Genomic DNA, 72089 nt, shown 5'->3' on the forward strand with positions numbered 1-72089 from the left:
AGGCAACTCCGAAATAGAACTCTTGTAGAACATCTAGTTCAGTGGAAAGATTACCCTGAAGAGGATGCAACTTGGGAAGATGAAGCTACACTCTTAAAGGATTATCCCCAATTCATGACGAGATGAGGACATCTCGATTTCTTTAAGGGGGGAAGGATGTAACGTACCCATCTTCACTAATAAAGAAATATCCATGTAATTATGAGTTTTTATGGTATAAATATCAATGATTTAATTATTTGAGTCATTTCTACTTAGAATCTTCAAATTCTGAGTCCAAATTTGGAATCTGCGCGCGATTTTACCCTAATATAGGATTTTAGAGCATCCAAAACGGACACCGGATCAAGCCTATACGCTAATTTCAATCATTTTAGTTATAAAACGGCGACCTTTAAACCTTAATAAATGCACGACCGCACGTCCGTTTGACGAACGGTCTGAACCCCTGCGACCAGGAGAACCTCCCGGACAAAGAAAATATTTCGCCCCCCGGGGCGGTTCGGCACGCAAATCGAGGCGGGCGCCCCAAATTTGGATACCCCGTCCCAAAAATTTGGTCCGTACACACTTACTAGGGCGCCCGTACAATGGCCGCCCAAGAACCAAAGGACGGCCGCCCACTGTTTGGTCCACGCATACCCTTGGGCGGACACCCAGACCGGATAAGGTACATGCGTACCACTCCTTTCCCAGACAATCGACACCGCACCTTTCCGGTAGACCCATGCAGGCCACTGATCCATAGCCTTTGAAGGTACACCGTCCTTTCGTCCCTGCTTTGCGCAGCGCCCGCATCCTCACCCCTCAGCTATATAAACCCCCGGGGTGCTCCTCAGTCGGCACGCACTTCTGTGTAGCGTATGCCCTGTTGTGCCGCCGTCCGTACCGTCGTAGCGTACTTGCTGCAAGTACAGCCGCCCTTGCAGCCACCCCTCTCACACCCCCTCATTTGGCTCTTTTCAGACAAGCCAATTTTCCTCCATCCTCCTCTTGCCATGGGCCAGTGTCCTTAACTCTTCTCCCCCCCCGTGTGAATAGACTTACAGAGAGGCTTGCAGCCACCCCCTCCCAGCCCTCTCCACGTTTTTGCCTTTGGCCTTAAGGACATCTCACAATCCCCCCCCCATTTGCGTAGACTTTAGTAAGGGATTTTTGGCTCAAGCGAGGGTTCGTGCGCCATTTTCTTTTGCTCATACGGTGAGCAAACGAGCTCGAAATTCAGATCCGACTGAAGCGTTTCGATCGCAGCAGCGAGCTCTACAAGGCAACGCCTAAGATGGCCTCATGCCGGAGACGACAAAATATTGCCTCAAGAGGCGCACGTAACAATGAGATGGGGGAAGATGCGCCCAACGCGGCTCCAGTCCGCCCTTTTCAAGCCCCTCAAGGAAACGGTGGCCAGGTTAGCTTGGTTAATTTTCAAAAGAAGGGATTTTTTTCTTAAATTAGTATTAATGAATGGTGTCTTTTCCTCTTAAAATGACGACATAAAAATTATATGAAATTATGAATTATGTGATGTTGTTTTCGATAAATTGCGTTGAAATTGCTATCTTCATGAATTGTGAATGCTATACTTAGAAAATTGCATTGAAGTTGTTATCTTTGGAATTCAAGATTTTTTTTGGCTTCAACGCTAACTCCGTTCCGTGCTTGTGTAGCCGGGCGGCGTCGTTAGCAAAGCCCGGTAATGGTCCAAGGTATCCCTCATACCTTTGGAAGAATAAGGATCGCCGATTGAGGCGAGAGATTATGAGGCTGCCTAGTTCTGAGGGCCCAGGCTAGTGCGGTAAATAAGCCCACCCTAGTGCGCAGACATCCCTCTGAGGGGCGGGAGGATCGAGCGATGGAGCCTGAGAGGGCGACAGGCCGGCTTGAGTCCTCGCCAGCGGCCGACGATGAGGTGTATGGTCCCGTAGGGTATTGCCCAGCATGCAGAGGCTGGAAGGCCGAATTCTAGATCATCGGCAGAATAAGAATAAGAGAGCCGGATTGGCTTGTATGGAAATGGATTCATGTATAAACTTTTTATATAATTGCATCTTGTCTTTGGTATGATTGTATTGTGTAAGAAGGCTGTTATAACGAACCTTGTGAAGAAGGGCCCTAATTAAGGAATATGCTTATTTATGTCAAACAGTGTGGTAGTATTAATTAGAAAACAAATTGATGCGTGAGTAGGGTGGAAAGTGGGAGGATGGAGTGCCCTGACGGCACCATCCTACGGATGGGTGGACCCGATTAGTCGGGTAGCTTTCCAACAAATTAAGTGAAAGCCCTACGTTAGATAGTTAGGTTCTTGGGCAACTCTATTCAAGAAGACTAGGCCAGCGGCTGTGCCTTGCATAAGATGAGGAAAAAAGCGTTGTCCCTAGAAATCAAGTCTAGTAGTTGCCCAATTTTTGATCAATTGCCTATGGGTGATTTGATGTTTAGGAAATCACGCTCCCCCTGCGGGATAGAGCTAGGTCATACCTATAAATCGTATCCTTGAATCTCTACAGGGTCAAGGTGTCGATGAATAGGAAATTTTTCCCAAGATAAGACTTAGCGGACTATCTTAAGTGTTTCTCCCATTTTTAAAGGGAGGAACCTTACACCAAGCGTGTGGCAAAAGCATCCCCACTTGAGTATTTTTGGAGTGTTTTATTCCATCAAAATTAGATGGCATGGCTATTTTAGTCCCAAGCTTGCTCTACAAGCTTTCTTTCAACAAAACATTACATAGTAAAATATTTCAAAAATCTCACTCTCGTGACATTGAGTGCGTGGAATTTTGCCACCATTTGAAGGTTTGGCACGGCCTCAAGGTTTTTTTCTAGCATGGCCTATTGGACAGTTGCATCTTTTAACTCTTCTTCTTTCTCTTTTTTAGATGTGTGATATGGGTCTTCTCTTGTTTCTTCGATGGTGTATGTGGGTGTTGTTCTCTAACTCCTCCTTTTCTCTCTTGTCAAATGCATGAGTTGGATTATCTTCCCTTTATCTACCTATTTTTGTATGTATTATTGCTACAAAGATTGGTGGGAAAAACATAATTACTTTTATGTTAATAGATTTTGAAGTTCATGGTGAGAGAATGTCTTTGATATAAGAAATTCAAAGCTACAACACTCAAAGTATATAAAGAGAGATAGATGTAGAGAGTCAAAGAGACATAGAGAGAGACAAAGAAAGAGAGATGTAGAGAGAGAGAGACATAGAGAGAGATGAAGAAAGAGAGAGAGTTTTTGGACTTAATTCAACATGATATATGCATAGCATGTGCAAAATAGATGCATACAAAGCAAGACATAGTGATCCATTCTTTAGTTTAAGTCACAACATGACTTATTGTTTAGTTCTAGTCATTATATGGCAATTAGTTTGTGTCACTGTATGACGATTCTAGTCATTAGCTTTAATATCATATATTAGATACTTGTGTACATATAAATTTCCCTTACTGTTGTTCGAGTTTGTAGGGATATATAAGGGTTGAAACTCACTATGTCTTCTACTTCGAGTTCTTGTTTTTATAGAGGTTAGAGGGTACAAATGTAGGCAAACCATAGAGGAATCATTTGTCTTGCATCCGTTGTGAAGAATTGTTTTTTACATTTTAGTAGATCATCAAGTTTGAACAAGATTTTGTCAAGTAGCAACAATAGCCTATTGTAAGATTAATATTCCAAACATATAAAACATTGTTGTAGAAATAGGCCATGCAAATTGCATAAACATCAAGAAAAAGGTGTGTGTTGGTTCATTTAGCACAATGTCTTTGTAAAAAAAAAAGAACCAAATGACAAACACAACAACCCCCCTTACTTTATCCAACACATTGGTATTGTATGAGACTTACACAAGCAATGCAAACGTGACAGGAAGGTAATCTTCTCTGTCACACACAATCCTTGAGTTACAAAAATGGTTCTCCAAAGCAACTACACCCTGCATAAAAGAACATAACACATGAGTACGTATATCATCTCCAACCCCTAGCGGGTAGAACTAGACCACATCGTTAATTGTATCATCTTCGACCACTATCCGCCGCTAGGTTAGGGACGGATGCAACTACATCAGTCGTTGCCAAATACAAAGAAAAGTATTCAACAGAAGAAAAGCTATACGAAGAAAAGTATTCAACAGAGGCACCTAGCTTAGCCAGGCATAGTGCAATTGCAATAATCGAAAGGACCCTCTTTTGCTTGCTCCTTTTGTAGGTGTCTCAATAACCCTAGTCGGCCATATGGAAAGGGTTGAGAAGGTCTTTTGCATGTGTTATTTTTCCAGATAAAGTCCTGTTGCCCACATGGTCAAGTCTGGCTGATACATACATCTCAATTCACAACGATGAATTTTCATCGAGAAGCTTACATTGAGATAGCCCCCTATATCACCCCCTAAATGATCATATCCCTTGGTACTGCTCTCTCACCTCCTTTGCATAATAGCCCCTACTAATGTGTTTTCCATTCTTAACTTATTAACTATCATCCAAAGTCTTTTCTCAACTCTCGAGAAGACAAAAGCTAGTTAAGCACCTCGTCACTAAAGCACATGGGGATTTAAAGAAGTGGGAGATATGGCATCTATGGTGGCAAAGTGGTGGCAGAAATTGTGATCCACATGTAGCCGTCCAGTTGGATTGGGGGCCTAGTTTATTTTTTGAGTAAACCACGGCAGTGGTAGTGGTATTGTGATCCACACGTAGCCGTCTAGTTGGATTGGGGGCCTAGTTTATTTTTTGAGTAAACCATAGCAGTGGTAGTGGTATGTGATTCCGGCTATTTGGGTCACTGGAAAACTAAAAAGACAAGAATATATATTATTTATTGAGACTTTTCTACGTGATGTAGCCTATAGCCTACTGGAAAAGTAGCATTGGCTCTAATTGTGAGGGTTTTGGGTTTGAGTCCTACATCCTCCTTTTGCTAGGGTCCCCCTCCTTGAATGTTTTTCGTGATAGCGAAAGTAAACCTAGCCTAGTGCCAAGGTTTACTTATACTGAGTGAATCGGGGGGGTGCCTAGATTTACTTTCCAATAGTGGGCTGCACAAAACCCTACCCTCATGCATGCTTGGGTGTTGGTAAAGCTCCTTGCTCAGCGCGGTGAAGGCGTTTCCTGTTTTACTTTTGTTAGTCACAATCTGGTTTACTTTTTTTCCCCCCCCACAAAGTAAACCGGGCTTGATGGGGACTTAATCAAATTCTAAGTAAAAGCGTGGGTCATAAAATAAGTTTTGAACTCAATACCTGTGCTATGAAATTTGAGAGATCTACCATCAAGCTATAATACCATTGTAAAGCAATCCTTTCAAAAACCTTATATGATAAAAATATTGGCCTAGTTTAGATACCCACTATATCACCCCGTAAATGATCATATCCTTTGGTGCTACTACCATGGGTGGTATAAACATAAGAACATATCCCTTTTTTGAAAACATTCTTGGTCAAAAATATGATTTCCTTCCTAAATGTGTTTTTTGAGAATAATTTTAAAAAATAAATAGAACCATCACTTCTCCCACTCTTTACTCGAGGAGGTGAAACGCTGTCGTGAAGTGTGCGGTACAGCCAGGAAAGTACGAAACTTCTAGCTGTGAGAGTGAATGTCAAATCCAATAAGAAAACTCACGCACAAAATTTCCCAAGGAGTATTGAACATCACTATTTCCAATGACAATACATGTGTCGATTCACCTCAAAACATCCTTGAATTCATCCCGTTGATTGCACAAAATTGCATGAAACCCTTTGAGCCATTCACATGTGAGCATAACAAAGCCTTCCCATTTTTCCAATATACATGTGTCCAGTTACATCCTTTACATCCAGTGCCATTCAAACCATTATATCATGATGCTCTTTTTTACCTGAAAACCTGCCTTAATATTCTAACATTTCACAAGCAAAAGATAGAATACGGCATAGCTATTTCATGTACATAGTTTCCAAAACTCAATCAAGCAGAAACAAGGCCATATTCCGTGATTTTACAAAACTCCAAGTTCCCCAAAATTCTATCTTGTTCACAAGCTTTTTCCATATATTCCAAATCTTTTAAGGACTTATATGTCATGCCCTTTTTCTAAAGTAAACAAAGTGGTTTTAAAATTAAGCTTATCTGAATGATGCCACGAGTGAACACTTCGATTTTTTTATTTTTGTTAATCCATAAAGGTCGCTTCAGCGCCGATAACACGATGGAGAAAGGAATGGTGCAACAGTCGCCTCTGCGCTGACTGTGAGCTTTGATTTTCCAAAAAGCACATCATCGTATAGCACTCAATTTTCCCTTCATTTCTAGCACCTAAAAGCTATGCGCAGAAGATATGGTCTTCAAATAAAATCCTCTGGTCGTCAACGCCACTGTTCCCTAACTCTGCAGAATTTTCCTCACACCCCTGGTTCGCCGCCGTCTGCCTCCGGTATATCTCACTCTTTCCCGCGGAGAACTCGGCCCCCTTACCACCTTTTGCCGCTATTGATGCGGATTTTCCAATTACAAAATGCTGCGCTTGCTCCAGAAAATTCTAAATTAAAGAAATATCTTCCCTTTTCCACGTATGCTGCTAGCCACGTATGTTGCTAGCCTTAATGCTTTGTTTCTAACCTTAGCATTAAGGTTGCAAGGCATAACCTTAACATACATTCACCCATAAGGCATTTTAGCCGATGACACTTTGAATTCTCTGCTTTGGCACAAACACAAGATTCCCAAAGCATTCTCACACCTATGAAGACATGCTTACAAGCCCCATGTTTTCTATCTCCACATTAGATATACATAAGATACATGTACCTCAACATGATAATCCATGAAGTCCAAGTGCAGTTTTCTATCTCCACATTTCCCCAACATTCAATGAACTCCTCGGCACTGTGATGCTCATTAAATCTCCATTTCTCTTGACACCTTCATAGTTTATAAATCATCATATCGGCCCATGTGATTTATAGAATCCCCAATTGCTCATTCAAGTATTTCTCCATGCCTTCATAAATGCATTCCTTTGTGCATTGGTATGCCCTCATGCCATCATATATAACTGGATGCTTCTAACTTGCCCATGAGCTCTGAGTAACAGCAAAAACATCATCCTCCATACTCATATACAAAAAACTCCTAAATCTGACTCAGCCTCAGCTTGTCTTATTGAACCTCATATACAATATGAACATATGTACATGGCATCATATAATGACTCGTCATGGCACTTAACCCCATGCATCTGGATGTGTATTTGATGTCCTCACATGCACGGTTTCACATCATAGACGTGCCATGGCACGACATCCACCCCCTCTAAACCTGCACATCCTCTGGTATGTGCCAAATCATCATCAAGGTCCACATATAGCTGAATGTCGTCTTCATCTTCTGCAGTTCCAGGAAGATTATCCTCTTCCTCTTCAATCATATCCATACTACCACTGTCAAGCTTCTCATCCTGAATCTCTTGTGAATCAAAAGGATCACCATCATGCCTTCTTTTAAATATCTTGATTCTTTTGCCAGCCACAAGATTCTTTACTTCTGTTCCATCAAGCTCACACAGAGTATACGTGGCATTTCCATGCACATGCTTGACAATGTAAGGGCCAAACCATCTTTTTGCAAATTTTCTTTGAACAGTGAATTGGTTGTCAAGGCTACTATCATACATTAGAACCCAATCACCTTCTTCAATAGGTTTTGGCCGGAGTCTGTGTCTACTATCAAATCTTTCTTTATTTTTCAGTCTTGCATCTTTCAAGCGAGCTTTAGCAAGCTCTACATCTTCAGGCCTCCTCTCTAACTGTCTTATTCGCAATGCAAGGAGGTCATCTCTGCTCAATCCTTCCACCCAGGGCAATACATTCCAAGTTAGAATTACTTCTTCAACTGGCATCACTGGCTTCTGACCATACATTAATTCTGCAGGCATATATCCTGTCACTGAGCTATGAGTTGTACGGTCAGCCCACAAGGCATATGGTAGCAGCTTTGGCCACTCTCTCATCCTTTCTCTGCATGCCTTAGCCAAAGCTTTAATGATTGGAGGATGTCCTCGCTCACTTTTCCCATTGCCCTCAGGATTGTAAGCACATGTTAGAGACAGTTTGATACCAATTCTAGAGAAGAATTCCCTTGCTTCTTCAACATCTAGCTCACCCCTATCAGCTGTTATTTTCCCAACACAACCATATCGGCAGATCACATCTTCCAAGAGAAATTTGCATACTGTTTCCGTACTCTTTGTTCTAAGAGCACGCCCTTCTACCTGATTTGTCAAATCTTCTCTTGCAAGTGCTATATACCGCATCTGCCAAATTCCCAAAGGCATTGTAACTAGATCTACTACCCATTTGTAGTGCATGGCAGGTGGGTAGGTTGGTTGCAAGCCATCACGATGCCGCACATTTGAGTACATTTGGCATACTATGCATGTTTCCACATATTGGGAAATATCCTTGTACATTCTCTCCACCAATATTTTTCCTTTATTTTGGTAAAGGTGGCCCACACACTTCTATGCCCAGCCCAGAGACTCTCATGGAATTCTTTCACAAGCTTTCCTTGAGTCTCTTTATCACATATGACTCTCTGTGGCATAGCATTCCTCTGTTTAGGATGCTTCCAGAGATACCCATCCTTTATAAAGTAACCATATGCTTTTCTGCAGATCCTCTTAAATTCTGAGTCAGACCAATTTTCTTGCCTTGTCAGAGTACTCAAATATTAACCAATAAGCAACCAATCTCCTTCATATATTTCCTCAATAAAAGACTCAAGTGCATTTGATAGGCAAATATGATCCCCTTTTGCATATGCTGTAGTATAGAACTTTGTACCCACATCATCAATGTCACTAATCATCTCTTTCTCATCTTCATACCTGGCTCTTGATAGCATATCTGCAACTGGATTATCTTTTCCCGCAATATGCTCAAACTCAGGATTTAGTGACTTGATATAAGCAATCCACCTAAGCATAGCAATATCTGGAGTGGAACAACTTGCTATCATCCCAAGAAGTGGCAAGCAATCAGTTTCCACAAGTACAGATGCCCCAATAAGATATTCTTTTTCACATTTTAGAGCAGTGACTATCCCCCATAATTCTCTCTTGATCTGTGGATACTTTCGTTGCCGAAAGCTTAATACCTTTGCTCCAAATCTAATTACATACCTATGATCATCCTCATCATCTTGCCCTACTGCCCATCCTATCCCAGTAGGACTAGTATCAACTGTAACAATCACAGGCCTGCCACACTCATAATCTGCCTTTCTCAAAATGGGTGATGATTGGAGCAAATATTTCAGCTTCCGCATAGCTTTAATATGTACTGCACTCCACAAAAATTTTTGACTTTTCCTCAAAAGTTGATAAAGAGGATCTGCTACATGTGCATAATGTGGGATCCAAATAACATAAAAGACACATGCTCCAAGAAATCTCCTCAGCTCTGTAACATTAATGCATGTCTCTTTCATTCTTTGTATTGCATCTATTTTCGCTGGACAAGGACGGCGTCCACTAGTACTACAAAGATGTCCCACTATTAGCACTTCACCAACCCCAAACACTGATTTCAGCCCAGATAAAGTAAGATTCACTTCTTCAAGCCTGGATAGAATCATGTCACAATCCTTTATATGATTTGCCACAAACTTGCGGCACCCCTTTGAATCCAAATCCCCATCTTTGTCTTTCTCATCACAGCCCTTTATTGGCACATCATCCAAAAATGGCATAGTTTTTTGTGGTATGAAGTCTCGTAAGACTTTGTTCATTCCATTCATCATATGTGCCACTGAGTTAGTGGCTCCCTAAGGTAAGGTACACATCCTTACTAATCCCAAAGGAGTTCTCATTGTGGTCAAGTCCCTGCTTTGTATATCCAGCTGGAACTGATCATATCCCGAATACAGATCACCCATAGAGTATATAGCTTTCCCTGCAAATGCTTCTGCAAACTCATCCACAATTGGACCTGCTCCCACATTCCTGATTGTGACTTTGTTTACAGGTTGCATGTCTTGAATAAAGCGCAATGTCCCATTTTTCTTTGGTACAGTAAACCATCTGTTGGAATATGGGGCACATGAAGGCTCCAAGATTCCCATCCTAATCTTTTCCTTTAGTAATTCCATCAACTTTGGCAAGAGAGCCTTTGGTACTGGAATTGGCCGCAGGTTCCAGGGTACATGTGGAACAGTAAAGATCACCATTGGTGCTGCTACACTTGGATCAACACAACCTATCTCATGCGACTGAAAGGCAAAAGCTTTCCCATGTTTTACAAGCATCTCCTCAAAGCATTCCCTTTCAACTGGCAACAGAAAATCCTTCTCACCAATCTTCAGCTCTTTCAGAGTTTCTTGAGTAAATTTATGCCCAATTTTCTTCGGATCTCTAAGATTTGGCTGCATAGAAGCTTCATCTATCTTCTCCTTGCTTCTTGGTGGCAAGGGCAAGGCAACTGGTTTCACCTTCTTTGCAACCGTTTTGTACTTTGTATCAACATGAGCATCCATCTCACAATTCATGTTTTTACATTCCACCCCCTCAAATTCCTGGATTATATCATACATCTCCACAGATGACACCTTTATCATTTCATTTCCACCCTGTAAGCATGCTCTTCCCATATCAAAAAGCACATCCATAGTATCTATAAATGACACCTCATCAAGCACCCCTGAAATAAACTCATTCTTCTCCAAAAGACCACACTGCTCAAAACTTTTTTGTTCATTTTGTATATGTTTTTGCATGCCACGCTTCAAATCCTTGCTTTTTACAAAAACCAATGACCCATAGCTGGAGAATCCCTGAAAATTTGCTGAAAAACTATTTACATTGATTGAGTCCTGCGAGAACTCATTTCCCCTTGTACCATTGGAATCCCGCTTTACAATGGCACCTGGCCAAAATCCCTCATCTCCCTGTAATTCATAAACTCTCTGTTTATCTTTGGGAGTGACTGTGCCCGAAGAGACTCACGATTCCTTTCATGATTAATGCAAACTGTCAAAAACTGAACAGCCTTTTTGCCATCTTTACTCCTTATTCTTGCATATGCTGAGCCATCATCCAAAACCTTTGTTTCCATCCTTACAGCTGTAATGTAGGGTTGCCCAAGGATAAGGGGATACGATGACATTTCCTGAACAAAGAAATTCTCATCATCCTTCACATCCCCTATAGTTACCCTTACATTTGGACATGCTGCATAAAGCTCTCCAGATGAATTATTAGCTGCTTTAATCATCCACCCATGATCCACATCCATTGGCCACTTACATTTGTTATAGAGATTTTTAGCCATAAGATTTATTTCAGACCCATGATCAATTAGAGCGACATATGGCTCTTCCAAATCACCTATTTTGACAAGGGTTTCAGTGGTTGCTCTTGCCCAATGGCTCCTGGAGTAATGACTCTTTGTAAGAACTTCTTTTTCATCATCCTCTTCCACAAAGCGCACTTGTCGTGCCCCATCAGCAGAGTGATTACATTCCACCACATTTTCTCTCTCTTCCTTTTTCTGTACCTGTACTCCATGAGTCTTGGAAGTGCTTGCCTCCCCTTGTGATGGAATAGATTCAATTATGGACTGCCTTTTTCTTCGTATAATATCAATTATCTCATCATGAAATTCTTTCTTTGCAATCCCCAAGACTTCCCCCAGTGTGAATTCCAGTGTGAATTCCACCCTGCTGTTTAGAATCCTTTCTTCAAGCACCTTTTTGAGATCTGTTGCAACTTCAATATCAGATTGAAGCTTGTAGAGTGGACTTTTCCCTTTACCCTTCTCCTTCATTTTTAGTGGCACTTCTTCCATTGAAACATCCTGTGGAGGTCTGCTGTGCTGTGGAGGCATATGTGATGGCCCATGATCCTTCTTTTCACTTCCACGTGTAACTCTTTTTGATGGCCCTCCTTCCTCATTTTCCCTTTTTCGCTTCTCCTCTACCTGTGCCTCATTATTTTGGCATTTGGCAATATAGGCATGAATGGATAAAGAATCCACAGGCTCCTCCCAGCCAGTCTCAAGACGTATACAATCACCTGCCTCATGCAAAGCTTGCTTTGACACTTTCTTTGATGCAATTAATTCCATTGTTGATGGCCAAAAATCCTCATTCTCATAATCCTCATCATTCTCAAATCCCTGCTTTAATTGACCAACCTTTAATCCATAGGTTGCTGCCTCAACCATAGAAATGGCATGACTAGCAGCCATATCCTCTACCAGCTTTTTCATCCCTCCTTTCCCAAAGTTTGTACTCAATGGAAGACCAGTCTCTGTAAGATGGATTTCCCCATCTTTGAAAAACACAAGTTGATTTTTAAGAGCTTCTTTATAGCTAGTACAGTCCTTCTTTGCATGCTCTGGGTCATCACACCATATGCATCTATATGTAAACCCTTCTTTGGTTTGAGGCCTTTGCATAGAAGCCTGCCCCAATGGTAGACCTTTCTCTTCAATCCTGGACATCTTCAATTTTAAGTCACGCATACCCTTGATAAGCTCATCCATCGGCCCATCTACCTTGGGAATTGTAGCAGCTGGTTTGGGTAGATTCTCAGGGGTAACAGCAGCTATGGGGGGTGCAGAGCCCATCACCATTTTATCCCTCCTCCGCTGCCGCTTTGCTAACATAGTGACTGCATCCTCAACATCATTCCAATCACTCTTTAATCCCTGCTCTGTATCCTTATCCTCAAGGAGGATTTCCAATTTCTCCTGGAGATCTTTCCCAGCTGCTTGCAAGAAGAGCTCTGTTTTTTCTCTATCCAAAGTTGCACGCTCTATCCTTGACAACTGGGCATAACGCTTCTCAAACTCTCTTAGCAATTCTGTGGCAGAAATTCCCATTTTAGATTTTGTGACCCATTCCAAGAAAGTTCGTTTGGTCACTCGCTCAGAATCCTCCATGAAATATTCATCCTTTAAAGCAAGCTTGAACTCTTCCCAATTTCTGCCACCCTGTGCTGTCTGCAATCCTTTTATGCGCTCTCTTATTTCAGGAACGCATACCAGCTCGAAACTTCGAACCATATCCTCCTCAGTCACCCCGTTTAGCTCCATCTCCTTTATATAATTGCGCAGGTACTTTGTAATGTCCTTCCCATCAAATTGATCCACCTTTTTCACAATTGATTGTAATGCCTTGGTCGTGGAAATCTGTCCCCTCTCAGCAGCTTGTTGCTATTGCATGTACATGGTAAACATTTGAAACATCTGCATAACTCCGGGGTCAAAATGAACTCCCTGACCCTCAGAATTCTCAGCCATAGCTTCCCTGTATATTTTACCACACTCTCACCCCAGCAGTTTCACGTCGGGTTCACCAAAAAGCTGTCGTGAAGTGTGCGGTACAGCCAGGAAAGTACGAAACTTCTAGCTGTGAGAGTGAATGTCAAATCCAATAAGAAAACTCACGCACAAAATTTCCCAAGGAGTATTGAACATCACTATTTCCAATGACAATACATGTGTCGATTCACCTCAATACATCCTTGAATTCATCCCGTTGATTGCACAAAATTGCATGAAACCCTTTGAACCATTCACATGTGAGCATAACAAAGCCTTCCCATTTTTCCAATATACATGTGTCCAGTTACATCCTTTACATCCAGTGCCATTCAAACCATTATATCATGATGCTCTTTTTCACCTGAAAACCTGCCTTAATATTCTAACATTTCACAAGCAAAAGATAGAATACGGCATAGCTATTTCATGTACATAGTTTCCAAAACTCAATCAAGCAGAAACAAGGCCATCTTCCGTGATTTTACAAAACTCCAAGTTCCCCAAAATTCTATCTTGTTCACAAGCTTTTTCCATATATTCCAAATCTTTTAAGGACTTATATGTCATGCCCTTTTTCTAAAGTAAACAAAGTGGTTTTAAAATTAAGCTTATCTGAATGATGCCACGAGTGAACACTTCGATTTTTTTATTTTTGTTAATCCATAAAGGTCGCTTCAGCGCCGATAACACGATGGAGAAAGGAATGGTGCAACAGTCGCCTCTGCGCTGACTGTGAGCTTTGATTTTCCAAAAAGCACATCATCGTATAGCACTCAATTTTCCCTTCATTTCTAGCACCTAAAAGCTATGCGCAGAAGATATGGTCTTCAAATAAAATCCTCTGGTCGTCAACGCCACTGTTCCCTAACTCTGCAGAATTTTCCTCACACCCCTGGTTCGCCGCCGTCTGCCTCCGGTATATCTCACTCTTTCCCGCGGAGAACTCGGCCCCCTTACCACCTTTTGCCGCTATTGATGCGGATTTTCCAATTACAAAATGCTGCGCTTGCTCCAGAAAATTCTAAATTAAAGAAATATCTTCCCTTTTCCACGTATGCTGCTAGCCACGTATGTTGCTAGCCTTAATGCTTTGTTTCTAACCTTAGCATTAAGGTTGCAAGGCATAACCTTAACATACATTCACCCATAGGGCATTTTAGCCGATGACACTTTGAATTCTCTGCTTTGGCACAAACACAAGATTCCCAAAGCATTCTCACACCTATGAAGACATGCTTACAAGCCCCATGTTTTCTATCTCCACATTAGATATACATAAGATACATGTACCTCAACATGATAATCCATGAAGTCCAAGTGCAGTTTTCTATCTCCACATTTCCCCAACATTCAATGAACTCCTCGGCACTGTGATGCTCATTAAATCTCCATTTCTCTTGACACCTTCATAGTTTATAAATCATCATATCGGCCCATGTGATTTATAGAATCCCCAATTGCTCATTCAAGTATTTCTCCATGCCTTCATAAATGCATTCCTTTGTGCATTGGTATGCCCTCATGCCATCATATATAACTGGATGCTTCTAACTTGCCCATGAGCTCTGAGTAACAGCAAAAACATCATCCTCCATACTCATATACAAAAAACTCCTAAATCTGACTCAGCCTCAGCTTGTCTTATTGAACCTCATATACAATATGAACATATGTACATGGCATCATATAATGACTCGTCATGGCACTTAACCCCATGCATCTGGATGTGTATTTGATGTCCTCACATGCACGGTTTCACATCATAGACGTGCCATGGCACGACAACGCGTCTCTACCTGACCATTTTAAAAAGATCTCCTTGATGTGCTAAATCAAGAAATAAATCTAAATTCTAGAAGACCACAATGATGAGAACTTTGATGTAGCAAGGTAGGCTATCAAAGCCCATCCACATCTCAAATCATATAGGAGTTGAGGTCCACGTGGTATAAGCTATACCATGTACTAAGCAATATTAGATATGAGGTGTGATGTGATGTTGTAAGCGACTATACAAGGGTGGAAAGAGAACCGTTGAATAAAACTTTCAACAATATTGTATTGGGTATGTTCTTCGGTGATGCTTCTAGAAACTTTCTATATTGTTGTTAAGCATAGGGTTGTTTTTGGGGATGGTTTAAACTCATGTACTATTGGAAATCCTTGATTCCTCCTCTTATTATCTGTAAGAACCAGTGTAGAGGGTAGCATGTATGCCGTGTGCTTATTCACGTGATGTATGTAAGGTTCAAAGTTGTATTTGCAAGGTGGTGTTATGTGTATTTACAATGTTAAATTTTCAAGGATGTATTTGAAAAAACGAGTTTACAAGCTGGTACATATAGGTCAAGTTTGGGATATACCTAGATCATGATGTATGTTAGATTTAATAATGTATTTTTAGGATGAACATAAGGGAAAACAACATACCTCTCTTTTATGAGTTTTTGATGAGTTTCAATTATTAGCTTACATCATTCTCACTTCTTTTCTTAGAGCTATTATTTACTCTATCTCATTATAAAACCGGTTAATTTATGCATTTTTTCAATAAAAAGTAGTCATTGTTTTTTTTCACTCATTGGAATAAAGGCCTATTCCAACTTCCAAAATAGCCGACATGGTTCGTGGCATCAAAAATGTGCTAATACATGGTATCTTATTTGTTCATCAATCAAAATTCATTGACGATATTATTAAAAAGTTTGTCTGGTCAATCCTCATTTGCAAATACTCCATGTCTTGTAAGCTCCACCAAGTATATAGCTATGACTCATGAGACGAAGCATTAGCCCCACATCAACCTTATGCTAATCTCATTGGATGTTTACAATTTGTTGGCTTAAACACCAGACCAGATATTCTCTTTGCGGCTAATTTCTTGGGGCAACATCTTGCTTCTCCTTCTGTTGAGCATTCGTGTGGACTGCAGCCCAACGTGTTCTTAAATATTTGAAAGACACTAAAGACTTTGGACTCATTTATCGCCGCCAACAAGAATCCTCTCCCTCGGATTCTTTATGTCTTCTTGGTTATTCAGATGCTGACTGGCCAAGTTCTCACTCGTCTATTTAATCTACAAGTGGAAATTGTTTCTTTGTTTTAATGGTTACTCAATTTCTTGGGCTAGCAAGAAAGAGCATTGTGTTGCAGTCTCTACAACCGAATCTGAGTATGTAGCTACATCTTTAACAGCTCGTGAATTGGTATGGCTTCGTCAACTACTTGCTAATCTTTGACATCCATTATCGTCAAGAAGTACTCCACTTAGATGTGACAATCTAGTCTTGCCAAGGATTATGTTCAACATAGCAAATCCAAGCATATTTCTATTCATTATCATTATGTTTGACATGAAGTGAAAAAAGGATCAACATATATTCATCACTAAAGGACTGAGTGAAGCTTGATTCACATCATTACGTGGAGAACTTGAGAGTTGTTGAAGCTTCATGCTTTGGAGATTAATACTTTTCACACTCACACCCTGAATAATTAAACTTGTACAAAATGTATTTTTGTATCCTTGTAGATACTCTTTCACATTACACACATTGATCTTTTGTATATGACATGTATGTATAGGGGCTCGGATTTTCTCCTTGTACTCCCCAAGGGTTTTTCACTCGCAAGCTAGAGACCTTTGTTTAAGTGGGGCTATTGGAGCTATATATCACACCCTAACTTGACCTAGATCTCACCTATTATCCTATAAATACAAACTCATAATCAATATGAACTAGTCTTTTGGCAGTGTATATGGTGTAACTCTCTTTCTCCTTCTCTCTCTCTAAGTCACTCTGTTCATATCTCTTCGTGCTTGTGTGTTTCCAATAGTTCTTTGGGATGGTTTAAAATTATGTAGTATTAGAACTCCTTCATTCCTCCTTTTGTTATTCATGAGAATCAAAGATTTGCTGAGTTCTTGCTAGAGGGTAGCATGTATACCGTGTTTGTATTCACACATTGTATGTCTATCGTGTCTATTCACACGTTGTATCTGAGGTTAAAAGTTATATTTACATGTATTTTCAAGGTGATATATTAGTAATGAAAAATTTACAAGGATGTATTTGCAATTATGTATTTACAAGGTGGTGCACATAGGTAAATGTTGTATTTAGAGGGCATACCTAGATCATGATATATGTGATCTTCAATAATGTATTTTTAGGATGGATATAAGTGAAAAAGTGTTGCATCCCTTTGATGAGTTCCAATTATTTGCTTCCATCATTCTCACTTCTCTTCTTAGAGCTATCATTTAGTCCATCTCTCATATCAAAGAAATTCTCTCACCATGAACTTCAAACTCTATTAACATAAAAGTAAGTATGTTTTTCCCATCGATCTTTGTAGCAATAATACATACAAAAATAGGTATAGAAAGGGAAGATATTCTAACTCACGCATTAGACAAGTTAGAAAAAGAGAAGTTACTAGTTAGAGAAGAACACCCACATAAATCATCAAAGAAAGAAGAGAAGACCCATATCACACATCTAAAAAGAGAAAGAAGAAGAGTTAAAAGATGTAGCCCTCCAATATCCATGCTAGAAAAAAAAACCTTGAGGCCTTGCAAAACCTACAAATGATAGCAAAACCTACAAACCTTGAGGCCTTGCAAAACCTACAAATGATAGCAAAATTCTTGGCACTCATGTCACGAGAGTGAGGTTTTTGAAATATTTTATTATCTATTTTTTTGTTGAAAGAAATCTTGTAGAGAAAGCTTGGGGCTAAAATAGCCATGAAATGTAATTTTGATAGAATAAAACACTATAAAAATACTCAAGTGGGGATGCTTTTGGCACACGCTTGGGGGGGACGCAATCTCGTGTTCTCTCGCATATGTATTTTTCTATTGACATGCTTTCCGAGGTCCCGTGTACTTTCTCATTTCAGTGGTATCAAAGCCTAATGTATGCTCCATTATAAGGTGTGTTTGGGGCACTCAGACGCTCTCTCGGGACCAAGAGGTCCTGTGTGAAGGTGCACAAAGAAGCGTAGGCATGAAGACTAAGGATCCACCTCGTGCCAACGTCATGCCAAGAGCCGTGGGAACACATGTCCCAATGAGAGACACTGGTCACGCATTGCTAGAATAATAGCAAACACCTCACTGTCCCCAGGCACCCGATGGGTAACAATGCAACATAGCACAGGTGCATAGTCATCGGTTCACCAGCCAATGACAACAAACCCACATCGGTCCCAGATAGCAATAGGTGCCCAGAATGCCGATGGGTGATGCCACACCAACAACCGACCCACTGCACCACGACTGATGCTGGCAACCGCACCACGACCGATGCTGGCACAAGCGACGCGGATGCACAACGCACACTGATGTTTCCTTAAGAGACAATGACCCAATACAATTATTTTTTTCCCTTGTCACACGGACTAGCAAATCGATATGTGGGATATATTAGAGCGACGTTTTAGCACCTGGTGAGTCCCATACCCCTACAGACTCAAACAAGAGTTAGAGAAATTTATATTTACACAAGTATGTAATATAGGACAATAAAGCTAATGACTAGAATCGTCTTGCTTTGTATGCATCTATTTTGCACATGCTATGCATACATCATGTTGAATTCAGTCCATTAACTCTCTCTCTTTCTGTGTCCCTCTCTCTATGTCTCTCTCTCTCTCTACATCTCTCTCTCTATGTCTCTTTCACTCTTTACATCTATGATCTCTCTTTATATAATTCGAGTGTTGTAGTTTTGAATTTATTATATCAAAGACATTCTCTCACCATGAACTTGAAACTCTATTAACATAAAAGTAATTATGTTTTTCCCACCGATCCTTGTAGCAATAATACATGCAAAATAGGTACAGAAAGGAAAGAGAATATAACTCACACATTAGACACAAGAGAGACAAAGAGGAGTAAGAGAAGAACACCCACCTACATCATCGAAGAAAGAAGAGAAGACCCATATCACACATCGCGAAGAAAGAAGAGAAGACCCATATCACACATCTAAAAAAGAGAAAGAACAAGAGTTAAAGATGCAACCTTCCATTAGGCCATGCTAGGAAAAAACCTTGAGGCCTTGACAACCTTCAAATGATGGAAGAATTCCTAGCACTCAATGTCACGGGAGTGATATTTTTGAAATATTTTATTATCTAATTTTTTGTTTTAAAAGAAAGCTTGTAGAGCAAGGTTGGGGCTGAAATAGCCATGTAATATAATTTTGATGGAATAAAACACTATAAAAGTAATCAAGTGGGGATGCTTTTGGCACATGCTTGGGGAGGGGGGGGATTGGCACCCAATTTGGTGTTCTCTCGCATCTGTATATTTATGTTGGCATGCTTCTCGAGGTCCCATGCACTTTCCCTTTTGTCCCACTTTAGTCTAGATTCATGGCTATTTTTTGTCTTTCAAGCATATCTTTGAATATATCTCAAAAGTCACTTTTATGTGCCATAACTCCCTTGTAATTTGAATATTTTGAATCTGACATCTATGGATTTCCCTCCAGCATCTACAGATTTCCCTCCAACATGCTTCCCTCCAAACTGTTTTTCGAGCTTTTCCTTCTCAAATCCTAGCCCTAATCCAATCTTTCATAGCACCTAATGGCATAATTTTTTCCAATCTTTTAAGAACCTACAAGTTTTTTAATAAACTATTCTAATCTAACCTTTCACAACTTTCATTTCTATCTTTTGGAAGTTTAGCTTGGGATATGTCTAATTTAGATATTCCCTCCCAAAGAATATCTCTTCTTCTACACAATCATGCACCGCCAAAATAAATCTTTGTACAACTTTTATCTTGAATTCTTTAACATGCAATTGAGTATATTTGTGTAGATTAAGAGTTCTTATACACAAAGGAAAATGTTTTGTTAGAAACCTCAGAGATAACTACGTTAGGTGATGGAGATGTTGATTATACATCACTTACATTAGGAATATTGAAAATATTTTCTAGTAAAAGAAATGTGTTAAGGCACATCTTCCATCCACAGCTATTATCACCTAACTAGATTGGCACCTTTATCCTTCAATATCTCATGGTCTGAATAAGATTAGGCTCCAATAATAGGTGTTTCACAATTGATGCAAACTTTCAAGCACATCTGAAAGGTCGACAAAACAAGCATTAATTTATCCTACTTAAATAAATCCTTCTAAATGATTGTGGAAGAGGGAAATGTCAATAGGGTTTTACTCTCTAACGTGACCATGATATCCAGACACAGAGTTTGCGAAGTAACATGTATTTTGTTCAATGTTGTAAAGAAGTAAACTCCAATGTGCACTGAAAAAAACAAACATGACATGGGTGTTATAAAAAAAACACATACAAATTACCTAATATATGTTGTCAGTTCATAACTTAACATGAGACTCACTCTTCGTTATGCCATGACAATAATTCGCGCTAGATCAAGGTTCACCCCTTGACACTAGGCCATTAGGTCAAAAAATGATGTCCCTCATTTTGCAATTGGCTTGATATGAGAAGGTCTATAATATATGTAATATTTTGTATCTCTTTTAGTAGAAGAGAGAGACAATACCTATAGGCAACAATGAATAGAAAATAGAATTAGGATTTCTGAGAAAATAGAAATAAGATTTGCAAAAAATAGAATTAGAAAATAGAATACAACACAATCATGCCAACATACCATAGTGATACATGCACAACTGTGTCTCTGACTTCCAGTATCTTGCCATATCGCAAAACAGGTAAGTCAGCTACATCCAAGCTAGTAACAAGCTTGCTTCCTTCAATGACGTTGATTTCTATACAAATCTTGTTAGCTTCTTGCCATGCATCATCATGTGCTTGATCATCAAGAAAAATATTACCATCATTGGCAGAACTGGACGGTTGTGACTATGTGACAGTAGCCTTCGCTTGTGCTTGTGGTTTGCCTCTGGTTCTAGTTGTGCATGAGGTTGTGGTTGTATGGTATCTTGCCGGGGCTGGTCTTGTGCTTCTACTCTTCTCCAATTCCAAGAGTGGGTGTCTCTCTCGCCTGACCAGCACAAGTGTCCTCAATTGGCTTTGCATGAGGATGCAAGGGCGGGATTGTCAGGATCTCCAGTATGCGATGATCATTAACAGAGATAGGTGGTAATAGACGGTCATATTTGTACCTTAATCTATGGAGTGTATCAAAATCCCGAGGCATTATTCTAAGCTATGGGCATGGGCAGCGAGGAAATATGCATCTTTAAAACTCTACGAGTCAGTCTTCAGTAATTTCATGGAAACACAAAACTCCAAATGCTTGCCATTGCATGCCAATACTCTAGTGTTCACAAATTTCACACACAAGCCTCTGAAATGGTAGCTTGGCTACTGTAGGTTGTATATGTTTCTCAATTTGTCGAAGCTCTCACTGAAATATCTTGTGGACTTAATATCTTCTCCTCCTAATTTACACCTTAAGCGACTCCATAGGCCTTTCACTTGTATCTATTCTTCGAGCAGTTTGCTTACTACGCGCCATCTGATAAATAAACTTAGTCAAAACACAACTAAAAAAATTTTGGGAGTCAGTACCAAGAGATTAAACGGACAAGTGGGATGTCCACTTGCAACTAATTGCTTGGTATTCATCCACGCTAACATAATCTTGTAGTATAGTCCGTGAGTAAGGGGAGTCAGTGTACCAAGCAATATGAGGCCATCAGGATGCCAAAGAGACTCATATTGCTTGGTACTGACCTCATGAGCAAAATGATGCAAGGGGTTAGTACCAAGCAACATTGGGCCTGCAGGATGTCACAAGCTGTATATTTCTTGGTACTAACCTCGTGAGAAAAATGATCGCAAGGGGTCAATACCAAGTGAAATGGGGCCTGAAGGATGCCAACGAGACTTTTGTCGCTTGGTATTGACCCCGTGAGAGCAACCTGTCTTAAGGAAAGTCAGTACCAAGCAATATGGGGCCAGCGCAATGCCCATGAGCCATGTATTTCTTAGTATTGATGCTGTGAGCAAGGTGACCGCTAGGGGGACAATACCAAGAAAAATGGTGCATCCAAACGAGACTCTCATTGCTTGGTACTGACCCTATGTGAGAAAAATGACTGCAAAAGGGGTCAATACCAACAAGCGATATGGGGCATGCAGGATGCCAACGAGACTTTTGTTGCTTGGTACTGACCTCATGAGCAACGTATCTCAAGGGGAATTAGTACCAAAGCGATATGGGTCCAACACGATGCGGCCCACAAGCCTCCTATCACTTGGTACTGACCCCTTGAGAAAAATAATCTCAAAACGGGATCAGTATTAAGCATGCCAATGAGACTCGTGCCGGTTGGTATTGACCCTGTGAGCAACGTATATCTCAAGGGGAGTCAATACCAAGCGATATGGGACCAACATGATGCTGATGAGCCTCTTATCGCTTGGTACTAACTCCCCTTGACAAATATAATCTTAAAAGGGATCAGTATTAGGGATGCCAACGACACTCCAGCCGCTTGGTATTGATCCCGTGAGCATCATGACCCTAAGGGGATTCGATACCACAAGCGATATGGGCCAGTAGGATGCCAATAAGCCTCCTATTGCTTGGTGCAGAACCTGTTAGAGACATTACCCTTACATATCGCAATATGTTAAGAAAAGGTTGTTACCAGACAATAAAGAGCTCGTGGAGTGCCTGCTCTATGAGCCCCTTATTGCATAGTCCTGACCTAAAAACGAACACTTATGTTTAGGTCAAACGAATCGTAGAATACTTGCAGATGCGATGGATGTAGAGACAATGGCGTTGTCTGCGTTTGGGGGGTTCGATGAGGATGAAGATGCAGTCGCGAGGCCAAGGCAATAGGGCACCACAAATAACATTTCCAAAAATAAATCAAACACATGCAGGGGAGGAGAGGTGTGAGAGCACCTAGTATATGGACATGTCATTCATGTGTTAGACCTTATAAATGCCACTTATGATCATCAGTACATACCACGGGAGTGGTTCTAAGACCACCTGGTACGGGACCACATTGGTCCTTATTAATGGCCTGTATCTCCCTCTCTAGGGCTTCATTCATTTGCATTGAGTTCCCTGCAACAATTGCCCTTTGCCTTTCCTCTCTGCATCGCCCATCACCCCTTCATTCATTTGCATTGAGTTCCCTGCAACAATTGCCCTTTGCCTTTCCTCTCTGCATCGCCATCACCCCTTCTTCTTCTTCTATCTCCACAAGCAAACTGAGGCTTTCCATCAAATATGCAGGGAAATTTTCTCTCTCTCTCTCTCTCTAATTAAACACTCACAATATTCATTCTGAACACACACACACACACACAACCTTACAGAAAGAAGAAACGAAAAATGTTATGATATTTTATTGAACCATAGCCTACTAAACTGTGATGCATGCTAATTTTTTAAGGCATGGGATGAAACTTTAATTAGAAGGGTTAATTGTATTATGTCATTTTTTCCCTAGGCATTACAAGGGGGTTCTTCAAAATTCACCCTTCAATTTTTTGGTGGCCTTATATAAAGGGTATAATGGCTTATAAATGTGTGAGACCTTATAATGCCATTTATAAATAGGACACACCACACGTGTGGTACGAAGACCACCATGTGGGTTTGAAACAGCCCGAATCTCCTTGAGGACATCAAGCTTTCTGCTCGCTTTCTGCCTTCCTAGACCCTTGGCATCAAGCTCTCTGCCCTTCATGTTGTCCCTTTGCATTGCCATCGCCATCGTCTTATCTATGCCTTTCCATTACCGTGGTTTTGAGCTCCCCTACCACCATCGTCATCACCATCGTCGCCAAAGAAGATATCCTTGTAGTGCCTTATAGCTTGTTCTTACTGGACCCCATTTCTTTGATTTTGTTATCTCAGTCAGTACAAAGTAGGGGCTCAAGGACATATCGTAAGCCCCCTACCACTTGGTATTGACCCCATGATCCATATGGCCTCGTATTTACCCCCATGTCTCTCCTTTTATACAAAAGGGGTCAATACCAAGTGGTAGGGAACCCGCAGGCATCGCGTAAGCCCCCAATCGCTTGATACTGACCCTCTTTTTTTTTTGGGGGTCTTCCATTTTGTTATCTAGATTAGTACGAAGTGGTAAGGGGATCTTAGGCATCGCGTAAGGGGTCAGTACCAAGCGCTAGGGAGCTCGCAGACATCGCGTAAGCCCCTAATGACTTGATATTGACCCCTTTTTATCCTTTTGTTTTGTGGTCAAGACCAAGCGACAAGGTGCTCTCATGCATTGCCTAAGCCCCTTACACACCCCTTGTATATTAAGCATGCTTTTCCTAATCGACTGAAATGTTTCTTTAGGCATGTCGGCTCCTGAGTTGGACATTCTCTTGGAATTTGGTTATGAGACGAAAGAGTTTTGCGTAGAAAAAAGTTGTATATGTTGCTATACAATGCACATGCCCACCACCGTGCTCCTGTATTTTTTATAATGTTCAATGCAAAATTTCCTTTTTTTGAGAACATTATCAAGATTTCTAGGATTGTTCTCGGTGACCGGGAGCAGGATTATGAACGAATAGTTTCTGGCAACATCATGACATCCGCCGATGGATATGTTCATCCATCTCATTTTGTAATAGGCAGCAGTCATGAAAAGAAAGCTCAACCATTGTCTTGAAAAGATCCCGAGCTGCATAGTAGAGTAGAGGAGAAATGCCTATTACACTCAAAGAAGTGTCGCCTTCTCTAATACAGGTATGGATTTCTTTGTTTTTTGCATCTCCTTATTGAAGCCGTTGAGCCCCAAACAACGGATTTACCAAGCAATCAAGTGCCAATGGAGGATGATGTAGTTGAAGAAGAGGTAGCTATTGATCCAGTATAGGAGAGGGCAGAGGGTGAAAAGGAAATGTTTCCCACTAGTACATCCCTTGTCGGTGTCGATATGCAGCATCACCCATAAGTATAATCCCATTGGAATCCAGTCCACCTAATGAGAACAAACAGGGGGACTTGTCACTTCCTTCTTTGCCTAGCTTAATTATGGCAGACCAATGTGATTATGTATTATTAATAGACATTAGACATATTTTAATATTCACAAAGACTATTACTTGGTTGCTTTAGCAAATTATAGTGAAGCAGACATGGGGTGGGTAGAGCAAGGAGTTGACAAACACCTCCTGGGGTTGATTCTGCAATCAAGGACTTCGAGTATCTGCCTAGCAGGGATATATTAAGGGACATGTTTAATGAATATAGGGTATATGAAAGACAATTGCCTTTCGAGAGGAGGAGGCTGTAGTAATTGCATACCGTCTTAGTTTGGCAGATATGGGCAAATATATGGCAGCTATCGTACATGAAGACATCAACTCTATGATTCCTTTGTGGACAACCAAAATGCTTGAACGTGATGAAAATCAACAAGTAACAGTACCAAAAATGTCTTAAGCTATTAGTATTTCTTTTACATGTATTTTGTGAATTAAACGTTGTTCTTTGAACTTTTTAAGAATAGCGAGTTGAAAAGGGAATTGGCATGATCAGTAAGGATGTTTTTTTTAACAAACCCCCACGGGCTCAATTTTTTTTTAGCAGATGAATCATTAAAGCTTCCATACATAACTACCTCAAGTCATCAAAATCTTCATTATGAGACAAGGTTTATGTGAATCTAATCAAATATTCATGAGAATTGAATCATCAAAGCTACATTATCAATAGTCTCGAAGCACTAAATTTAATGAGCACAGATATAAACATGTCAAATATACACACAATTGGATGGCATATTATTTTACACAGCTTTGTATCTAACAAATATGCTAAAATTTGAATGGCATACTATTGTACACATCTTCATGTACCTTAGGGGATAGGACAAACATATTTTTGTTAAGTGGATGTGGAAATTTCCTTTATTTTCATTGAAATTACTCTCCAAGTTTTGTGGTGGATATGATGTACCTCTAAATGCTAAGAAAGTGGTGTTGGTGGGGAGAAACAGTTTGCATCGTGGGTGTTTGGTCGGGGGCATGGAAGTCAAGTGCTAAGATGCCCCTACTACATGTCATACATAGCCCAAGACCTTCCGGGAGGAATAAATAAACCAGACACATTGCCTCCTTATGGGCAAAAGATATCTAATAAGGACAAGAAAGAGCTGGTGTGTTCCTCCAGAATTGTTGCCTCCAGAGGTGCAACTGCCAAGAATAGATCTCCTAGGAGAACCCCACATCCTCATCAAGCCCACTTCCTCCCAATGCAGATCAATTGTAAATTACGGTGTATGAATATACAATATATGTTGCAATCATAAAGAGAACAAAACTAGATGTATGTACAAATTAGACTCGAAGTATTGAGATTCTTTTAGGTCATCTTCTTCTTCTTCTCTGTGCATCATTTCTACTACTATTATTGAGTACTTGAGTGTCTCCATGTGTCGATGTTGTATTAATTGGAATCCCCAATTTTTGATTAGTTTTCTCATTTGCAAAGAAAGTTTTTGTTGCATTTTTTAAGAATAGCGAGTTGAAAAGGGAATTAGCATGATTAGTAAGGACGTTTTTTTTAACAAACCCCCACGGGCTCGAAATTCTTTTTAGTAGATGAATCATTAAAGCTTCCACACATAACTACCTCAAGTCATCAAAATCTTCATTATGACAAGGTTTATGTGCATCCAATCAAATATTTATGAGAATTGAATCATCGAAGCTACATAATAAATAGTCTCAAAGCACTAAATTTAATGAGCACAGATAGAAACATGTCAAATATGCACACAATTGGATGGCATATTGTTTTACACAGCTTTGTATCTAACAAATATGCTAACAGTTGAATGGCATACTATTGTACACATCTTCATGTACCTTAGTGGATAGGACAAACATTATTTTGTTAACTGGTTGTGGGTTCATTGGAGATTTGATTGCTTGTACAATCTACGTTGCTATCAAGGCCTTTGACTTGTAATCCCACAACTTGTAGGTTTGCTCGTCTTTAGGTGCATAGAAGAACCCTTTCATAGTAAAACAACCTTGTGCAATGGAATTCCTCCATCCATCCTTTGTAGGTATCTTGCAAAGCTCTTTCTCCTTTGTGAATTCTGAAATGTAGAAGTCCACATTCTCTGGATTTTCTTTTTCAACTATCACCACCCACGAAACTGTCTTCTACAAGAAGGGCATCACTAAGGGTATCATGGTGCCCTTCATAGGTGGCCTCCTCAAAATTTGTGATGTTAACATCATTATCAGCATTGTCTTCTTCAGCGCCATCTACCATCATTATCAATAATGTCTTCTTCAGTGCCATCTACCAATGGTTCAAGGACAATGTAATCCCAACTATGAATATGAGACTGATTGTTGCACCTACGCCATAAGTGTTCCATACAATTACTACAATAACATGATAACCGATGCACCCTCAATGTTGTTGGATCGTTTTGAGAGTATACAGAGACTGAATGTAGGGATCTTGTGTTTGTTAAAGCCTTGATATTCCTTGCCTCATCTCTATCTATATCACCCAAATTTATCTCCCAAAAGACTCTACTAATGTATTGAGCTTGTGATTCATATGTGGAATCGGCTCTAGTCTTGAACCTTTCGTGAAAAAACTTTATAACATCAGCTGCACATTGGAACTTAGCACCATTAGGCTTGAGTTGTTTATGAGTTAGTGCTCTCTTCACCACAACGCCTACACCATCGTACTCTCCCTTTCCAAGACCAGAGCCAAAGAAATTCCAAGTCATTTCAAACCTGTGATGGCAATGTACTTGAAAACAAAGTAAAAAGGCCTTTTGCTTTCAATTGAGCCGAAGCACCATCACACCAAACCTAATGACATTGTAGGGGAATACCACAGGGTAATACCCAATTATAATGTAGCATGAAACAATGTTGCACAAAATGGGTATCATGCTTCTTATCATTAGAGATATAAAAGTGTATCATTTTGTGGATATCACCTGCAATGCGGAAGTATGTAATGTGCTCAAATATGGACACTTGGCTTTAATACTAGTGCATTGATTGTATCTCATTTTTCTCCTTAAAAGAGTAATTCTCAGTGAAGTCTACAATAGATATTACCAAAAATTCAGGAAAATTGCACAAGAATTCTTTGTATTACTCAGCTTGCTACCTCTACACAAAATTATGTTTGACAAACTTTCCAATATGATCGTTGAACATTTGATTTAGTGCCTTACATGAAATTTCCTTGTGTATTTACTCTTTCCTCTTCTTTGTCTTGCCATCATCAGTGGTTCCACAATCTTTTCTGAAAGATCTTCACGGTGACAAGTCGACAAAAGTATTTTTCCTAACTCTCAAGTATACAGAAGCTAGGTAAGATCTCTATCCTCAATTAATCTTTTGGTGAAGAGACAAAATAACAAGTTTCCATCATTTGGGAAAAGAAGAGATTCAAGAGACAAAATAAGTTTCCATCATTTGTGAAAAGAAGAGATTGAAGTCTCCATCATTTGGGAAAAGAAGAGATTCAAGTTCCGTGCATTTGTTGTTTTTCTAGATAAAGGCATGTTTCCGCTAGTGCTAAAAAGAAAAACCCTCCTTTTGTGTAATTTTCATAGCTCAAATCAAGGGAAAGAAGTTGTAATTTTTTCTAGCCTTCAATTAAAGATTAAAGACTTAAATTATAAAACCGATTAATTTATGTATTTTTTCAATAAAAATAGGTTTAACTTGAACTACATCCTTTTTTTCTACTGGTTAGAATAAAGGCTTGTTGCAGCAACGTACCCCACGTGGCTCCTAGCATTGAAATGTGCTAATACATGCATCTCAAGTCACATAACAGGATGATCCGACCTGCTTAGAACATAGTATTCTACGTTAAGTACCCAATCTCTCACAAAAAATAGAGGCAGTGGTGATTTTTTTACCTAGAAGTGTATGCATTTAGAAACTGTTTACAACTCTCAAATATATTCGAATATGCCCTATATCACCCCTTAAATGATCGTATCCTTCGGTGTTACTACCATGGGCGGTATAAGCATAAGAATATATCATGTTTTTTGCAAAAGGTTCTTTGGTTAAAATATGAAAATTTCCATACATGTGATTTTGAAAACACGTTTTTAAAATAAAAAGAACCATCACCTCTCCCACTCCTAAGTTGAGGGAACCTGAAAAGAGGTGCAACAACGAGTCTCTCTTTGACTATTTTAAAAAGATCTCCTTGATGTGTTAAAGAAAGAAATCAGTCTAGATTCTAGAAGACCACAAGGATTATTACTTTGATCTTCCAAACCAAGCTATTAAAAGGTGATGAGCATCTCTAATCATATAGGAGTTGAGGTCCACGTGGTATAAGCTATACCAAAGCAGTATTAGATATGAGGTGTGATGTGATGTTGTAAGTGACTATACAAGGGTATCTGGAAAGAGAACTGTTGAATATAACTTTCAACACTTTAATGGGTATGTCCTTCGTTGAAATAGCCATCCACCCAATGTGATTAGATTAGGCTAGACAAGGCTAAAGAATAAGTGGGAGCCCAATTAGTTATTAGGTGTAACTCCGTTGTATATAAGTGAATTCCTGTATAGAGAAAGGTACATTCCCTTGAGTGAAGAGTGTTGATTGAGAGTGTGCTCCTGCTCCTTGTGCTCTAGCTCTCTACCATGTCCTCTTGTCCTCTTGATAGTGCTTGTGTGAGATTGAGTGTGTGAGAGAGACTTCCCCTCTTGGTGTTGCCATGATAAGCATGTTCTTACAGTAGCAAGGAATGCTCGCAAATGGGTGGAGAAAATCAAGGGAAAACAATTATCTTTGTTACCACTACAAATGTAAGGGCCCATTTCTTGTGCAACCCCGAGGAGAACAAAATGATCAAAAGGACAGTGCAACACACAAGGTTTGGCATGGAGAATTACCGAAAGGTTTTACATCTTGGCTGACCTGCAATAGGAGGGCAACAACATAGCATGGCGTGCAAAAGCAAAACACCCACAGTAGGGTAAGAATAACCAGGGAGAAGGAATAAAGGACATAAGGTGGGAGGGTAAGGGCTTCTTAGTAGCTACCAGCATGCCTTGAAAGCTATTGGCATGCCTAGGTAGCTATTGGCATTCCTTGAAAGCTATCTACATGCTTAGGTAGCTCCCTCACATGCATTAGGAGCTACTAGTGCACACCTTGAAAGCTCCTAGTGCATGTCGATAGCAGCCGGCATGCATTGGAAGTTGTCGACATGCCTAGGTAGCGGCTTGCATTAGAATCTCCTAGTCCATGCCAATAGCAATCGCCTAACATTAGTAGCTACCGGTGCATATCGGTAGCTATTGACATGCCTAGGTAGCTACCATCTTGCATTAGGAGCTACCGGTGCATATCGATAGCAACTAGCATGCAGAGGTAACTACTAGCATGTCTTGGAAGCTACTTGGGCATGTCGGTAGCACTTGGGCAATGCATAAGTCTTATGCATGTGGATTATGTATATGCCTAATGCATAAGCCTCATGCATGAACCTATTTCATAAGCCTTATGCATTACCTGCATACATGGAACCACCAAGCATGCATTAGGAGCTATCGATAGATATCGACATGCCTGGGTACCTATCTGTATAAATTAGAAGCTCCTAGGTACCACGTGCATGCATTGGAAGCTATCATCATGCCTAGGTAGCATCAGGAAGCTCCTAGTACATTGCTGGTAGCATCCGCATGCATTAGGAGCTACCGGTGCATGCCTTGGTTTCTCCTAGTGCATCTCGGTACCAATTGTGTTTCTATAATACAATTCCAATCATTTTAAGATAGAGTGGTCCAGATCGACCATCCAAGGACTTGCATAAACTTGTTAATAGTGATTAATCACTATAATTCTACAAAACATGAATAAGAGATTTAATAAAATATCAAACATGCACATGAATGGAATTAACACAATTGATACTTCCTTTCTCTTCTCTTCACAATAGCAAGATCGATGAAGCTCTGATACCATGCTGGAATTACACGAACATGAAGAGATAGGGACACAGAGTGATTCGGAGAGAGAGAATGAGGATGAGAGTTACACCATATACGCTCCCAAAAATAATAGTTCATATTGGTTATGAGTTTGTATATATAGGTGAGATCTAGGTCAAGTTAGGGTGTGATTTATATAGCTGCAACATTTTTCCCAACTATTGACGAGAAGACAAAAGCTCGTTAAGAACCTCGTCATCACTAAACCACATGGGTATTTAAAGCGGTGGGAGATACGGCATCTATGGTGGCAAAGTGGGAGCACAAATTGTGATCCTCCTGCGGGTAGCTGTCCGATCGGATTGGGGGCCTAGTTTACTTTTTGAGTAAACGAGAGCGGTAGTAGTGGTGTGTGATTTCAGAAATTTGGGTCACTGGAAAACTAAAAAGAGAAGAATATATATTTTTTATTGAACCTTTTCTACGTTATGTAGCCTATAGCCTACTCGGAGTAGCTTTGGCTCTAGTTATGAGGGTTGTGGGTTCGAGTATTACATCCTCCTTTTGCCAGGGCCCCCCTCCTTGAAATTTTTTCGTGACAAAAAAAAAACCTAGCCTAAGGCTAAGGTTTACTTTCTGAGTAAATTGGGGGGTACGTAGGTTTATTTTCCAACAGTGGGCTCCACAAAACCCTACTCTCATGCATGCTTGCATGTTGGTAAAGCTCCTTACTTAGGCACGGTGAAGGCGTTTCTTGTTTAACTTTGGTTAGGCATGGTTTGGTTTACTTTTTATTTTTCCCACAAAGTAAATCGGGCTTGGGGGTAGGCATGGGGACTTAAAAAAATTCTAAGTAAAAACGTCGGGCATAAAATGAGTTTTGAACTCAATACCTATGCTATGAAATTTGGGAGACCTACCTTCCGGCTATAATACCATCGTAAAGAAATCCTTTCAAAATTGTATATGATAAAAAATATTGGCCTATTTTAGATACCCACTATATCACCCCCTAAATGATCATATCCTTTAGTGCTACTACCATGGGTGGTATAAACATAAGAACATATCCCTTTTTTGTAAAACATTCTTGGTTCAAAATATGATTTCCTTCCAGATCCTAGATGTGTATTTTGAGAGTAATTTTAAGAAAATAAATAGAACCATCATTTCTCCCACTCTTTACTCAAGGAGGTGAAATGAGTCTCTATCTGACCATTTTAAAAAGATCTCCTTGATGTGCTTAAGCAAGAAATCAGTCTAAATTGTATAAGACCACAATGATGAGAACTTTGATGTACCAAGGTAGGCTATCAAAGCCCATCAACATCTCAAATCATATAGGAGTTGAGGTCCATGGGGTATAAGTTATACTAAGCAGTATTAGATATGAGGTGTGATGTGATGTTGTAAGTGACTATACAAGGGTGGAAAGAGAACTATTGAATATAAATTTGAATACTATTGTATTGGGTATTTCCTTCGATGATGCTTCTAGAAACTTTCTATATTGTAAGCATACTATTTGAATACTATTGTATTGGGTATTTCCTTCGATGATGCTTCTAGAAACTTTCTATATTGTAAGCATAGGGTTGTATTTGGGGATGGTTCAAACTCATGTACTATTGAAAATCCTTCATTCCTCCTCTTATAATTCGTAAGGACCATTGTAGATTTTTTGAGTTCTTACTAGAGGGTAGCATGTATGCCATGTCTGTATTCACGTGATGTATGTGAGGTTCAAAGTTGTAATTTAAATTGTATTTGCAAGCTGGTGTTATGTGCATTTGCAATGCTAAATTTTAATCAAGGATATATTTGCAAATGATGAATTTACAAGGTGGTGCACAAGGTCAAGTTTGGGACATACCTAGATCATGATGTACGTGAGATTTAATAATGTATTTTTAGGATGGACATAAGTGAAAAAAACATACATCTCTTTTATGAGCTTCTGATGAGTTTCAATTATTATCTTCCATCATTCTCACTTCTTTTCTTAGAGCTATCATTTACTCCATCTCTCATTAGAAAACTGGTTAATTTATGTATTTTTTTAATAAAAAGCAGTCATCTTTTTTTTCACTCGTTAGAATAAAGGCCTTTTTCAACTTCCAAAATAGTCGACGTGGCTCGTCGCATCAAATCGTGCTAATACATACATCTCAATTCAATAATGTATTTTTAGGATGAACATAAGTGAAAAAGTGTTGCATCCCTTTAATGAGTTCCAATTATTTGCTTCCATCATTCTCACTTCTCTTCTTAGAGCTATCATTTACTCCATCTCTCACCTCCTTTGTGTAATCATACCTCCTAATGTGTTCTCCTTTTCCATCATTAGCTTAACTTATTAACTATCATCCAAAGTATTTTTCCTAACTCTCAAGCAGATAGAAGCTAGTTAAGATCTCTATCTTCAATTAATCTTTTGGTAAAGAGACAAAATAACAAGTTTCCATCATTTGGGAAAAGAAGAGATTCAAGAGACAAAATAAGTTTCCATCATTTGGGAAAAGAAGATATTCAAGTTTCCATCATTTGGGAGAAGAAGAGATTCAAGTTCCCAGCATTTGTTGTTTTTCTAGATAAAGGCATGTTTCCACTAGTGCCAAAAAGAAAAACCCTCCTTTTGTGTAATTTCCACGGCTCAAATAGAGGGGAACAAGTCGGAATTTTTTCTAGCCTTGATTTAAACATTAAAAACTTAAATTATAAAACCAATTAATTTATATATTTTTTTAAATAAAAATAGGTTTAGCTTGAACTACATCCTTTTTTTCTACCGGCTACAATAAAGGCCTATTCCAGCTTGCAGCCCAAAATACGACCTTTGGTAATAATAACATCATTCTGAAGTGGATCAATAGGTTGAGGAGGGCATGCAAGAATACCAAGAACAATATCTGCCAATTCGTCTCCTTCTAGAATTAATAGCATCTTGTATTTTTAACCAGGAAACCCTTGGCCTTGGAAAAGAGGAATAGAACGTTACCAAAAAGGAAATCCATTAAACAAGTATGGTGTTTGCCATGTCGGGTTGTGAGAACACGTACAAGATAAGATCGTAGAACTTGTAGACCATGTACGAGATATGAGAAAGGTAGCTAAAAATAGGCATGCACCACTAGACGATGAGCATAAAGTGATCGTGTAAAGAATAGAACGTGAACCAAAATTAGAACTCTAAAAGTGGAGACCCGTGTCTCATGCACGTAAGAAAACTTAGAGGTCCATAAAGGATAAAAATAATAATAAGAAAAAGCACCGCGTTAAGAAAAAGCACCGCGTTATAACGCAACTTGCACGGCAAGTTTTGTATCTAATTGTAGCTTGTACAGCAAGCATCCATCTGAAGCTTTCACGAAAAGCTTCGACGATCAAATCCTGCTTACAACTCAGAGACAACTACTTATTTGCTCTCATAAAGAACCTGTTTTACTATTTTAGATGCAGTTTGCCTGAACTGTCCTAACTTTTGACTCAGAACTCCGATTGACAAACCGTTTTGTCAACCACATGAATGAAAGGAAAAACACACTAGGGTGCACTAATATCATCTAGAGGAAGAGTTGCAATGGTTGGAGTTCTAGTCCCATGCTATAACGATCAACATAACTATTCTCCATGAGTGGCGAAGCAGTAACTAGTCCCATGCTATAAGGATCAACATAACTATCCTTGGGGAGTGTTTGGTTCTATGGAGTAGATGTGAGTCACACTTAGAGAGTTGGAAAATCCATTATAGGTATGCCTGGCCATGCTGTAGGGACTTAGAAAGTCACAAAAGGAACACAAAGACAGATTGGCAAGATCCTTGGAACTTAAGGGGGACATGTTGAAAGATTATATATTTTTGTGTATTTCATGTCTGTATTGAGTACCCAATGGTGAAGGGTGTTATGTATTCAATGCACATCTTTGAGTTTCCCAAATGCACATGTGGAGATTTCATACAAAGAGAGACAACAATGAGAAATATATACCTTGTAAGCATTTGTACTCAAGTTCTAGGTTTGTCTTCACACAAGTTCACCCACTCATACATCAAGTTGGTTTTTAGCATAAGATGATACAACTCAAACTAAATAATCTTTTGCCTCTTCTTCCACTTGATGTAGGACTTGTGTAACCTCAAGCATTAGTACTTGGTGTGTTATTTTGGGTTTGATGTCAATATTTACAAATTGTTACTATTAAAAACAAACTTTTACCGTATTATTTATATTTTATTGTGTTCTAGAATCCTCTCATTGGATACATTTTTCCATGGAATATGTATGCATTGACATGTATGGAGTTGGTAATGTTATATGTATTACATTTATGGATTTGGTAACATTAAGATATATGTAGTACTCCATAATTATGTGTATACATCCATAAGTTTAAATACATATATATATATATGTAGTACTCCGTAATGATGTGTACACATCCATAAGTTTAAATAAATATATATATCTCCCATATATATATATATACATATACATATACATATATATATACATATATATATATATATACATATACATATATATATATATATATATATACAGACATATATATACATACATATATATATATATATATATATATATATATATATATATATATATATAGTACTCCATAATGAAGTGTACACATCCATAAGTTTAAATACATATATATACCTCCTGTAAATTTTTCCATGTTTTCACAACATAGATTAGTTTCATTTCAAAAAAAAGAGACACCACCAGGCGCATCATCACTTGGGGGGAGGAACTCACTTGGTCCATATTTTCTCAGGGAAGGACCTCACTGGGTCCATATTTTCTTGAGGGAGGACCTCCCTTGGTCCTTGGTTTCTCAATTTTTGGTTATCCTCCATCCATGCCAATTTCAACCCTAGCATCACTGCTGTGCAAAGTCATGGGGGGGGGGCACACATCACAATTTTTTAGATGTCGGGTGTGAGGTGAAAAAAAGAAGAAAAGACCACTGCCTCTATAGCCCTTCACCCCCCAAACTTGGAAAATACTAACACAACGAAGGCACCACCAGCCACACCAGCTGGAACACTTCGCACTGTTCACCACACCACCCACGCTAGACAGACAGCACAAAACAGGGGCACCATAGACCAAGATAAACACCCAGCAATATATTCCCAGTCAAAACATTTCATACAAGCTTCTCCCGACACAGAAGCCTTACTCACACAACCCACAAACACTCAGGCCTCTCAGTGCCGAGGATACACCACATCCCCAATCACCACGAACCTCTCGCCTGCTTGCTGTACCAATCACACCAGAAAGAACCCGGCCACTCTCACTTCAAAGGGCGCCCCACCAGCTAACCCTCAACTCCTCTGCAGCCCATCACTTCTGTATGTGTCGCCAGCAGCAGCTACCCAAACATCTCTCTCTCTCTCTCTCTCTCTCTCTCTCTGGTGCTGATCCTCTGCCACCTGCAGCTTATCTGCAGTGCTACCGGCCCCACCAAGCTCTGCATATCCTTTGTCCCCTGCTCTGTCTTCCAAGCGACCTCCTCATAGCCGCCAGCCTTCCACACACGCTTCCCTCTCCTTTCTTCACGACGAACCTCCACTGGTTTGCGAGCCCTCTGTCAGTTGCACCCCACCAGGGATTTCATTAACGTCTTCACAATTTCGTGATCACATTAACAAAACCTATTGTTAACATATTAAAACTTGTGATCACATTGTATATTCACATGACCTGAGCAATGACCTGCCAGAACCCACTAGTCCCGTAACACCGCCGGGAAAAATAACACCGGCGGGGTACTATTCTATATATAAACACTGCCCGGGTGTCGGACAACTTTTGGGGAGATAGTCCTTGTTTTGGGGGCGTGATATCTCTCCTCAAAGTACTTGTAGAGCTCTCGAGTTGCTAGAAGTGTCCTCTTGGGAAGAACGTCCTTATCTTAGGGGCTGTTGTCTTTCCTTGTAGGCACTCCTAAGGCTATTGAGCCACTCGTCCTTAGTTCTTTGAACTGGGGGCAGGGTGTGGTTCGTAGCTAATACTTGCGGAGATTTAGGGACAAATTTGGAGTCATTCAGCTTTGCATTTGAGCCACGTACGTAATCTACCTCATTCTGCTTTATGAATGGTTTGATGGAGCCAAGAGTCCTGCTTAGGGGCTTGTATTGGTTCTTGATACTTGATATAGTTTAGAGTAGACAAGGGTCTATTGTCCTATACTAGAGTATTGGGCAAGCATAGATCTTTGATTGTGTAAAGTATCCTTAATTGGGTACAAAAGGCATCCTTCATTGGGGGTGCAATGTACATGATAGTTTCGAAGTAGTTTTGTAGTAAGACCTTGCATGATAGTTTGAAGTAGTTTTGTGTTATGTGATGATCTTTTGTATTTGTCAAGATAGTTTCGAAGTACTTTGTCTGCTAATGTATGTTTTGTAATACGTGAGTGATTTGTTGTTTTTTCATTTGTGTATTCATTGTTATATGCTTGGTTGAATAGGTTATTTGTTGAGATGGAGGACAATGTTGGATCCAATGATACCTCCAATAGAGTCCAAATTTCAAATAGCAGGAAAAAAAAGGCACCTGGGATAGAGTGGCAATATGCAATTAACGTTGGTGATCGATTCCTAGATTGGGAGTGTAAGCTATGCCATGCAGTAAAATCAGGTGGGGCGCCTCGACTAAGAGAACACTTTTTAGGCGGACCGAAGTAAAAGTCATGTACCCACACCTCTGCACCTATAGTGGCCAAACGCATAAGAGAAGAAATTCAAAAGAAAGATTCAAGAAAACATGACACTCCTACCGTTAATGTATCAAGGCAGCAAGAACACTGTTGTTCTAATCATCAAACTCCCGCTACATCGCCTACTTGTACCCCGAACGGCAATGTGCAACCAGAAAGTAATCTACCTAGTGCATCTTCCTGCAAGCGAAACTTTGACGTAGGAAATATACCCATGCGTCAAACTTCATTGCAAGAAAGCCTACGTCAAGGTCGACTCGATGATGCACAACTCGCCCTTGCTGAAGCGATTTACTTTTCTAGGAGTGCTATGATGATGGTGGACAGTGAGCATTGGAAGAGAGCATGGAAGAAAATTAGTGAGTTTGGACCAGGGTTTTCACCGCCTACGTACCATGCTATGCGAAATGATCTATTAGAGAAATGTTATGCGCAAGTAAAAGAACGTGTACAAAGAATAATTCTTAGCAATATAGAGCTTTCTGGATGTAGTATAGTAAGTGATGGATGGTCTAATGTGCAAAGAAAACCATTAATTAATATAATGGTTATTTCACCTAGAGGTGAGACTTTCATCCGTGCCGTGGATTCAGCTGGTTCAATCAAAACTGGGGCTTACATTGCTCAAGTCATTAGCTCTATGATAGAGGAAGTGGGTGCAAAAAATGTAGTCCAAGTCGTCATGGACAATGCAAAAAATTACAAAAATGCATCCAAAATCCTACAGCGACAATATCCACATATTTTTCCGGTAGGCTGTAATACTCATAGTTTGAATCTTGTATTAAAAGATTGGTATAAATCTGATGATACCAAATGGTTTGCCTCAATCGTCGACACTGCTCGCCAGCTTGTGAGATTCATGCTCAAGAGACAGAGAGTGTTAGATATTTTTCGACCTCGCATGTCAGTTATGTTAAAGCTTCCAGCGGAGACTAGGTTTTGCACTCACTTTTACACTTTTGAGTCTCTTCTTAGAAATAAAGATGTAGTTTGCGAAACATTTACATGCATGGCATTTCATGACTGGTCAACTTGAAAAAGTGAAAGAGAAAATCAAAGTCTTGAAGGCAGCGCTTACGAGAAGAAGTTGGTGGAACAGTGTGATGGATACATACCATGTAATGATGCCTGTTATGTATGCTGTACGAAGTCTTGATCAAAGAGCGCCTAATCTCGGAAAAGCATGGATGCAATGGTGGACTGTCCAGCGGAGTTTGGAGTGTCCTGAGAAATTAGAGCATTCAGTGGTGGAAAAGCAATGGCGTGTACCATTCTCCAGTAGACAAAGAAAAGTTCTATTGAAGTACTTTCATGCTAGATGGATTGGAGCGCATTCACCACTACACAGTGCTGCTTACATGTTAGATCCTGAATATTGGAATATGGATTTGATGTCCAACGTTGAGGTGGTGCAAGATTTTTATAAAGTGGTAAACACTTTCTATAATAATGATGATGATCGTGTAAAGTGCATAAAGGAGATGACCTCATTTCGATTGAAAGAGGGTTTATTTTCCAACTCCCTTGTTCAACAAATGGCTAAAGAGCAACCTGCATGGAAGTGGTGGATGATGAATGGTGGTGAGCATTATGCTTTATTGCGCAACCTTGCGATGAAGGTTCTAAGTCAATGCTCTTCAAACTCAGGCTCAGAAAGAAACTGGAGCATGTACAAATATATTCACAGTACTATTCGCAATTGACTTCTTGCAGATCGAGCAGATAAACTTGTTTACATGTATTGCAATGAAAAGATCTTGCGAGACATTGAAAGTGAAGAGTATGAAGAAGATATGCCCAGATGGATGTACAATTGTGATGATGTAGTAGACGAGAACTTTGATGTTGGACGCACGTTGTGCACCACCCTTGAGATAGAAGACAATTTAGACATTGACTTAGATGAGCTTAATTTAGCAGACGAGAGAGTAAACGGTGAAAGAATTTTGGAGCAAGATACTGACATAGAGGAAGAAGTCACTTCATTAATTTCATAAAAAGTACTTGTACAAATGATTGTATTTGGAGAAATTATCAATACAAAAGTAGGATTTGTCTTTCTTAGCTTTCATCTTGAAATAAATTACGAATTGCACTAGGAGTTGCATCTAAAGGTCCTGGTGGTTTATATTCGCTAGCCATGCCGAACACTGTATAAATACCTTGATTTATTGGGACACTGCACAATGCACATGTGGAAGTATTTTGCATTTGCCTCACTAAACATATTAAGTGGTAGTAGTGTCCACACAGGGTAGTATATACTGGCCGCTCCACCCATCGAATACTTTGTAACATACAGGACATTGGGGGGTGGAGGAACTAGTAGCCTCAGCAGAAACTCCCACAAGATCAGGATGTATCAAAAAATGAGAGATATGGTTTCCTTGGCGCACAGGAGCAATACGTGAAGAGATGCTCTGCACATCTTGGCTGATCTTTGTGAGCTGCTCTTGAATCCCTCTATTGGCCGGGGGAGGAGTTGACGCTTGAGTTAATCGCTCAGCTTCTTTCTCCTTCTCTGCTAGCTGTGCCCCTAAGCTTTCTTTGACCTTGTTTAACTCCAATCCAGCACCCTCCACCATGAGAGCAAGTTCTTCCCTTGTGAATGTCACTGTCTCTTCACGTATGTCGTGGGTGTTGACAGTGGCCTCTCTGGAGGCGAAGTCCACTGGAGTTTCTAGGATAAATTGAGCATATAGCATCTTAGCAAAATAGAGTGGAGCGTCGGCATTATGGAGAGGACGACCGTACACCTCCAAGAAAATGCGCTCGGCATTAGTTTTGATATCATTGTGAGTGCAACGTGAAATCTTCCATCTTCCCTTCTTAATCTCGCCATCTGGACATGGCCATATTTCCTTTATCATCTCTGTGGTGGTTACGCGTTTGTTTATGTCTTTCCATTGGGCATAAGTAGGATTTGTCCATTTCGACAACCTGCATGCTGTTCTTGTAGCTTCGCGGGCTGTCAGGTCATGTGCAAGGGCCTTCATTCGCTCATATGCCTTCTTGGCTAACTCTTGATGCTCGTTTGCTTGCGCCTCTGCCATATCTGCATGAACATAAATGACTTTAGGATTTTAATGAACTGTAAAGATCAACGTAAGATAAATTGACCATTACTCTCAAAAACTTAAAGTTAAACACCACGAGAGGAGATATGTATTGCAAAGACTCGATGAGAAATATCCACTTGACTCAAAAAATACTTCAAACAATGCACGCACATCAAATTTTGAAGAGAAAACATAAACTTAAACACCACAAGAGGAGAGAGATATTGCAAAGACTCAATGAGATAATATTTCAAACAATGGACACATCAAATTTTGAAGAGAGAAACAAAATGCCATTCCTGAAACTTAATCTCCTGATACTGTATCATTACAAAATTGGGGTGAATGACACCGATAGCTCTACAAGAGGACGTTGTGCCCTCGTTGGGTCAGTATTTAGTGATCTAAAAAATTCAACTACTTGCAAAATTGATTTTCGCTCATTGCGATTAGGCAGAAACATCCAATTTTTGACTCTATGAATAATAGTATCCATGGTAACTTTGTCATAGGAACTATTATCCATCCACAACTCTTGTACTTTCTGCCAAAAGTCATATAAAGTTTGTAATAAATATCCCAAGGCAAAAACATTAGATGCAGGAGTGTATGCATCTGCCAAAAATGGATCATAAAGCTCCGGGGCTATCCACGGCCGTTTATTTCGCTCTCTGTCTGCGTAGGAGACCGCCTGTGCCACCTTCTCAGGGTTCTTGTCTGCTTCAAACACAAAATTGAGAGACACCCGTTTTTTGGGCCCTCTCAGCAGTAACCCCCAATCGATAATACCTATGCGTGGCTTCAACTCTTTTGTAAAATCCAACACTACATTGAATGGATGTAGGTCGGTATGTACAATTCCTGCCAGATGTGCTGCCGCTAGGCCTTCCACCAGGGCATGCATAATATGTGGCATGGTTATTACTATTTGTTTTATTTTAGAAAGTTCTAGATGACTTAAAGGAATATTATCAGGCGGGGGTTGTCTCCATCCTCGATCCAAACGGAAAATTGCTCTGGTGAACTCACTGAATCTGAAGGGAACCTTCAGAAGAGTATCACCAAGAGAGCCGCCATTATAGTACGGGAAAATAGTGATCCAAGGAGCTTCTTTTGTAAAGGCAATACACCTGACAATCGATGGGTGTAGAACTTGCATGCCCTGCTCTGCCTGGAAGCTCTCGAACTTGGCGCTGCCTTCTCCTTTGTAGTGCTTTCCGCAAAAAGTAATGTGCTCCGATAAAAATGATATACCTTTAACTGTATACTCTTTTACTGTGCCAAAAACACCAAAGCCTATTGTTCGCCCTTCGAACAGAGCCTCGTGCTGCGGGATGCCAATGAGATGTGTGCACATAGAATTGTAGATGGTACGATTAATGACACCTGTACCACTTGCATCTGCCTGGCAGGACGTTGCAGCGACGTCCTGGGCAATGCGCACTCTTTTGGGGAGGGACTCTGCATCCAACGCCTTCATGCGCTTGCTCTTGGCTCTTTGCTCGCTCCATACAACGTCCCATAACTGTAGACGTTGCATATTAGCTTCAGGCGGGACAGCATCTCTAAGATCACTGCATGCTACACGCATGCTCCCCAAAATGGTTCGTGTTATATAATGATGGTTGAAATTTGCTATCTTTTGTCTATCAAGCAACTCAGCGTTGCCTTCGAAGCCGATGCTCTGCATTTTCCCATATCTGGTCTATTAGATCTCGCATGAGTATCTCAGACTCATTGATCTTTTTGACGACATCATCAGCACATGGGTGGTTGCAAGATGAGGGTACTCACTTTCGTTCACTCTCTCCAAAATTGGGACATCCATCCATCTCGGGCGGAGTACCTCGATCGTGATAGTGCCGCGAATCAAAAGACGACACGTGCCTCCCGAGCCTAAATCGACATATCTCGATCGAGATGCCAACTAATGCCACGCTAGCAGGTCCGGCTTTCCAGGCGTCATCCATGTCACCAATACATGTCACCGCCACCACAATATCTCGATCGAGATATCTATGCCACTCGGATCCACATTAGGGCCACGCTGTATCCCCATAGGCATATTTGACTAGCACATCTCCATCGTCCACGTATCTCGAACGAGAAATATACATCCAATCGCGACCATTCATTGTTCGAGGTAATCGGATACAATCTCCACCGTCCCCATATCTCGATCGAGATACTGAGTTCAAATCTCAGCCGTCCAAATATCTTGATCGTGATATAGAGATTCAATCTGCACCGTCCGAATATCTCGATCGAGATACGTAGATGCAATATCCACCGTCCAATTATCTCGATCGAGATAAGGAAACGCAATCTATACCGTCCATTCACGTACGCTGGAAGATGCGATCTCGGCCGTTTAAATATCTCGATCGAGGTATATAATGAATCTTGACCGTCGAGATACCTTTTCGTGGTAATGCCTTTAAATCGTGGCCGTCCATTTACCTCGATCGAGATATTAATATCAAATCTCAGCCGTCGATCCTTCCCCAACCCTAGAATTAGGTGTGTATCTTGGCCGTATGTTGCACTAACCCTAATATCCAGAGCGTTAATCTTGCAAACCCTAAATTGCATGATGTTACCGAACCTCGATCGAGGTTATAAAACCGGAAAACTTTTTTTTTTGCCTCATTTTCACAAGTCGTTTTCACTCCCTTGCTCTCTCTTGATTTGGATTAGTGTTAGTGAGCCCATTAGCTTTGTTTTTAGCTTCATTAGTGCTACTTAGCACTAAGCATTAGACCTTTCACATTAGACCCTTCACATTGGACCCTTCACATTGGGCTTAGGTTTTAGCATGGAGGGCCACGATGAGGGCCACGAGGAGGGCCGCTCATCTATTGCGGACCTCATCGCGGAGATAGACCGTGAGTTAGCGGCTATCCGTAGGAGTGCTAGAGACACTCCGTCTACATTACATATCGTGGCAGACTTGGAGGCGATGCTTGCGTCCCTTCGTAGCCTTCACGATATTGTTTATGTAGATGAGTGGATAGCCCACCATCGCGCTGCTCCGGTGTCACATGGCCTGACATATCGTCAGGTCTGTGATCTTGCTCCTATTAGGGATGGGGCTTTCCTAGATCTTTTCCTCGATAGTCGTGGGATGAGGCCCGGGGCGGGGAAGCCCCTCACTATTTCGCGGTGTTCGCATCCTCGTATGGCGGCACATATCTATAGTCGATATGTTGCCGCATATGGGAGGATGCCGAACAACCGCCAGATCCCCATATACTTCGCAAAGCAGTTATATGCGGAGTTTGTCTTAGGGGAGGAGGTCGATTACACCAGCCATCGTCCGGGTGGTGGTGCTGGCCAAGGCCATCTCCAGGACCAGGGTAGGCGGCCTCCACCAGCACTTCGTGTAGCACCTGCCACCACAGATCCTTCATTTGTGCCATTGTCGACAATAGAGGCTCTTGGCACGCAGGTCGGCATTGACGTACGGAGTACCACGGAGAGCATCCAGCACGTGGTGCGCCTATTCTCACGAGCTATACCGACGACAGATGTGGAGGTATTTACATATATATTACGTCTTAAGTTTTTTTGGTCATTTATCTTCATGTTTATATGTACTTTTCTATATTTTTACATGAGCAGCATGGTTGATTGTGTCACGCAGGTTCCCACACCTGCCACTCAGAGGCTCACTCAGGAGTTGGTAGAGGCGAGAGCGGAGATAGACCGCCTCCGAGCTGCATTACAGATGGCAGAGGCAGCTACTGCAGAGGCACAGCATCTGAGAGAGTCCGACATCCAGCAGGTAGGTTTCTCTTGCACGTTTAAGTTACAAATTTCTTTAAGTAATACCTAATGAGAGACTAATCAAATATTTTAATGCTTTACTTTTTTGCGTAGGCTCGGACCGAGGTAGAGAGCTCCAGAGCTGAGGCACAGCATCATCAGATTATGGAGCAGATTGCCCAGCACAGGGCAGAGCAGCTGATGCTGCATGTTCGAGAGTATCGTAGATCATCGGATGTGACAGTGCCTTACCTACCGTTATATCCACGGCCTATCACAGAGGTTTTTCGACGACCTCTCCCTCAGGATGCACCTCCCTTCCTACGTGATGCGTGCTGCTGTTTATGTATCGAGGACATTGATAGTACAGGAGGATATGCCCTAGGATGTGGACATATTTTCCACTTGTCTTGCATCACCCAGGAGCTCGTCCGGTTCTCAGCATGCCCATCCTGCCGTGCACGCGTCGACTTAGCGACGTACAGGGTATTGGGCATCGATGATCTTCACCCAGGCCTTGTACGAGTAGATGCCAGGACTGGGAGGCCTGTCGACTTTACATCAGCTATGGACTTGGGACTCGACGCCTTCGACGATAGAGCCCAGGAGCCTGAGGTGCCTCCTGAGATAGAGTGGAGCTCACATGAGTTCGACGCTTACCAGAGAGTCCTACATGAGAGCCAGGTGACAGCATTTGAGCGCGTGGGTGGTGCTGGCCCTAGTGGCACATCGGGTGATGGTGCTAGCAGCAGTGCTGCTTCTCATGAGCAGCGTGTCCTTACAGCAGAGGAGCTTACACGAGCAGAGTGGCAGACACGCACCATTGCAGATTATAGATTTTGGGTGTACAGACAGAGGCGTCTTGCATTAGCACGACGCAGAGAGAGAGAGAGGGCCATAGCAGCTTTTGGGACTCGTGAGCTCCCGAGTATACCGGCACCAGCTCACGATCCTTCCTTTGAGGCAGACCTCCCCGCAGACATTCGACGACCCCCGCAGCCGGCACAGCCTCCTCGACGTGCACAGCAGCCTCGACGCGCACGTCGACCGGCAGTTAGAGATGACGATTTTGATTGGGTTGCTGTTGATAGTGACTAAACTCAGACTAGCTGGGTTAGCTCACTTACATTGTACTTAGATTTTTGGGCAGTGACTAACCTCAGGCTAGCTGGGGTAGCTCATTTTCATTCTGATGTACTTATTTGATGTTTATATCATTATGAGTTTTCTCATTATTGAGTATCATTACATTTTAGTTGATGTTCTTGATTTTATTATATTTCTTAACACTTTTGCTATCATATTGTTTGTTGAAAATCTCCATACCATCGTACCCAAACATGCTCCGATGGGGACCAAACTTTGCAAGCATGTGGGGGTGGGCCCCCCCCAAATGCTTGCAAAGTTTGGTCCCAATCAGAGCATGTTTGGATTGGCAATCGGCGCCCAGTGCGGGTTTTTCAAGTCTCTTGGTGCTTAAGAGGCCATGGAAAATCCGGGCCTTCCCCATACCATCGTACCCAAACATGCTCCGATGGGGACCAAACTTTGCAAGCATGTGGGGGGGGCCCACCCCCACATGCTTGCAAAGTTTGGTCCCCATCAGAGCATGTTTGGATTGGCAATCGGTGCCCAGTGCGGGTTTTTCAAGTCTCTTGGTGCTTAAGAGGCCATGGAAAATCCGGGCCTTCCCCATACCATCGTACCCAAACATGCTCCGATGGGGACCAAACTTTGCAAGCATGTGGGGGGGGCCCACCCCCACATGCTTGCAAAGTTTGGTCCCCATCAAAGCATGTTTGGATTGGCAATCGGCGCCCAGTGCGGGTTTTTCAAGTCTCTTGGTGCTTAAGAGGCCATGGAAAATCCGGGCCTTCCCCATACCATCGTACCCAAACATGCTCCGATGGGGACCAAACTTTGCAAGCATGTGGGGGGGGCCCACCCCCACATGCTTGCAAAGTTTGGTCCCCATCAGAGCATGTTTGGATTGGCAATGGGCGCCCAGTGCGGGTTTTTCAAGTCTCTTGGTGCTTAAGAGGCCATGGAAAATCCGAGCCTTCCCCATACCATCGTACCCAAACATGCTCCGATGGGGACCAAACTTTGCAAGCATGTGGGGGTGGGCCCCCCCCCACATGCTTGCAAAGTTTGGTCACAATCAGAGCATGTTTGGGTTGGCAATGGGCGCCCAGTGCGGGTTTTTCAAGTCTCTTGGTGCTTAAGAGGCCATGGAAAATCCGGGCCTTCCCCATACCATCGTACCCAAACATGCTCCGATGGGGACCAAACTTTGCAAGCGTGTGGGGGTGGGCCCCCCCCACATGCTTGCAAAGTTTGGTCACAATCAGAGCATGTTTGGGTTGGCAATGGGCGCCCAGTGCGGGTTTTTCAAGTCTCTTGGTGCTTAAGAGGCCATGGAAAATCCGGGCCTTCCCCATACCATCGTACCCAAACATGCTCCGATGGGGACCAAACTTTGCAAGCATGTGGGGGGGCCCCACCCCCACATGCTTGCAAAGTTTGGTCCCCATCAGAGCATGTTTGGGTTGGCAATGGGCGCCCAGTGCGGGTTTTTCAAGTCTCTTGGTGCTTAAGAGGCCATGGAAAATCCGGGCCTTCCCCATACCATCGTACCCAAACATGCTCCGATGGGGACCAAACTTTGCAAGCATGTGGGGGTGGGCCCCCCCCACATGCTTGCAAAGTTTGGTCACAATCAGAGCATGTTTGGGTTGGCAATGGGCGCCCAGTGCGGGTTTTTCAAGTCTCTTGGTGCTTAAGAGGCCATGGAAAATCCGGGCCTTCCCCATACTATCGTACCCAAACATGCTCCGATGGGGACCAAACTTTGCAAGCGTGTGGGGGTGGGTCCCCCCCACATGCTTGCAAAGTTTGGTCACAATCAGAGCATGTTTGGGTTGGCAATGGGCGCCCAGTGCGGGTTTTTCAAGTCTCTTGGTGCTTAAGAGGCCATGGAAAATCCGGGCCTTCCCCATACCATCGTACCCAAACATGCTCCGGACCAAACTTTGCAAGCATGTGGGGGGGGCCCACCCCCACATGCTTGCAAAGTTTGGTCCCCATCAGAGCATGTTTGGGTTGGCAATGGGCGCCCAGTGCGGGTTTTTCAAGTCTCTTGGTGCTTAAGAGGCCATGGAAAATCCGGGCCTTCCCCATACCATCGTACCCAAACATGCTCCGATGGGGACCAAACTTTGCAAACATGTGGGGGGGGCCCACCCCCACACGCTTGCAAAGTTTGGTCCCCATCAGAGCATGTTTGGGTACGATGGTATGGGGAAGGCCCGGATTTTCCATGGCCTCTTAAGCACCAAGAGACTTGAAAAACCCGCACTGGGCGCCCATTGCCAACCCAAACATGCTCTGATTGTGACCAAACTTTGCAAGCATGTGGGGGGGGCCCACCCCCACATGCTTGCAAAGTTTGGTCCCCATCGGAGCATGTTTGGGTACGATGGTATGGGGAAGGCCCGGATTTTCCATGGCCTCTTAAGCACCAAGAGACTAGAAAAAACCGCACTGGGCGCCCATTGCCAACCCAAACATGCTCCGATGGGGACCAAACTTTGCAAGCATGTGGGGGGGGCCCACCCCCACACGCTTGCAAAGTTTGGTCCCCATCGGAGCATGTTTGGGTACGATGGTATGGGGAAGGCCCGGATTTTCCATGGCCTCTTAAGCACCAAGAGACTTGAAAAACCCGCACTGGGCGCCCATTGCCAATCCAAACATGCTCCGATGGGGACCAAACTTTGCAAGCATGTGGGGGGGGGCCCACCCCCACATGCTTGCAAAGTTTGGTCCCCATCGGAGCATGTTTGGGTACGATGGCATGGAGATTTTCAACAAACAATATGATAGCCAAAGTGTTAAAAAATATAATAAAATCAAGAACATCAACTAAAATGTAATGATACTCAATAATGAGAAAACTCATAATGATATAAACATCAAATAAGTACATCAGAATGAAAATGAGCTACCCCAGCTAGTCTGAGGTTAGTCACTGCCCAAAAATCTAAGTACAATGTAAGTGAGCTGACCCAGCTAGTCTGAGTTTAGTCACTATCAAGATAGATATCTAGTCAGCAGCACCCTCTCTAGCTCTCAACTGCTCTAGAATGCTCTCATGGTCATCCACTCGAAGCCGAAAACGAGGGTGAGAACTGTGTTTTCGGCTCTGTACTCGAACAAGAGTGAGCCTGGTAGCAACCACTAGATGAGAGAACTGAAATGCCTCTAACTCCCACTTCCACTGCTGGAACTCAAGACTCCCCCGATGAAGTCGAATCTGCTGGTAGAACCGGCCCCCCACAATCATGCTATGGGCGTCATAAGAAAACCCATGATCATCCACTGTATCCTGGTCAAGCATGCACATTGGCCTAGTGCAACTCATCAGATAGTAGTCTACTCCCTCGCTGTTTCCCTCACTGGCAATAACAGCAAATACATCACCCTCCTGTAGCAAATCTGTCAGGTCATCATAACTGACCATGAACGCAGGACCTGTGTGCTCATCAGACACCACTGGATGTGAAGGATGCTCGGGGGAGAGGAATGTCTGTATCCATGCATCTGCCCATCCTCTCGAGGCACAATGTGACCAATCGCCATCCATACATGCTCCACAGAAGCATGCAAACCGTCGTGTGTAAATCGTGGGGGCTGCCATGCACGTGCTCCTGATGGAATGTAAGCCCAAGGTGCCAGGTACTGTGTCACAATCATGGGAGGCTCTGCGGTCAATCGTGCCACCATCCACATGCCAAAAAAATCTCCTGACAATCCGAGCATCACGTCTGGGGTACGATGATGCTGCACTCCCACACAAATGTTGGGAGCACCACTCGACTACGTGGCCCGCATCTCTGAACCGCTGAGCATCCTGTCGCAGCTAATGACGCCTCAAGACACGTTTCACACACGCGCCTGCACCATCATGCTCACCCTTCCCGTGACCAGTCTCAAAGAATGACCAAATCACTGGGATACTAGACTGCACATGCCACCTATAAATCCATAAAAGATAGTCTTAGTTATTGTTTTCTTTAAGATGTTCTAGTGAATTTAGTTTAATTGAAAATGTAAGAAAGCCATAAGTACAACCTGTAGAGCCAATAGAATTGACGTGATGACTTGAACTGTGCGCCACAACCATCCGACCAAACCCATCGCTGGACATGTCTGATCCCACAATCTCCTAAAAAATCGTCATGGAGACGAAAGCAGTGTTGCACAAAATGTGCATCATGTGAACGATCATCACTGATATAGAAATGATACTCTCGAATAATGACACGGGTCTCGGGGGTACTCGCTATCCCATCTACATGAGCCTCTGCATGTCGATAGCTAATGTGGACCAAAATAGCAACCTGGTGAGGGAAGCAATACATAAGTTTAGGACACAAAAAATCAATTAAGTAATGAAGCTCAAACATAAAACAAATAGTACAAAATATAACCATTACCTGCTCTGAGAAGTAATACTCAGATTGTATCTCCTGAAAAGGTGTGAAAGTGTAGTTCTCTGCAAAATCAATCACAGAGACGACCACACCAATAGGAAACTCTGCTAGGCATGCTCGGAACTGACGATCCTGCCACTTGGCACAATGACTGTGCCGTATGTAGGGGTAGATCTGCTCCCTAAATGTGGCTGTGAAGTGACAACGTGGTGTATGTTTGTCCACGAGCTGCAACTTCCTGGACTGTCCACCACTCTGGAGCTGGTGTGTCACATACTCATAACGTTGCCATGCCACTATCTCTTGGTCACTTGCATCAAGATCTACCATCTGTAGATGTGCAAGTGAACCACATGATGTGCAATTGCTCTCCACACAAGGCATCCTATGGAACTGGGCATCCTCCGTGCGTGCACACAAAAGAGAGTGGATGAAATCACGTGGACTACGAGGCAACTCTCTATGCCCACTAAGAGAACGGAACACATCATAAAAAAGATTGAACTCAACATGGTAGCGACAACAACATGTGTCACGCTGACGTGAGTACCTCACAAACCAAGGCTTACACCCCTCAAATGACCTTTGCCCAATTTTAAGCTCTGGATACGAAGCTACAAACTGAGAATACAACTCAGTTTGGGACATTTCAAGAAAGCAAGCACCGTGCTCAATGAACACTCCTCTTGTCACTCTCTTACGCAAAGCTTTCTTGAAAACTGGCGATGCACGACAATTCTCATCCCAAAAACTTTCTATCAAGGTTCTAGTGGTTTCATCTAGTAGGCGATCATGCCTAGCTACACGACCACTACTCACCCACATAGCACCAACCTCATTGGCATCTAAACTTTGTCGCCTAATAGACCCAACTCTAAGTGCGTGTGGTGCTATGGAAAGGATGCGAGATGTGGCACTAACCTTACCCTTCATTTGGGAGCTACTTATGGCTGCCACAATAGCCCGTCGAGCAGCCAAAGCGTCCGCAGAGTTCCTCTTCTTGTTAACTATATAGGAATGACGAACACTTTGTAGCACCGCCATGCCAGCTCTCCTCTCTCTTCGACCTCCAATGTCGGAAAGCGCCCTGCAGTTGGCCATGTTGGGCAGATCAATCAAAGCATCAAGCACACATGCCTGTGATGAAGACGTGAGGTCTTTGAAATAGGATTGGAAGATTGCATGGGCACGACGATGTGCCCCTGACTTTGATAGTTCTTTCCTATCCACACGAAGGGCGCCCAAAGGAGGGGGGGTGGGTTCTTGTAGAAGAGAGGACTCAAGAAGGGCGGGTTCTTGTGGATTATCTAAACTAAGGGGTAGTGGGGGGGAAGAGGGCGAAGGGAGAGGAAGTGGAAGAGGAGGAGCAAGGCTTGGATCATCGCCAACGGAAGGTGTTGCTCGTTGACGTGCTCTCCACTCTCTCTTTCTCTCACGAGCTACCCTTCTCCTCTCCTCCTCTTGAACTTGGTGGATGGGGGGGAGTCTAGTCCTATCACGTTTCCGACTCCTACGGCTTTGAGAACCCATTCTCAAGGAAGCTAAGAGAGAAAATATTATAAGGGCTCAATGATGGGATAGTACTACAGATAAGTGTGGGATAGTACTAGAGATGTGTGATTATATAGGAAAAATAGGTTATCCACTTCAAATCTCACTGGATTTCCTATCTAAGATTGATTGGATAACTAAGATAAACATAAAGATATTTAAAGATAAACTATTATCCACTTAAAAATTAATATTATTTATAATATTTATTAACAAGTCTAAATATTTATCATTACCAGATATATAAATATATATAAATATATCTTTAAAGAAATCTTTTATTTTATAATTATATAACTGCTTTTTTTAAATAAAGTATTTTTTTCATATTTTATTCAAAGGTTTATTCTACATAAAAAATTTTCAAGAAATATAAAAATAAAAAATTTATTTTTTTAAAATTAATAATATGATCTTTAATAATATTTTTATTGATCTAATCCCAAAATATAATCCTTTTAAATTAGTGATTTTAAATTCTTTTATTTAATAAGTTATATATATTTTATTATTTAAATTTCTATATTCTATTTCTCTAAATTACTAAATTAACTTTTCCAAAAATATGTTTTTGAAAAAAGAGGGGAGGTGGGAAGGAGATGCCACGTGTCACAAGCGTGCATGACACGTGGCATTCTCTTGACATGTGGCACTATTATGGTTGATGTGGCAATTCCATGATGTGGCATGCCATGTCACCATGTGCGAGGTGGCATGCAAAGGTGGCAAGATGATGTGGCATTAATGATGACTAGGATGATGAGGTGGGGAGTCAACTAGGTTGACCATGTTGACATGGAGGGTGGAGGTGGCAAGCTGAGGTGGCAAGCTGCTTATGTGGATCCTCTCGATGCTCACGTGGACATAAAGTGGCATGCATGTATAAGGTTTGGGCCTACGCAAGCCTCACACATGGAATGAAACCTAAGCTGTGAAGTTTACCAAGCCTAGATTTCCAAACCTAACTAGGATTGGTTTTAGACTTGAAAAGGGGAGAGTGGACACAATATGGGAATTTTCACTTGGGAGGATTGAAAATGGACCTTCCCATACTCAAATCAAGCCAATTTTTTTTTGATAAATTCATGGCAACAAGAGTATTGATCCCATGAGTTTTTAGATTGAAAGATTCAATATTTAATTTTCTAGAATTAAATTACTATTGATTTAATGGGTCTCTGACAGTCATAATAAATTTTCCAAAGTAAATCTACAAAAATCAAACCGTTAGATTTGTAATTTTATCTTATACCCACATTATACTAATCTTTCCCAATCTAATCATCACTAGATCCATACAATTTGAGCATTTTAAATGGTAGATGTGATGGGAGGATAAAATAGTATGTTTTTTAACAATTCTAATATCTTTTAAATAATATAGAAAATAGTAGAACACATCAAAAATTACTCGATAAATCAAGTTAAGCTCTATGTTATTTGTATTTGTGAAATGCAAAGTGGGAACATCGTATGAGTAATAATGTAAAAGTTATAGGCAATTTACTCACATTCACTATACCTGTCTAAACCTAGGACAGGGCCTGTATACAAACTTGGTTCCCAAAGAAAAGGGGATTTGCAATTATTGGATATTCGATCAGATTATAGTTTTAGGTGCCCAACTTTGCATATGATGTTTCATTAGAAGACCTTGAAGTGAAACTCCTTGGCTAACTATGAGAGATTGGCTATTCTTCTTAAAAAAATGCCTGTTTTTCAGCTAAAGCCAAGGGCGCCCACGCCATGAAACTAGATAACCTCATCTTGCAACCACCCACATTGTGACACTGTGATGACTGCTTCAATGCGAATTGCTCGTAGAACGATTTTACGCTCTTCGGCGGGGGAAAGCATGTTGGTCGTCTTCGTAAATCTAGCAAATATCACTAAACACAAAAAAACATAATATCAAACATTACTGAAATCAACATCAAGCAAACGTGAGAGAACAGCAACAAGTGTATCATTACTTATCAATCTTCAAACAAAAATGGAATATCAAATAATTTTAATGAACTCAACATCATCCAATACATCATCAAACGTGAGAGAACAGCAACAAGTGTATCATTACTTATCAATGATCAAACAAAAACAGAATATCAAACAATATTACTGAACTCAACATCATGCAATACATTATCGAACGTGAGACAACCACAACAAGTGCATTATTACTTATGAAGTGTATACATTATCGAACGAGAGAGAGAGAGAGGGGGAGGAAGAGAGAGAGGTGTGACAGATAGAGAGAGAGGAAAAATAAAATGACATTTTTAATAGTCTTGTGAGTTTCTAAAGAGAGAAAAATAATGTTTTGTAATCCTAAAGCACTCCTCATCTACACACCTATCGTGATAGAGAGAGATGTGAAGTGTATCATGAGAGAGAGAGAGAGAGAGTTGTGAAGTGTATCATGAGAGAGAGAGAGAGAGAGAGAGAATTGTGAAGTGTATCATGAGAGAGAGAGAGAGAATTGTGAAGTGTATCATGAGAGAGAGAGAGAGAGAGAGGAGAGGAAGAGAGAGTTGTGACAGATAGAGAGAACAAATATTAGATGACATTTTTAATGTTTTTGTGAGTTCCTAAAGAGGAAAATAATGTACTGTTTTAATTTTTAAGTAAATAGAGGGAGAAAAATGAAATTATTCGGAATTATGTATATTTTAAGAGAAATAAAAAGAAATCCTTATCTATACATCTATCGTGTTGTGAAGTGTATCATGAGAGAGAGAGAAAGAGTTGTGAAGTGTATCATGCGAGAGAGAGAGGGGGGTAGGAAGAGAGATATTCATATTTTTCGAGTTATGAATCACGATATTATAAAATAAAACGTCTAGACAATATGATGTAAACTTTGATCCATGAAATACTCATGCCGCGTTAGCAACCAAGTATCGCATGGATCAAACACAATAAAAACAATACAAGTCAAATCAAACAAATTTGCGACATTTTTTCGACCGCGTTAACGATCATATGCCGTAATATGCAAGCAAATTTACGACATTTTTTCGACCGCATTAACGATCAAATGCCGCAATATGCAAAAAACAATTTATGCACTAGCGGACGACACCAACTTGCCGCGTTAACGAGACGACAAAATGCCGCCCGATTCTATGGGAATACGAATAGAATACGAACATACACTGGCCGCGTTACCGACCATATGTCCGCATTTGACAAAGGGAAGGGCAGGAAAGGTGACATTGCCATAACGATACTATGCTTGCCGCGTTACCGACTAGTACCGCTATTGCGTGCCATACTTACCATAGGACACAGACTAGCCGCGTTACCGACTAAGTGCCCCAGGGTAAGCACCATTCCGAAGAATGGCCTTACACACACACCTGTCGTGTGGCGGACCACCCACATCCTGCCGCACATTGCGACAATGGGCGGCTGCCCGCACGAACACACACCCACACACACATCCCTCGTGTGGCGGACCACCCACATCCTGCCACGTATTGCGACAGTGGGCGGCTGCCCGCACGAACACACCCACATACACACACACACACACACACACACAAGTTTCATTACTTGTGTATGCTGTCCGCAATGAACTCCCAAAGGGCCCCCCGGGCCCATATATATAGGAAATTGTACCCCGCCGGGCTGGATGACGACCCTGCCGGGACCCGCCGGGGTTTTCTTTTCCCCGGCGGGACCGCCGGGTATAGCAAAAGCCCGGCGGGATTTTATCCGGTTACCAGGTCGCTTGCCACCGGCTTTTTTGAGAACATGTTAACATGTTAACACATGTTATTAACAAAAAAAATTTATGATCACGTGAATATAAAATCATTGCACCCCACCTTCACAGGCTCCCTCTGCCTTCGAAGCCACTGCAGCGCCTTCTCACAACTTGTCAGCCATCAGCTGTGCTTCCCTCTTGCTATCACCAGCTCCCTCTGGTCTCTCACCACGCCACATCACCTCAACAGCCGCCAGCCGCACCTCAACCACCCTCTGGCATCCCTCTGTTCGCCCAGTCGTCAGTCAGCTGCGCATCACCTACTCTTCGTCCAAGAAGCCCCCCAGTCTCTACATGACGGCCTTCACTTCCAACGTCGGCTCTCTCTCCGCAAACTGACCCGGGCCCTCCAGCTCTGCAAGGCGGCCACACTACCTCACAACGTCAGCTCTGTCCGCTCCAGAGAGGCCTTCCTGCTGCGCCTAGCCACACACCACCAGTGCTCGCCTTTCCTGTGCCTGTGGGCTGCTACTCACCAAAGAAGCCTCTCCTTTGTGTGTGCCTGCGGCTACGCCCCAGAACCAAAACAAACAAGGCGGTAGCTCTTTTTGTCTACCGCTGCACCTCACCCGCCTCTCCACGCTTTCGCCAACCTTCTGGACTTCGAGCTGGCAAATACGTTGGCAACAAAAATGAGCAGCCAAGTGGCTTTCAATAAGTTGGCCACGTTGTTATCATTTTCATTTTTTTTATTTCTTCTAAGGCCTAGAAGATGGCCATCATCAATGCTTTCCATTTCACACCGATTTAAAGGCAACATTGGCCCCTTCAACCTTTATTTGCTCCCATGCTTCCATGCACACTTGAATACAACTTCGAGTGCCCATTCATTTAAAGGGACGCGTACACACTTCAAGGCCATCGAACCGCTGATACCACCTGCAGAGCTGACCTTACTCCGGACAGGCCTGTAACAATCCCAAAGCCAAACCGTCCACCCTGTACACCTGGCAACGCATTCAAAGCCAAACTCTTCACACATGCCATGCATCCATATATACACAAGCCCAGAATACCTCTCAGGAAAACGCCTGACATCGGGCTCAATCATATGAGATAGAAAGCTAGAAGAACTATCAAGGGATCAAGCTTATGATGTGTTATCGAAGAAACTAAAAGATACTATCATAAAGAAGCAACTGAAGGGTGATGGGTCTTGGGGATCTTCTAAACAAGGTGACTATGGCCTAAAAACAACATGAAATAAGCCCCAATGTATTTATGTGCAAGGTGTCTTTTCTAAAAATGATGATATACAATTTGGTGCTCTCTTTCATAAAGTCCAATGTACTTGTACATAGGCTATTGTAAATGGTTTAGTCATACACCCAAGATGCGAAAACACAAAATAAATGTATAAAGGTTACTACTAGGATTGTGAATTAGACTGTTGATCTTCATAACTACATGTGTGATCAAGTTTCCTGGCTAATACAAGAGAATTCTCCTTTTACAAAATATTAACATAGGCCTTGAAATAGCTTAAAGGGGAATTCAATATGAGTATAATGAGTGTGGTATACAAGTGTGGAAGTAAGCACTATTTTATAATGTGTGCCTACTAGGACTAAGATGAGTATAATTAGTGTGGTATATTTAAGTGTGGAAGTGAGTATCATTTTATGGTTTGTGTCTAAAGGGACTAAGGAGCATTGATTTTTTAGGAGTTTTGTAGTCTATATCTAGACTTCCGTTTCCTCTTCTTTAATTCACATGATAACACTCAAATAAGCCAACCGGCTAGGTTCAATACCCCTTCTATAAATGAAGGTGAAGCCCTTCATATGGTATACCTTTTTCCCCACACAGATGTAACATACCTCTAAGTTTAACCAAGTTTTGATTAAAGACAATCTTAAGTTCTAGATCCTACAGATTTCAATATGAATTCTTGTATGTTTTCAATTGTTTTTGAGTAGCAAAATTTCTAAGTGTTGAAAATTCAGTGAAAAATCAAGTTTGAGGTTTCTATTAGTTAATATACTCAAAGGTAGCCTTTAAGTGTGTTTATGGACATGCAAATCAAAATTGGACAAAAAAATGAAACGTGGCCTATGTTTCGAGTCAACTTTCACATATGGCTGATTTTGGTGATTCTGCCTACTCTAAGTTGTAGACCACACACGTTTTGGTAATTCTGGATATCCACATGACTAGTTTCTAATAACAAAGCATGAATTAGTTATATCTGTTGCAAGTTGCATCCTTAAGGAGCTGATTTGAGAGGCTGGCCAAGTGCAAATAGAACTTCCACAACTTTTGGAAAGTAGACATGGATCCTAATCACTCAAGACATCATTAAATATATCACAGAAGTACAGTAACACTCTTTTTATTATTTTGAGAGAATCTAAGTGGATGTATGGTGTGAGGCAGCTCAAGAAAACAAAAAGGCCACTATAGCTCGCCGACTCACCACCTTCAGAACACTCACAAGCATAAGGGGCACCACCAGCTTCTCTAGCTGGAAAGGAAAAAAATCTCTCTCTCTCTACACCACCCAGAGATACCCAAAGAAAGGCAGTTTCAACAGCTCACATATTTCATTATAAAAGCCTTTTATCTGTCAGCAAGGCTAAGCCACTCACATATCATCAACCCAAAGCCTATTATCCATTTACAAGGGGTGTCCATCACCATATTTTTGTCAAATGACAAGCTTCAATCACTCATCCTCACTCTCTCCTTTATATCACACACTCACAGCAAAAACTCACACACACACTGCCCAGGCTTCTCTTAGTCCTCGCACCAGAGCCTCAAAACAAAATGATCATCTCCCAGCGACTGTCCCTCTACGGTCTCAAACCACTGCGGCTCCCTCCAGCAGCCTGTGCAGCTACGAACACCATCAAGACGGCGGCCTCTTCTTTAATGTGCTGGCCACACCAAGGTCTCCTTCGCACAGCTAGCGGCCCACCCAAACAGCCTCGCCTCTTCTCTCTTTCTCCCTCTGCAGAACACCCTGTCACCTTCACCCACACGGACGCTCTCTCTTCGTTGCTACTCGTCCCAGCTGCTTCAGAACACGGAGGCCTGCTGGCTCACACGCGCTGGCTCTCCTTCTTATGCCTGCAGCAAGCGCTTGCACCCAGTCGACCAAGGCAGTCTTCTCTCTGCCTCCCGCAGCTTCAATCTCTGAGCCAAAGGCGACCCTCAGCTCCCGACTCTGCACTCGCCAGCACCTCTGTCCTTCGCTCTGTGCCTGTGTGGTCACACGCCTCTTTATCACTCCAGCGCTTGCCTACTGAGGTGGTCCAGCCCCTCTCTGCTACACGACCTCTATACACCCAGCGGCCCCAGCTCGCCTCTGGTCTCCCACCTGCAGCGCCTCACGCCCAACCATATGAGGCCCCCACTGTTGCACTGGCAGCCAGTTTTCCCAATCGACTAGCAGCCCAACTTCTCAGTCGTGAGCCCGGCTGTCCTCCACGCCAGCTTATTGCGCTCCTCTCTACCCACAGCTTCAACCTCTTCGGCGACTTTTTCCACCACCTTCTCGAAATGCTGCTGGCCGCCACCATGCTTCTTCCAGACGTTGAGTTGGCGCCTTCTTCAATTCCCACGTGGCCCTTTTACAAGGTGGCCACCTTCTTTAGTATTTTTTATTTTTTTATTTTTTTATTTCTCCAAAAAGCCTCACTAATGGCCACCGTTACAATAGCATCTCCTTCTCCTTGTGCTCCGGGTTATCACATTGCACCCACTCCCTTTCCAAAACCAGAGCCGCCCACTGCCTATGAGCAACATCATCATCATACCAAATTCGTCAATTTTCCAGTTGGTGTCCTATATTTAACAACCACCCGCACATCACACAATTGCCATAAAGCTCCAGATCTTCAGCATTTTCTCCCAAAAAAAACACGTGCAAAAAACGACTTTCAACCAAACCATTCAGGCTGTACATTTGCCAGGGCATTCAGGGCAAAGTTTTATTGCACACCATCCACACCATATGTATACTGACTCAAAACAGCTTTACAGAAAAAGCCTGACATACTTTGCCCAATCCCCAGCCTGCTGAATCATTCATGATCAGCAGCAAAAAGCATTTCCAGACCTAAACCCATATCCAAAAACTGCCCTTCATCTGGAATAACATCTTCAGACACTGCATCCTGCACAATTACCATCAGACGTGCATAATACTTCTTCAGCCTGTATCCATTTACCCTGGAAGCATGTAAAGTCCCATCTAAATCTGCCAATTGATAGGTGCCATTTGCAAATCCTTGCATCACCAAAAAGGGTCCTTCCCACTTAATTTGGAATTTCTTATGAAAGGCATTATCCAGCCTGCTATTGTAACGTAATACCAGATCATCCTTCATAATTCCTTTGCTTTTAATCTTCTTGTTGAACTTCTCCAGCGTCCTTGCCTGCATATCTTCATAATGCTTTAAAGCATTATCTCTGTTCAGTTGTGCTTCTTGTAAATATAATAGCCGCTCTTTAAAGGCATCTTTAGGCTCTTCCAAAAGCTTTTCCAACATTTTCACAGCTGGTATCTCCACCTCAATAGGCAATAAGGCTTCCTTCCCATAAACAAGATGAAATGGAGTGAAACCAGTACCAGTTTTAATTGCTGTCCTGTATGCCCACAAGGCAGCAGGCAACTCCAGATCCCAATTCTTGCCTTGTTGCTCTGTCACCTTAGATAAAATCTTGATCAATTCACCATTGAAACGCTCATTCAGGCCATTACACTGTGGATAGTAAGGTGTGGTAAAACTGCGACTGATCTTCATTTTTGTACACAAATAATCCATAAGCTCTGCTCTGAAACCTGGACCCTGATCAGAAAGCAATTCCAATGGCACACCAAATTTACAACAAATATCCTGATATACAAACTTTGCTACCTCCTTCGCAGTAATTTGTTTCACTGCCTTTGCTTCTGCCCATCTAGAAAGGTAATCAACTGCAGTCAAGATATAGCACTTCCCTCGGCTGGTAATAGGCAATGGTCCCACAGCATCAATTCCCCATTTTTCAAAAACATCATAAGCAAGAATTGTCTTCCTCATCTCAGGCTTTAATATCCGTTTACTGTGAGCTTGGCATTGTTTGCATGACCTGCACCAATGATTAACATCCTTATGTATACTTGGCCATATATAACCTTCCTGCAATACCTTATGCAAGGTAATCTTTGAGGCAAAATGTCCACCGCATGCTCCCTCATGGTTTTCCTTAAGAATTTTGTAGATTTCTTCCTTCCAAGGTACCCTTCGCATTATCAAATCAATTCCTTTCAAATACAAAGCATCACCAATCATCACATACCTTGTAGCTTTCCTGATGAAACCATATTTTTTTGTTTTGTCAATACCATTAGGAATCATCCCTGTTAACAAAAACTCTTCCACATCCTGTAAATTCTCCCTGCCACAATAAAATGATGCATGAGCTTTAAGAATAAATACTTCACCAATCATTCCCTGGGCTGCTTCATGAGCCTCCTCATTATGACCTCGATCCACATGCTTTAGACTCCAAGCTTCAAATTCCTTCAGCAGACCCTTAATCTTGAAACACATTTCCTTGAGTAACATATTCTTTGACTTCCAAACTCCCAATACCTGTTTTACCACCAGCAATGCATCTCCTCGAATGCGAATCCTGTGTACACCATGCTTCAAGCAAATTTGCAATCCAACTTCCAGAGTCAGATACTCCGCTTCATTGTTGCTATGTGCATCCACCTTAACCCCTTTTTTAAAAACAAGGCAACCCTGTGGATCATAAAGCACCAAACCCCCTGAGGCTGCATCATGGCTTTTCCTGTAAGAACCATCAAAATATAATAAGTGTGCATTCACCAATTCAGCCGCATCCTCAACTGGCTTCTTAATGGTTTCCTCCTTTATAAGAAGAGGACTCTCCTTATATGTCAGTAGATCGGCTAAAGTAGCCCTGGTACTCTCTTCCACCAAGAATGAGAAAGTAAATTCCTGCAACTCAATTACCCACTTCATCATAGCTTTAGATAAATTTGTGCCATTTATCAACTGAGGCAAAAAAGTGTAGCTCGTCAAAAACACAAAGGGGCGAGGCAACAAGTAGTGGCGGAACCGCCTACATGCATAAAGTACACTAACCATAACAAGTTCCACCTCTGATAGCAACCTCTCTCTGGCAAGTTTTACTCTGCTAGCACAGTAGACTGGTTGCATATAATGTGATTCTTTCCCTTTCTGCAATAGCATGGCTCCAATTGCATCCTCACCTACTGAAAGATTAACATAAAATACCTGTTCCCAATTAGGTGCCTGCATTGTAGGAACAGCTCCCAACACCTCTTTCACTTTCTGGAAAGCCACTTCACACTCCTCCGTCCAATGCAAAGGATCATGCATTGCTGCTTGCTGCAAAGGATATAACAACTGTGAAGATAGAGAAATGAATCGAGCCATATACTTCACCTTTTGCACAAAAGTGGCCAGTTGCCTTGTATTCTTTGGTGTAGGAAGAAGAAGAAGAGACTTGACTTTATCAGGATCTGGATCAATACCATTCTCTGAAATAACATGGCCCAAGAGCTTCACCCTCGGTTGAGCTAAAAAACACTTTTTTGGATTTAATTGACCACCACACTCATCATAACGCTGAAAAACTGTAGCCAGCTTATCACAATGCTCTTGCCTGGAGCTGTATATACAAAAATCATCAATAAAATCCTTCACAAACTTGTTCAAAAAAGGAGATAATACCCAATTTGCCCTTCTTTGGTAGTAGGCTGGTCCATTCATTAATCCAAAAGGAAGAACTTTGTAGCAGAAACATCCCCACGGTGTAATGAAAGTCGTCTTGCGCTGATCTTCTTCTGCAATCTTTAACTGGAAATAACCTGAATACCCATCACAAACACTATACCTTTCATATCCAGCTACAGTATCCAAGATCTCATCCAAAAAGGGTAGGGGGTAAGAATCCTTTTTCGTAGCAGCATTCAAAGGCTTGAAATCCACACATATACGCCACCTGCCATCCTTCTTTGGACTCACCACCGTAGGACTTACCCACTCAGCTGTATCCACTGGTGTAATGAAACCTGCACTCAACAGCTTATCAACTTCTTCTCTCAGGGCCTGCATTTGCTCTCGTCCCATCCTGCGAAGCTTCTGTCTAACTGTTTTTACACCCTCCTTCAATTCAATCCTCAGGTCTGGTCCTTTAAATCCTCGAATCTCTCTATAAGAAGTGATGAATAATTCTGGAAAATGAGAAAGCATATTAACATATCTAACCTTTTCTCCACTTGAGAGATCCGGACTCAGCATTCCTTCAATCAGCTCCTGCTTCTTCTTCACTTTTATCTTTGGCTGCAGTAATTCCTGGATTACTTCATATGACCCCATAGTATCTTCTCCCTCAGCACCCACTTCATACACATCTTTTTCTTCATTTCTTTGTTGCTCTGATAAAAGCAAAGCCACATCTGCCCCTTCTCCACTAGAAGCAGTGGTCGATGAATCCATCTCTGATTCAGAAGTGGTGGTGGTAGTTTCCTCTTCACTTGAATCCTGTGGCCTCTCCCACACATCATTTAAAGATCTCCTACTATGCATCTCAAAAGATTTTTTATTACCCTGCTTATTATGTAAAGAAATGGTCCCATACCTCCAGTCTTGTACTGCACCCACCACTCGCAACCAAGGTCGTCCAAGAATGATTGGAAAAGCACCCAGACCCGCAGGCATCACATGGAAATCTACAGTAGCTTTGACATTAAAAGCTTCAATTTCCAATTCCTTTATCATTCCAAGACATTTTACCTTTTGATGATTAGCCATCCTGATTCGAAAACCAGAAACCCCGGACACCCTCAAGCCTGACTGCTCCACACATGATTGGGTAATCACACAGATTTGAGCTCCTCCATCTATATAGGCCTGACGAAGGCTCCTGCCTTTACTCCACACCTCCACAATAGGGCAAATATCTGGAAGCTCCTCTAAAGATAGTACCTTGACTGACCTCTTCTCTGACTCCTTTTCCATTGGATTCACCAGTCTCTTCCATTGTCTTCTCAATTTTGGTACCATCTCCACCAACTGCCCAAAGGTGATGTTTGCCTTCCTGTTCACCAAATCAGATTTCAAGTCATAGCTGGTTTGCCCATCCCCCAGTGGGAAATCTGATACCTGGAACCTTCTATGAGGCTTCCGTTTCCTTTTGGCTTTCACATCTTCTCCTTCCTGCTGCTTCCCCTTCTTACGGCTGGGTCCAGCCACCCCTTTTCCTTCTCTTTCATCTGTGGTGCGCTTGCCAACAGGCATCACATCCCCTTCTTCTCTCACCTGAACATTCTCCAGTGTGACAACATTCATGACCTTTGCCTTTCCCTTCTCCTCAGCTGTGATTCCACTGGGGCCTGCTTGATCCCTGATATCAACACCATAATCATTTGACCTATCAGGTAACTGTGAAGGTAGTGGATACATATCACCACCCATACGCTGAGGCTTATCACAATCTGTACTCAGATGACCAAGCTCACCACAGTTCCAGCATGTAGGGATGAAACGACGGCCCCTTCCGCGACCACGTCCATACCCTGCTTGTCCATCCCCCTCCTCATGATTGTTGCCACGACCTGTACCACGTCCACCACCTGTACTTCCCATTAAATTTAAGCTCAAATTCTTCATAAGATCAACCATCTGTTTCATATCCTGCCGCAATCCTTCATCAGAACCTGCAGGAACCATAGGTACTCCTTGACCAGCTTGAGGCATCATCTGCATAGCTTGGGCTTCAGTGGGCTTCATCCTCTCGATCACTGCACTCATGGGTGTAGCCTCCACTCTACGAATCTCTGGCTGTGCTACAACTGGAATCATCCCCAGCTGATTCATTCGTTGCAGCTTCCAATCTTTTGACTTAGCAATTTCTACCACATCCTCAAAAGACCTGGGCTTCTTCAATTCCACTTTCCAGCGAATACTCCTCTTAAGCCCGGCTACAAACTTGTTTTTCTTCATCATATCTGGCGGTACCTGGTCTTCCCCTAAAGCCCTGCATAGAGTTTCCCAAAGCAAAGAAAATTTCTTCATATAATCATCTAATGAGTCAAACTCACCTTGTGTCAGAGCTTGCACCTCATGCCAAACCTTGTCGGGGTCTTCTACCTTCTTGAACCTGCTGCTGAGTGCTGTCTTTAATCCATTTTCAGTCATATCAAGATGTGGAACAGCAACCCTCAATGACTCCTCATAAGTCCTGTACCAAGTCCTTGCATCCCCTTTCAAACAGATGCTCAGAAGCCGCAACACCTGTACCGACTCATTAATATGGTTGCTTATGCATGCAACCTCCATCCTTTCCAAGAAGTCTGCCACATCCTCATTAGGGCTACCATAAAACTCTGGATAAGACATCATCTTAACCCCCAAACTTCACCTCAGATCCCAAGAAAGCACTTTCTCTGAAACTCTCAACACCTAGGGCACACACCCTGATAACTGAAGGAAATAACAGAGCCACTCCTCAGTGGGGGCACCAGAAAGATGTGAGGCAGCTCAAGAAAACAAAAAGGCCACTATAGCTCGCCGACTCACCACCTTCAGAACACTCACAAGCATAAGGGGCACCACCAGCTTCTCTAGCTGGAAAGGAAAAAATTCTAAACAAAATGATCATCTCCCAGCGACTGTCCCTCTACGGTCTCAAACCACTGCGGCTCCCTCCAGCAGCCTGTGCAGCTACGAACACCATCAAGACGGCGGCCTCTTCTTTAATGTGCTGGCCACACCAAGGTCTCCTTCGCACAGCTAGCGGCCCACCCAAACAGCCTCGCCTCTTCTCTCTTTCTCCCTCTGCAGAACACCCTGTCACCTTCACCCACACGGACGCTCTCTCTTCGTTGCTACTCGTCCCAGCTGCTTCAGAACACGGAGGCCTGCTGGCTCACACGCGCTGGCTCTCCTTCTTATGCCTGCAGCAAGCGCTTGCACCCAGTCGACCAAGGCAGTCTTCTCTCTGCCTCCCGCAGCTTCAATCTCTGAGCCAAAGGCGACCCTCAGCTCCCGACTCTGCACTCGCCAGCACCTCTGTCCTTCGCTCTGTGCCTGTGTGGTCACACGCCTCTTTATCACTCCAGCGCTTGCCTACTGAGGTGGTCCAGCCCCTCTCTGCTACACGACCTCTATACACCCAGCGGCCCCAGCTCGCCTCTGGTCTCCCACCTGCAGCGCCTCACGCCCAACCATATGAGGCCCCCACTGTTGCACTGGCAGCCAGTTTTCCCAATCGACTAGCAGCCCAACTTCTCAGTCGTGAGCCCGGCTGTCCTCCACGCCAGCTTATTGCGCTCCTCTCTACCCACAGCTTCAACCTCTTCGGCGACTTTTTCCACCACCTTCTCGAAATGCTGCTGGCCGCCACCATGCTTCTTCCAGACGTTGAGTTGGCGCCTTCTTCAATTCCCACGTGGCCCTTTTACAAGGTGGCCACCTTCTTTAGTATTTTTTATTTTTTTATTTTTTTATTTCTCCAAAAAGCCTCACTAATGGCCACCGTTACAATAGCATCTCCTTCTCCTTGTGCTCCGGGTTATCACATTGCACCCACTCCCTTTCCAAAACCAGAGCCGCCCACTGCCTATGAGCAACATCATCATCATACCAAATTCGTCAATTTTCCAGTTGGTGTCCTATATTTAACAACCACCCGCACATCACACAATTGCCATAAAGCTCCAGATCTTCAGCATTTTCTCCCAAAAAAAACACGTGCAAAAAACGACTTTCAACCAAACCATTCAGGCTGTACATTTGCCAGGGCATTCAGGGCAAAGTTTTATTGCACACCATCCACACCATATGTATACTGACTCAAAACAGCTTTACAGAAAAAGCCTGACATATGGCATGCTTAACAAATGAGAAATTCTTAACTTTATTAATTATACATGATCACCTTAGTGGAAGAGACTCATAGAATAAACACTTTTAGAGGTAAAAGAATTAGAAATATAATATTTGACTAGTTTTATTAGATTTTAGGTATGATCTTCACGAGGGGCTATTTTGTGAAGCGTTTATCTTTTTGTGTGTTTAGAATAATATTTTGACAAAAACACGAAAGTTTTATACTATAGGAAACTCTACAAGAGTGTGTGAGACTCTAGAAACCCAAATCCATATTATTTTTGAGTTATTCAAGTGCAAACTGGGACACTTGCTATTTTTGATAGTTTTATGCTGAAAACATAGCTTTGGCCATTTTGAACGCTCTCAAAACTCATTTTTAGAGAGCCATCACAAAGATATGGTTTATAGAGCATTAGAATTTCTAAAACTTTTTAGTTTTGACATTTTTGTAATTCCAAATAGATTGGAAGATATTCCTCTCCTAAAGAGACCAGTTGTTTGTCAGGCTTTACCTTGGAAATTGATGTCAATATGTTGAATATCGTGTATCTAATTTTTCTTTGAAATCTTTAATCATTGACATTGTGTTTAAAGAATCAAAATCTTTCCCTTTATATTTAGGCAATCAATGCCTAGCTCTTTCTCTTCATATTTAGGTAATCCATGCTAAGTCAATTAATGCCTAGCTCTTTGTTAATATTTAAGTGACTAAAATGCTAACTATTTAGCTCTTACCTTACTTATAGTGACTTTCTAAGCTTTTAAGTAGGGCATTACAAAACCTTGCGGGGTTCACCTAAAAATATGTAAGTATAGCACGTGAGTTCAAAAATGAAGAGGTTTTTTAATTCAATATTTTAAGGTAAATTTATAGAAATACAATTATAGAAGGAGTTTTTTTAATTGATTTTGAAAAAAAACCTGGAACTCCATAAAGAAAAAGGGATCCTTTTATTCATGAAAAATTAATAGGTAAGGGGTTTTTTAAATACCCCTTGAACGCACGTGATACGCAAGGTTTCTTTGTAGTGCATCCTCGGACTATAAAACTTTAATATGGATACCTCTGAGATTAATGTCTCTTTACTCCTTTTTTTCATTGGTTTAGATGAGGAAGACTTTATATGATTATCTTTCATCATATTGTCATCCAAATGGATTGGTGCTTCGAAAAAATAAATCAAAAGAACATGGATTTGAAACTATGGTCAACTTGTGTGAAGTATTTTTATTTAATATCATAAGGGAAAATCACTTCATTTGTGCATCATTTAGTGTCTCTTAGTTCTTGCATTGGGGTGTTTGCACAATAAGGGTCCTTACTTTGGTTCACCTTCCAAGCTTTTTTGTAGCAAAAATAGCCATTTTCACTAAAAATGGCTAATCTCACCCACTTAGCAAAGGAATTCAACATTGAGATCTTATAATAAAGAATCAAACCCTTAGTCATGCATTGAGATCTTATAATAAAGAATCAAACCCTTAGTCATGCACTTAAATATATAGTCTGATTGAAAATCAGAATTTTCAAATGCCAAATTTTCTACCTCACAAATATAGTGTATATGGCATGTCCCAAACTTGAATAGGTAGACAATATAATCTTAAAATGTTTATAAATTTATTGTTTTAACTTCAATTCCATCCCCACTTTTCATGCAAGAAAGGTATGCAATGGTGATCTTAACTCGATTAATTAAGTAATTTTTGCTTGTAATTTATATTTTAAATTAATTATTATATATTTCAAAGGTATACAAAAAGAGTCGAATTTTGTATAGAACATATTTATAATAAAAATTATTTATTTATACTTAATTGAATGCCCCCCAAGGATTGGTAATTATGAGGATAATGTGGCCATATAGTCAAATTTCATTTTTAACGGTAGGAGTTTTCTAGCTCCCTATTGGAAATTTACTTGAAAGTCTTAGAGAAGTTGAACATAATTAGTAAATTAATTATTAAAATTCATTTTTGTGTGATTATGCAATATTGTTTTGTGACAAAGAAATTCTAATGCTAATGCTAATCATGATAAATCTATGGAAAAAAGGTTTAATTTGATTAAGAAAAGGTATGTTTTCATCCATTTTATGTGAAAATAGATCTACTTGAGTAGTGTCTTTCCTTCCAAGCCTAACTACGCTTGGTTTGGGTAGTGTATCAAGACTAAGTAGAGACCGTGAAGGTGGCCATGCATGTGACACGTGTCTAACATGTCACATACACATGGCATGTATTCCACCTCAATGTGCCACTTCATTATACCAAATGGCCATATGACATGCCACCTCATTAGATACCATGTCATATGTATTAACACATCATCAAGGAGGGAGAGGTGCCACCTCACTCTAATGGCCACATCATTAGTCTATGTCATCAAAACATCCATTATGTCAATATATCCCATCATCATTTTGAGTTGCTGCCACATGTCACACCGTGTATGCCATATCACCAATCCACCACCCTGGGAGTGGACACGAAGTTAGCTACACATATACACGTGCAAAAAGGAAGCAGAGATAAACAATCAAAGTAGATTGATGGGAATGAGTGAAGTACAAATGAAGTAACATGATAAGGTCATTACACACACTCATAAGAGTGTGTACACATGGTCATAATCATGTGTACATACTCATGCAAGAAAACCTTCTAAAAGGAGAGAAAACGTGCCCTAGAGAAAAACCTACAAAGGAGGGGAAAAGTACCCTATCCCATTATTAGCCTATGTCCACACACCACACCATATAAATGGATATAGTGGGGCCCATTATTAGCCTATGTCCACATACACTACCATGTAAATGGCTACAATGGGGTTCAAAGATAGAGAATTCTTCTTATTATATAGATCTAAAAATTAATGCCATGTAAAGCATAGTGTCTTGAACATGTCTAGCACCTTAATTTTGTAGAGAAGGATAATCTATTTTGTAAAATCTATTTTTGGATCGAACCATGAAGAATAAAAAAACTATGTGAAGAGGCAACGTGCTCTAGTAGCTGTAGTAGTATATTCCAACCATATTTCTATAAAAAGCACTCAACCATATACCCAAATTGAAATACTTTTTAGTTTTCAAGGAATTAAATACACACCTTTATAAGGAACACCAAATTACTTCCTTCCTTGTATAACGTACCATCACATCTTTGTTCTCTAGTTCAATCAATAAATAGCTTGTTAATGTCTTAAAAAATATTATTTCTTTTCTTAAGGGCCATATTTAACCACTCGATACTTGAATATACTTTCTTGTACTACCATATCTTTTCCAAGTTTCCTCAATCTATGAATTGATGGCCATAGACATACCAGAATATTGTTTAACCTTAAAGATATATTTGTATCACCATATTTGTTGAAATATCTAGAAACTCCAACTCACTAGATCCTTCAATCTTTATAGTATAAAAAATCATAAAATATAAACATGTGTGTAGTGTATATAAAAGGTATAATCTCAAAGAAACATTTGTCAAAGAGGGTATGAATACAAAATGTAATCTCATAGAAGGATTTAAGATACGTAATTATGCAAAGCATTAATGGTCTATTTGGGGCAATGTGGTTTGTCTTGCACATAGCAGAAACACGCATGAATAACGTACCTTTAAAGATTGCATGCCCTTGAATAACTTATCTATAGAGATTACATGCCCTTGAATAACTTACCTATGTAGATTGCATACCCTTAAAGGAAAATGACGAATAGCACATCCTGGCAACACATTTAAAGGGATGACTCGTGCACCAGTGCTAGATTCCCTTATACTTTGCAAAGCACTTATATGAAAAAATTTGTATTGGGATTGGACTACAATAATGCTCGTTGTGTGTGGCGATGGTGCATGCAAGGGCATTTGGGCAGCGCGTAAGGTAGGTTTTTCCCCCCTCACCCCGACTCTTTGACTTGCTGAGGTAGACCCGACCTTTGTGCCACTTTTGAGTGTTGAAGCTCTTAGATCCCTTTTTGGGGATGATGTACAACTTTTCCGCTGGGAACATCCAACACATGGTGCAAATGTTTTCACAGAGCACCTACAGTGACTGAGGTTGGTACTTGTCTTTGATAATGCCTTGCGTATTTTTGCTATGTATATTATTTGTGTTTTCCCTTCCATGTAGATACCACCTGCACATACTACTATGGAGACCACATTATCACGGGTAGTATAGAGGCTGTCTGTAGAGAGGTGGAGCATATGAGGTTGGAGATGGAGTAGATGAGAGCACATATGAGAACCAAAGACATAGGTTCTATGAGGAGGTTAAGAGGTGATGCTTAGGAGAGCATAGAGATGAGGACTTTTTTAGCAACCTCGAGAGATTTCTCATAGTTGAGGAGTGTGTAGTGATGCCTATCTTTCCCTATATCCTTGGCCTCCACATTTGAGATTATAGCATGACACAAGCCCCACAGATTCTATGCAAGGGAGAGTACTTAGTTTGTTTTTATCACACATTCATGGTGATGAATTCTTGCACCAACCAAATGTGTATGATGTTGTACTTGGCATACCTTTCATGAGGGAGGATAAGTTGGTTCATGATTGGTCCTTAGATCAAACTTCTACTTATTATGAAAGGATTCTCAAGTTCTAAAGGTGGACCTATAAACATGAAAGAATCATCCACCAAAGAAAAAACTATTTGTAAATGAGTCTGCTACAACTAACCAAGCCACATGAGTGCAAGTATACAAACTAGTAAATAGTTCTTCTCTATTTTCCTTTTAGTATTTTTTTGAAAAAGGTCTTCTTCTCTTGCACAATCCTTCTCATGTCCGTCACTCTCATGTTTGCTAGATTTTCTCTCCTTTTCCCTCATTGTCTCACTTGTCCTATCCCTTGCAAGCAGGTAAGGCTATTGTGCATATTTAGGGTCTTTATCTTTTCTATTAGAGAAATTACTTTAGCTTTTTTTATTTTATGTTTTCTTTTTCATGTTTTTTAGATTTCACTGCTACAATCCGTTTCTCCTCATTCTCTTCTTCTTTCCCCCTTTTGTCAGTAAGGGTTCCCTATATTTTAAGGTTAAGGTAAGGATGCATAGTCTGCATAAACTTTTACGCTATCTTATTCTTATTTCGTTTCTTTATTTAGCACGTCATATATCACTTTGGGTTTGTTTTTTTATGCAAACTAATATCATGCTTTGTATGCATACCCTAATCTATGCAATTCTTCTCCTTGTCACAACAATGAGCCATTACCAATGATCATGTTTCATCTTCATCAGTTTGTTTGTCGTTTTCTTTTGTTTATCTCTTATTTCCTTTTAGTATACTTTGGCTTCTTGTTTGAGTGCAATGGGAAAGTAAACAGGACCTCAAGAACAATTCCAATATAAACAAACGGATGTGAGAGAACACTAGATTGGGTCCCATTTGCCCTCCAATGAAATGTACCCAAATTCTGTTCTATGTTCTAACACAAAATTTCCCAAATCATACAAAAAACAAAATCACTTATACTTCAGAAAAATGAAGAGGTTTTCTATAATCAGATTCGTTTGCAAAATCCAAAGTAACAATAATATTCGTCAATACAAAAATCTAAAAATCATAGAGAGAA

General features: G+C 41.4%; 1 protein-coding gene across 1 annotated transcript; it reads left to right on the forward strand.

Annotated features, from left to right (window-relative positions):
* Nucleotides 1-25101: 25101 nt before the first annotated feature.
* On the forward strand, nt 25102-56278 carry LOC147636105 (uncharacterized). Its single transcript, XM_086802078.1, has 5 exons — nt 25102-25128; nt 44684-44824; nt 44920-45489; nt 55690-55935; nt 56024-56278. The coding sequence occupies exons 1-5, from the start codon at nt 25102-25104 to the stop codon at nt 56276-56278; spliced, it is 1239 nt and encodes a 412-aa protein (XP_086658204.1).
* The last annotated feature ends 15811 nt before the right edge of the window (nt 56279-72089 follow it).

The sequence above is a fragment of the Cibotium barometz genome, chromosome 8 (assembly GCF_041138505.1).
Source record: "Cibotium barometz isolate CiBa-2024 chromosome 8, ASM4113850v1, whole genome shotgun sequence".
NCBI classification, from domain to species: domain Eukaryota; kingdom Viridiplantae; phylum Streptophyta; class Polypodiopsida; order Cyatheales; family Cibotiaceae; genus Cibotium; species Cibotium barometz.

Coding starts and splice junctions, on each gene's coding strand:
- LOC147636105 (XM_086802078.1), top strand. CDS start 25,102: ATGGAGGATGATGTAGTTGAAGAAGAG. Junction 44,825..44,919: donor GAGAGTCCGACATCCAGCAG/GTAGGTTTCTCT, acceptor TTTTTTGCGTAG/GCTCGGACCGAGGTAGAGAG. Junction 45,490..55,689: donor GAGTCCTACATGAGAGCCAG/GTGACAGCATTT, acceptor CCACCTTCACAG/GCTCCCTCTGCCTTCGAAGC.